The sequence below is a fragment of the Dioscorea cayenensis genome, chromosome 19 (genome assembly GCF_009730915.1).
Source record: "Dioscorea cayenensis subsp. rotundata cultivar TDr96_F1 chromosome 19, TDr96_F1_v2_PseudoChromosome.rev07_lg8_w22 25.fasta, whole genome shotgun sequence".
NCBI classification, from domain to species: Eukaryota; Viridiplantae; Streptophyta; class Magnoliopsida; order Dioscoreales; family Dioscoreaceae; genus Dioscorea; species Dioscorea cayenensis.
Window position 1 is genome coordinate 17,684,649 of NC_052489.1, and position 72,089 is coordinate 17,756,737.

General features: G+C 38.7%; 2 non-coding genes across 2 annotated transcripts; one reads left to right on the forward strand and one right to left on the reverse strand.

Annotated features, from left to right (window-relative positions):
• Positions 1–1,660: 1,660 nt before the first annotated feature.
• On the forward strand, positions 1,661–1,767 carry LOC120251010. The gene has a single exon (XR_005533335.1). It is a non-coding gene; the product is annotated as a small nucleolar RNA R71 (small nucleolar RNA).
• A 40,377-nt stretch (positions 1,768–42,144) lies between these two features.
• Positions 42,145–42,251, reverse strand: LOC120250808. The gene has a single exon (XR_005533144.1). It is a non-coding gene; the product is annotated as a small nucleolar RNA R71 (small nucleolar RNA).
• Between the last annotated feature and the right edge of the window lie 29,838 nt (positions 42,252–72,089).

Here is a 72,089-nt window from a genome sequence, read left to right on the forward strand (position 1 = left end):
CAAAAATTTGGCATACTTCGGCATTTGGGACAATGCTTCCACTATGGGGATGTTTATATAGAGTTGCTTGATAGTAGTCATGAATTTCATGAATTATATGTCCTTCTTATCAGCTTTTAGTCTGGAAGGGTAAGGAACTTGGATTTTGTATTCTTGAACTATGGGTCGAGTTGGTAATGGCTCTTTTAGTTCTTCCTCAACTGCTTCCACTTCCTCCTCCATGGATTCCTGTGAAGTACTAGGGCCTTATTGTAAAGTTCCCATCTCTATCGTGACACTTGGACCCTGACTAATCTTTGCCTCGATGGTCTTACCACTGGGAAGTGGGATAGCTTTAAGTTGCTCCCTTGGGTTTGCTTTAGTGTTTCTTGAGAGGCTTCCTTGAGGGCTTTCAATACTAGCTCTTGCCAATTGTCCAACTTGATTTTCCAATTTCTTGATTGATGCTTGAACATTTCGTAATGTCATACCAAACTCACCCATTAGCGCATCGTGACTAGTCATATACTTGGCCAAAACATCTTTTGTGGAAATCTTTCTTTTAGGCTGTAGCTGTTAGGACTGGTATTGGTAGTTCTGTTGTAGAGGAGGCCTCCGTTGCTGACCTTGACTCTAGAATAAGTTAGAATGGTTCCTCCATCCCTTGTTGTAGGTGCTTCTATATGGGTTATTCTGGTTCCTCTGACCTCCTTCGATATAGTTAACCTGTTCCATAAGAGCTACTACTAAACTTATAATCGAGCACTAAAATACTCCATGCCCTTCTCCACAAGTTTCACAAAACAAAATTACCATGAAATTCAAGCTGGCACCTTAACCATTATTCATGAGTAGATCTAACTTTCATGTGAGCGCATCTACTTTTGCCGCCTAATAAGCGCTTGTGAGATAAAAATGCGAAGTGTTCTTTTCTTATGATGAGCATTACTTTTATCAGGTTTTAACACTAATATGTGTGTATTTATGTTACTTTCATGCATATAGGGTTGTGAAGCCGAATCTTAGAGAAAGAAGCCAATGTAGATCGTGAGTGCACCATTTAGAGAAAATCTTGAGAACTATTTCGGCTTGTGCATGTGTAACAAGATCTCCACCAACGCGGCCGTTCATTGAAGAAGCGAAGTGATCTACGACGTAAACGTGTGCCCGTTTACGTTATCTCGATGAAAGCATGGCTTCGGGAGTGTTTCGGGCCAGTACTGTAGCAGGGTAATGTAGCAACACTTTAGCAGGTATTATTCACAGCCGCCCGAAGAAGGAGTTGTCTAGAGAAACCACATGGACCTGTGGAATTCCACACGCCCATGCGTTAATTCCACAAGCCCGTGTGGAATATCCACAGGGGCGTGTTGATTCCCGATTTAAGCCCTTTAAAAGCCGATTTCAGCCCCGATTTTAGCATTCTTTTCTCTATCTTTTCCCCAACTTGAGAGAGGGCTGCGGCTAGGGTTTTGCGAGGTATTGTCTAGGGATTTAGAGAGGTTCTACGGTTCTGACATCGCGCTCCATTTGGAATAAGGTTAGTAGGAGAGCTTTCATCGGCACCGATCCGGAAAGGTGTATCCTAGGCCGGATAAAGGAACCTTTGGATGAGTAGAGGACTCTCCACAAGACGTTCTCAGCCGAAGATGCATCACCAATAGAGATCATCTACTCCAAGAATCCGTGTTGTGGGCACTTTCTCAGGAGCTCCTTGAACCTTTCCCATGTCTCGAATAGAGACTCCAATTCCAACTGTACAAAGGATGAGATCTCATTCCTAAGCTTTGCAGATTTTCCAGGAGGGAAATAATGGGCTAGAAAAGCTTCTACCTTCTCCTCCCATGTAGTAATCGAGGTTCTAGGTAATGAATATAGCCACTGCTTTGCTCTATCTTTTAGGGAAAATGGGAAGGCTCTCAACTTGATAGTATCATCCGTCACCCCGTTTATCTTAAGCATATCACACACCTCGAGAAAGTTCTCTATGTGACTGTTTGGATCCTCATCGGCCAAACCATTGAACTGTGCGGATTGTTGCAACATGTGGATGAATGCCGGCTTTAGTTCGAAATTCTGAGCTGTAATTGGGAGTCACACAATACTCGATTGTGTGCCTAAAACTAAGGGTCTAGCATAATCAGAGAGTGTCCTCTGCTGCTCATTCTGTTCTGCCATATTATCTGACCCTTCAACTTCCAAATCAGCTAGATTAGATTGGTCTTCCACAAGTCCTTTCCCTTTTCTTCTAAGTGTTCTTTCAAGCTCGGGATCTCCTTCAATCAATATTGAGGGGTTCCCTCGGGTCATCAACCTGAAGCTGCACAAAGGGAAGAAATCAAATCGGAACGATGATAGAAAAGAAAATGTGAAATAGAATGGATAAATGAATAGCCAAGAAAACAAAAGTGCAAAGTATCTCTAAACGCCTTCTCCCAGGCAACGGCGCCAAAAACTTTACAGTGCTCCCCGCAAGTGCACGGAGTTATCGAAGTAATAAATCCCAAGTGAGTGGGGTATCGTATCCACAAGGAAAAGGGAATAAAAATACTTAATTTGCTTCTTAACTATATGAAAGATAAATAGTGATATGTGTGACAAGATTCAATTCTCGAAAGTAAAGCAACCCGAAAGAGAGCGAAAGTAAAGGAGAAGATAAGGCAATCGATAAAGCTGGGGTACCCGGGTATTGATCCGCCTAGGAAAATCTTTTCAAGTGAAAGAACTCTCTATTATGCTTCCTAACTAATGCAATGGTGAGCTAGGGATATCCTTTAATGCATGGCCCTGAATCTAGGGTTACCAAGCCTAAAACTCTACATGTCCCTGAGGAGAGGTTAAACAACCTCTCAACCTCGCACTCGTAAGAAGGATTGCATTAAGCTCTGGGGATTCCAAGTGATAAATCTCTTCCTAATTGTAGACCTAACCCTTTGGTCCAGAAGAAAGGTCCCTAACCACAATTAAGCCCTAGATTCTAAAATCACCTCAACACTTCAATCTGTTGCACTTGCAACTAAGCCCCAGCGGAAGGTCATCCCTTAGCTCATTCGCTCTATTATGGCCGCAAAGAACTCGAGGAACCGAGGTACAATTTATCACACTGAAGGGGAAAGGGGACACTCCTGTACCTCTCGACTCACCCTCTCAACCCTCTCCAATCAAGCTTTGTCTAACTGTCGTGGTGTGTCACTCACTCATAAGGGTTACCACGTGAACTCTCAACCTTAGTGTCACTCTAAGGGGATGTTCAAACAATCAAGCATTCAAGATTGGAACTCACAATAGCATCAATTAATTGAAAGCATAATAAAAAGATTCAATGAAACTAATACATCCTAGGGTTCACAAATACCGAAGTACCCACTAGGGGTTTAGCTCTCCATGGAGCACAATACAAACGATAATGAAATCAAATGTAAAAGAGAACAATCCATAGGAAAAACCCCTCGATAGTCATGGCGATGGCCTTGTGGAGAGTCCTCTACCCGTCGCAAGATCCCCTTGTCCGGTATAAGATATGCCTCGCCGAATCAATCCAACGAAGAATCCCTTACCAACCTTCTTCCAAAGTGATGGCGATGTCGGAGCCGTAGAACCTCTCCAAATCCCTAGCCAATACCTCTCAAAACCCTAGCCGCAACCCTCTCTCAAGTTGGGGAAAAGATGGAGAAAAGGATGTTGAAATCGGCCTTAAATAGTGCTGGAATCGGGATTCCACACGCCCTTTGGATATTCCACACGGGCCTGTGTAATTAACGCACGGGCGTGTGGAATTTCCACACGCCCGTGTGGCTCCTCTGTTTTGCTCTTTCTTCGGCTGGCCGTGAACAGTACCTGCTATAGCGATTCGCTACAACACCTTGCTACAGTGATGACCCAAAATACTCCCGAATCCATGCTTTCATCGAGATAACGTATACGGGCACACGTTCACGTCGTAGGTCATCTTGGTTCTTCAATAAACGGTCACGTTGGTGGAGATCTTGTTAAATATGTACAAGGCGGAATACTAGGATGTAACTGCCTTCGTGCCCCTCCGAATCATTGCCTTAGCTCGAATACAAGGAGGTTGGCATACATTTTAGCATTCTAAACTTGACTCATGTCTCCGCGTTTGAGCCTTCTCAAGATCTCCTCCAAATAATGCGTAAAACGATGTACAATGGCTTCTTTCACAAACAATCGGCCTCATAACCAAACCTGCATAAAAGTACATAAATACACACGTATTAGCGCTAAAACCTGACAAAAGTAATGCTCATCATAAGGAAAGAATGCTTCACATTCTTTTCGCACAAGTACTTATCAAACTCCCCCACACTTAAGCTTTTGCTTTTCCTCAAGCAAAAATTAAAACATTGTATGCATAGATGAAGGGACTATTGGAAGTGCTTGGCCTTAGGTTCACCAAAGCATGCAAAGAAAGCATTTTAATAGGAAAGAAAATTTCAACACTAAATACGAAAGAATCAATGCTCTAGCTAAAAACTTGAATAAAAAAGGACAACAAACCCGAAATCGTGTAAGTGTGTGAACTCACTCAATTCAACCCAAAGTATAGTCCTCAAAGTTCTAGGTATAAGGGACTTATTTATCTACAAAGAGTACCAAACATTTCAAAAAGGGTAGTAGCTTTACACAGCCTCTAAGGTAGCCCTTTCCAAAGCAGACGCTATGGTGGCTTTCACACTTTCGAGGTGGTAGCTCTTTCTACCGGGGTGGTAGCTTTCACACATCCCATGAGATAGCTCTTTCTCTCAATAGGGCATAGCTAGTATCCGACTTATGAGAGTAGCTTCATACATCATGGGTAGTAGCTCTTTCCACCCAACAAGCAAAATTAAAAGATAAAAACACTTTGTTCTTTCTTTCTTTTCCATTTTTTTTTATAAAGCAACATAAGAAACAAAACTAAAACTGGTCCCTTTAACCTTAGATTTGAGTTTCCAAAAGAGTCTAAAGAGTGAGAAGTGCACAAAATGTTATTCGGGTAAAAATTTCTAAAAATTCAAGCAATTACTTGAGCATGAGAACATTCAATGTTAAAAATTCTCTTAAACTCAAGAATACCATCATTGCAACTAAGGTGAACCGTCATTGGCTATGTGAGCATATATATATATATATCAATCAAAAATAGTGTAAAAAGATATGTGCACTATGAAAATCCCCCAACACACACACACACACTTAAGTTGTACATTGACCTCAATGCACACATGCATGCTCACATATAATGTATATCAATCAAGAACAAATGTGGGAGAAGCAATCGAAACAATACTCCCCTGACTCCTAGTGTTGTATTTGATGGAGCTAAATCCTTGAGGGTGATGTTCCAACGGGTTGTGAGGCCCACACGGCCAAATGGCGAAGCATCTTGGCCGTGTCTATGACAAGTTCTCAAGTCCCATGATGACAAGACCATCTACACGCATACACGAGGGGGTTCAGTAGAGCTCAATAAAAGAAAAACAAAATTTGAGTATATATAAGGTAGAGCAAGAAATACAACTTGAGACAACAAAATGAAGATAAACTCAGAAGGAAAGTCCTTTCTGAGGATAACATGTCCAAAATAAAACACATGTAGAAGTAAAATAAAAGCAAGTCAAGTGTCGGCGCCACGCTCTGGCACATCTGTTGCTGGTGCTGGATCAGAAGGTGTTGGTGGGTCCAATGATGGTGATGCAGGGGGCGTCTAGGCGGTGCGCGGTCACAGTACAAAAGGTGCGGTAGCATCTCGCTGAAGGATCTGCTGTAAAATATCAAAACACGCTATGAACTCCATGAACTGTACGGCCTGCGTCGTGCGCACCTCTACTATCTCCGTTCATGCCTCAGTGATCTCTGCCTGTATTACCCCTATGGCACTCTCGAGCCTCTCAAAACGATCATGGGCTCGAGATGGTGAGAACATACCTATCGGGGATGGGTCCTCTATCGCCGGAGATGCGTTAGTCTCCATCGGCATCGGCTAAGGCTCGGGGACAGGCTGAGAAGCCTCTGCATCATCATCCTCAGCCATCTCTGGAGTGGGTAGAACCAAGCCATATACCCCTATCCGTACTCGGTGGATCATACCCATCAATCTCATCGTCTCCAAACTTAGGGGAGCAGGGATACTCGTCCTCTCAGCCCCGCGTATCGCGTCCAAGAGGCCCATGCCCACGACTAGCCTCGTAATGTAGAGGCCTGAGAAGATCGCTCCCAATCTAATATAATGCCCCTGATGATGAATGTACTCTGCAAGGATGTGCCCCAGATGAATTGGTATGTGCTGCACCATCGAATATAGATATAAAAGCTCCTGCCGGCTCAGAACACCTATGCTATCACCACGGCCATTCACCGACCTACTCATAATTGCATGTAAATATCGGTAGGCAGGTCGGGAAAGGCACATGGCCTTGGACACCCCCAGCTCGTACTGACCCTGACCACACAGCACTCGGTAGGCTCTCTGAGGGGTCAAAGCTCCAGGATAATCAGTCGGAAGCTGAGAATTCTCCTCAGTGTCAGTGAATGCCTCCTCATATAGCCCAAGCGAGACTGAAAACTGTGTGATGCTCATGCAGTAGTGATGTCCAAATGCTTTGAACTGGATGGTGTCCATGCTGTCGAATCTCTCATATGATCTATCAAACTCAAATGATGACAGCACCACCAGTGTGAGCTCACGAATGGCGGGCTCTCTGATCGTCAATAACTAACTCCACCCTCCTACTAACACAAGGTCCTCAACCTCTTCAGCAAACTCATCCCCCTGATGTAACTCTCGGAGTATGCTACTGTCCAGATACCGAGTCTATCCAAACCAAAGTCTCGACAGACGCACGAAATGAGCCTGATGCTCAAGAATAGTGAAACTCATGCCCTCAGACTCGGAGGATGACTCCCGCAGACGTTTCTCTGCTTGCTTCTTTGACCTAGGAAATCAATCAAACAAGCTGGATAAATGCTGCTGCAGAAATCCACACAGTCATGGGGAATTTCCGCACGCCCGTGTGGATTCGCAGGGAGTGAAGAACCGCACGGCCGCACCTCAAAAAGCCAACAAAACACTTCTAAAACTCTTCTAACATCTTTTTAAGCATGCTCTTAAACTCTAATTGCAAAAAGGAAGCATTCTTAGCAAGTTCATCGATTAAAATCAAGAATTGGCAAAGAAAATCAAAGATAAGGGCTTACCGATGAGTTGAGATGAGGAGAATAGAAATAGGCCGGAAAACCAAGTAAAAATCCTCCAAAATTTACAGTACGAGGTCAGAAATCAATGCTAGAGTATTCTGAAGAAAGTGGGAAGAATGTAGATGAAGAGAAACAAGTCTTCTTTAAAAAGAACTCGCGCCCCTTAGAATTCTGTAAATCCACACGGGCGTGTGAAAATTCCACATGTCCGTGTGTCTCCACAGTGGAGAGCCACAGGGGCAAACGCACGCCTCTGTGTACTCTCAAGATAGCTCTTGCGATCTCTGAAAACACTCGCACGTGCGTGTGGAAATTACCCACGCCCGTGCGTCGGACCCACCGGGGAAGCCCTACGCCCCTGTGCCCTCATTGCCTAACCGAGAGAAAATTACTAAGTGTTTCACATGTCCGTGCAGAAATTTTGTACGACCGTGGACAATCTCAGGCCAAACTCACAGGGGCGAGTGCACGCCCCTGTGCGCTCTCGGGATGGAGAAGGGATCGTCTGTAGAAATCCGCACGGGCGTGTGAAAAATACCCACGCCCGTGTGTTGGTTACAAGGTCGCTCACAGGGGCGAGTCCACACCCCTGTGCCTTCTTTGGATGAGCTCATAATACAACCCCACGGGCGTGTGGAAATTCCACACGCCCATGCGTTTTCTCAAGATGACTTGAAAAACTCTGCAGGCTCTGTAGAAATTTTCTGAACATGTTTACACATTCAGAGCCTGCTCTTTTATGCAACAATTACCTGTGAAAAACAATAGAAATAAGCTCAAATGAATAAATCTTTGCCAAATCCACAAGAAAACATATGATGACACAGAAATCCACCAAAATGAAAACAACACAAGCATCTAAACATAAAGACACCAACACTTAACAAGTTATTCATGCAAAACTAAACTATGACTAGGAAAAACAGTAAACACTTGGGTTGCCTCCCAAGAAGCGCTTGTTTAACGCCACTAAGCTTGACGTACCTTGTCTTACCTCACGGGGGTTCGTAGATGAAAGTTGCCCTCTTACCCATGGCTTGAAAGCATGATGAGCAAAGTCTCTTGAGAGCAGAGGGTGAATTGTCACGCTTGGGGCTACCTAAAAATGGTTCATCATTCGATACAGCACACCTCCAATAGTCTTGGAGTGTTTCCGATAGCTTCTCCTTGCCCTCTTCATCTTCCGGAGCACGTTCTTCAAGATCCCCGGGGTAGATGGTACTTCTTCAGTCGAACCAAGCATCATTACTTCTTCACTTTCTTCCTCTTGGTCGAACAAACCCTCATACGGGTCCGGATTGAACATTTCCTGCACGTATTCATAAACAATCTCATCAGTAGTGTCTAGAAAATACAAAGTATCATCAAAATCAAGAGAATGCCATATGGCTTAAGCAAGGCGGTATGTGAGCTTGTCATCTTAGACTCTCAAAGTTAGCTCCCCGCCGTCCATGTCAATCAATGCTTTGGAAGTCCGCAGAAATGGTTTCCCAAGTATCAAGGGTACATCCGCATCCTCATCGACGTCCAGCACTACAAAGTCAACCGGAAAAATATACTTGTCCACCTTGACAAGCATGTCTTCAACGATACCCCTTGGATGTCTCACCGTTCGATCCGCCAATTGTAAAGTCATCCGAGTGGGTCTATGCTCTCCCAAGCCTAGCTTCTGAAAGAAAGTGTATGGCATGACGTTGATACTGGCCAATGAATCCGCCAATGCCATTTCTTCACCCAAATTGCCAATGTTGCACGGAATGATGAAGATTCCCGGGTCCTTCTTCTTATTCGGTATGGCCTTTTGCAGGACCGCCGAACAAGATGCATCTAGAATCACTGAAGCACTCTCCTCCAACTTCCTCTTGTTAGTTAACAAGTCCTTCAAGAAATTTGCATACTTAGGCATTTGAGATAATGCCTCAACAAATGGAATGTTGATGTGGAGTTGCTTGAACAAACTCAGGAATTTCTTGTACTGTTCATCCGCTTGATCATTCTTCAACCTAGAGGGATAAGGGATTCTTGGCTTGAAAGGTGGGGTGCCACCTCCTTCTCCTTACTTGTTCCCTCTTCAACCTCTATAACCTCGGGTGCGTGTTCTTTTGCCTTCTCACCCGGAAGCCTACCTTCAACCTCACGACTACTTCTCAAAGTGATTGCCTTCACATGCTCTCTAGGGTTGCTCTCGGTATTGCTCAGCAAGCTTCCATGTGGCCTTTCTGAGAAAGATTTCGCAATCTGCCCCACCTGATTTTCAAGGTTATGTAAAGAGGCGTTGTGATTGCGAAGTGTAGCCTCAACTGATTCAAACCTTGTGTTTGAAGATTGCACAAATCTAGTTAAGGCCTTCTCCAAGTCATTCATTCGGGTTTCCAAACCTAAAACTCTGTTTTCCACTTTCGGGGCTTGCCCATGGCCTTTTGTGGACCTTGGTTGCTCCACGAGAAATTGGGATGATTCTCCCAACCTGGATTGTAGGTATTGCTATATGGGTTTCCTTGGGTCCTCATGTCATTACCTACAAAATCGACGTTCTCAACTGAAGATGCATCACCAATAGAGATCGGACAATCGGAGGGAGCATGTCCTCCACCACACCCGGTGCAAGTACTCACGGCTACCACTATGTTTGAAGTTAGAAGATCTAACTTCTTACTCAAATTTTCAACTTGTGCCACCAATGAAGTTACTGCATCTATCTCATGAAGACCTGCCACCTTTTTCTTCTCCCTGGCATTCCATTGGTAGCTGTTTAACCCCATTTATTCAATAAGTTGATGGCCTCATAGGGAGTCTTGCTACGTAAGGTACCTCCTTCTGCGGCATCCAAGAGTTGTCTTGTATTCGGATTCAACCCGTTGTAAAAAGTCTGAACAATCATCCACTCTGGGAATTTCTGTTGTGGGCACTTTCTCAGCAACTCCTTGAACCTTTCCTATATCTTGAATAGAGACTCCAATTCCGACTATACAAAGGATGAGATCTCATTCCTAAGCTTTGCAAATTTTCCAGGAGGGAAATAACGGGCTAGAATAGCTTCTACCATCTCCTCCCATGTAATAATCGAGGCTCTAGGTAATGAGTGTAGCCACTGCTTTGCTTTCCCTTTTAGGGAAAATGGGAAGGCTCTCAACTTGATGGCATCATCCGTTACCCTGTTTATCTTGAGCATATCACACACCTCGAGAAAGTTCTCTATGTGACGGTTTGGATCATCATCGGGCAAACCATTGAACAGTGTGGATTGCTGCAACATGTGGATGAATGCCGGCTTTAGCTCGAAATTCTGAGCTGTAATTGAGAGTCGCACAATACTCGATTGTGTGCCCAAAACTAAGGGTATAGCATAATCAAAGAGTATCCTCTGCTGCTTATTCTGTTCTGCCATGTTATCTGACCCTTCAACTTCCAAATCAGCTAGATTAGAATGGTCTTCCACAGGTCCTTTCCCTTTTGTTCTAAGTGTTCTTTCAAGCTCGGGATCTCCTTCAATCAATATTGAGGGGTTCCCTCGGGTCATCAACCTGAAGCTGCACAAAGGGAAGAAAACAAATCAGAATGATGATAGAAAAGAAAATGTGAAATAGAATGGATAAATGAATAGCTAAGAAAACAAAAGTGCAAAGTATCTCTAAACGCCTTCTCCCCTGCAACGGCGCCAAAAACTTGATAGTGTTCCCCGCAAGTGCACGGAGTTATCGAAGTAATAAATCCTAGGTGAGTGGGGTATCGTATCCACAAGGAAAAAGGAATAAAAATACTTAATTTGCTTCTTAACTATATGAAAGATGAATAGTGATATGTGTGACAAGATTCAATTCTCAAAAGTAAAGCAACCTGAAAGAGAGCAAAAGTAAAGGAGAAGGTAAGTCAATCGATAAAGATGGGGTACCCGGGTATTGATCCGCCTAGGAAAATCGTTTCAAGTGCAAGAACTCTCTATGATGCTTTCTAACTAATGCAATGATGAGTCAGGGATATCCTTTAATGCATGGCCCTGAATCTATGGTTACCAAGCCTAATCCTCTACATGTCCCGGAGGAGAGGTTGAACAACCTCTCAACCTCGCACTCGTAAGAAGGATTACATTAAGCTCTGGGGATTCCAAGTGATAAATCTCTTCCTAATTGTAGACCTAACCCTTTGGTCCAGAAAAAAGGTCCCTAACCACAATTAAGCCCTAGATGCTAAAATCACCTCAACACTTCACTCTGTTGCACTTGCAACTAAGCCCCAGCGGAGGGTCATCCCTTAGCTCATTTGCTCTATTATGGCCGCAAAGAACTCGAGGAACCGAGGTACAATTTATCACACTGAAGGGGAAAGGGGACACTCCTGTACCTCTCGACTCACCCTCTCAACCCTCTCCAATCAAGCTTTGTCTAACTGTCGTGGTGTGTCACTCATTCACAAGGGTTACCACGTGAACTCTCAACCTTAGTGTCACTCTAAGGGATGTTCAAACAATCAAGCATTCAAGATTGGAACTCACAATAGCATCAATTAATTGAAAACATAATAAAAAGATTCAATGAAACTAATACATCCTAGGGTTCACAAATACCGAAGTACCCACTAGGGGTTTAGCTCTCCATGGAGCACAATACAAACGATAATGAAATCAAATGTAAAAGAGAACAATCCATAGGAAAAACCCCTCTATAGTCGTGACGATGGTCTTGTGGAGAGTCCTCTACTCGTCGCAAGATCCCCTTGTCCGGTATAAGATATGCCTCGCCGAATCAATCCAACGGAGGCTCCCTTCCAAAGAGATGACGATGTCGGAGACATAGAACCTCTCCAAATCCCTAGCCAATACCTCTCAAAACCCTAGCCGCAACCCTCTCTCAAGTTGTGGAAAAGATGGAGAAAAGAATGTTTAAATCGGGGCTGAAACGTCCTTAAATAGGGCTGGAATCGGGATTATACACGCCCCTGTGGATATTTCATACTGCCCTGTGGAATTAACGCACGGGCGTGTGGAATTTCCACATGCCAGTGTGGCTCCTCTGTTTTGCTCTTTCTTCTGCCGGCTGTGAACAGTACCTGGTACAGTGATTCGTTACATCACCTTGCTACAGTGACGGCCCAAAATACTCCCGAATCCATGCTTTCATCGAGGTAACGTAAACGGGCACACGTTCACGACGTAGATCTTCTTAGTTCTTCAATAAACGGCCACGTTGGTGGAGATCTTGTTAAATATGCACAATCCGGAATACTAGGATGTAACTGCCTTCGTGCCCTCTGAATCATTGCCTTAGCTCGAATATAAGGAGGTTGGTATACATTTTAGCATTCTAAACCTGACTCATGTCTCCGCGTTTGAGCCTTCTCAAGATCTCCTCCAAATAATGCGTAAAACGATCTACAATGGCTTCTTTCACAAATAATTGGCCTCACAACCCAGCCTGCATAAAAGTACATAAATACACACATATTAGCGCTAAAACCTGACAAAATTAATGCTCATCATAAGGAAAGAACGCTTCGCATTCTTATCGCACAAGTACTTATCACCTAATATGTATCCGTTTCATTGAAACTTGTTATTATGCTTTCATTAAATGATGTTTTTATTGAGTTCCAATCTTGAATGCATTGATTGTATGAATACTCCCTTAGAGTGATACTAGGGTTAAGAGTTCTTGTTGGTAACCCTTGTGAGTGAGTGACACACCACGAGAGTTAGACAAAGCTAGATTGGAGAAGGTTGAGAGGTTGAGTCGAGAGGTAGCAGAGCGCCCCCTTTCCCATTCGGTGTGATTTATTCTATCTCCAATTCCTTGAGTTCTTTACGGTCATAGCAGAGTGAATGGGCTAAGGGATGACCTTCCGCTGGGGCTTAGTTACGAGTGCAATGGAGTGAAGCGTTGAAGTAATTTTAGCATCTAGGGCTTAATTGTGGCTAAGGACCTTCCACTTGGACCAAAGGGTTAGGTCTACATATAGGAAGAGGATTTATAACTTGGAATCTCTAGAACTCATTGCAATTCTATACGAGTGCGAGGTTGAGAGATTATTCAATTTCTCCTCCGGGGTATGTATAGGGTTAGGCATGGTTGACCTTAGATTTGGGACCATGTATTAAAGGATCTCCACGACTCATTAATGCATTAGTTAGGAAGCATAATATAGGGTTTTTGCACTTGAAATGATTGTCTTAGGCGGATCAATATCCGAGTACCCCATTTATATCGATTGCCTTACCTCTCCTTTACTTGTGCTCTCTCTCTCTTGTCTCTATTACTTTTGTTTGCATTACATCTTATCACATAAATCACTATTCATATTTTGCTTAGTTAAGAAATAATTTAAGTATTTTTACTCCCTACTCCCTATAGATACAATACTCACTCACCTGGGATTTTATTATTTCGACAAATCCGTGCACTTGCGGGACATACGCAAGGGGCGTTGTCACTGCCAAATCGATATCCGTGTCTATTTCATGTAGCCTGGCTATATTTTGCTTTCTCTCTCTTGAACTCTAGTATGACTCATTGTTAGCCATGTCTTCAAATAACTATTCTGTTTCTTTAGGATACTTGTTACTTAGAGATCCTCTTGTTGAAGTGTCAATGATCTGCTTATTCTGGTAGTTCAACCGGTTGTACAAAATTTGTAATCTCATCCATGGATTGAATCTATGATGCTGGCACCACCTAAGAAAGTTCTTAAATCATTCATGTGCCTCACACAGTGTTTCCAATTTCCTTGCTTAAATGTCGAGAAATCCCACCTGATCTTCGTTGTTTTTCTTTGTGGGAAGTATCGTCCAAGGAATTTCTCCATTAAGTCGTCCCATGTCTTGATCTAGCCTGGTGCTAGGGAAGTAAGCCACTGTTATGTTGAGCCTCTCAAACTAAAAGGAAATATTCATAATATGATCACATCATCTGTTATTGTGCTCATCTTTAATGTTAAACAAATCTGCAAAAATTTTAAAAGATGGGCATTTGAGTCTTCATCTGCTAGGCCATCAACTTGATAGGAGTTTTGAATCATCCTAATAGTACTAGCTTTTATTTCGAAGTTATTAGCTACTACGTTAGGGCATGCACATTGAATTCTTCCCCTCTAAACTATAGCCTCTCATACTCTGAAAGTGTTCTTCTTAGTTCAGCCATGGTTGCTGACAACGCCCCTTGCGTATGTCCCGCAAGTGCACGGCTGTATCGAAATAATAAAATCCCAGATGAGTGGGGTATCGTATCCACAGGGAAAAGGGAATAAAAACATTTAAATTGTTTCTTAACTAAGTGAAAGATGAATAGTGATATGTGTGACAAGATGTGAAATAACAAAAGTAAAAGAACAAGAAAGAGAGCACAAGTAAAGGAGAAATTAAGGCAATCGATATAAATGGGGTACCCGGATATTGTTCCACCTAGGACAATCGTTCAAGTGCAAGAACCCTTTATTATACTTTCTAACTAATGCAATAATGAGTCGTGGAGATCCTTAAATACATAGTCCCAGATCTAAGGTCAACCATGCCTAACTCTATACATGTCCTGGAGGAGAAATTGAAAAACCTCTCAACCTCGCACTCGTATAGAATTGCAATGAGTTCTAGGGATTCCAAGTGATAACTCATCTTCCTAAATGTAGACCTAACCCTTTGGTCCAGGTGGAAGGTCCCTAGCCACAATTAAGCCCTAGGTGCCAAAATCACTTTAACGTTTTACTCCGTTGCACCCGCAACTAAGCCCCAGCGGAAGGTCATCCTTTAGCCCATTCACTCTACTATGACTGCAAAGAAATTGAGAAAATAGAGGTAGAATAAATCATACCAAAGGGGAAAGGGGATGCTCTGCTACCTCTCGACTCACTCTCTAAACCCTCTCCAATCTAGCTTTATCTAACTCTCGTGGTGTGTCACTCACTCACAAGAATTACCAACAAGAACTCTCAACCCTAGTGTCACTTTAAGGGAGTATTCATACAATTAATCATTCAAGAATGGAACTCAAATAAAACATCAATTAATTAAAAGCATAATAAACAGGTTCAATGAAACGAATACATCCTAGGGTTCATAAATATGCAAGTACCCACTAGGGGGTTTAGCTCTCCATGGAGCTAATTACAATCAATGAAATCAAATGTAAAAGCAAAGAATCCATAGAAAACCCACTCGATAGTCGTGTTGATGGTCTTATGGAGAGTCCTCTACTCGTCCAAGGGTCTCTTTGTCCGGCCTAGGATACACCTCGCCGGATCGGTACCGATGAAAGCTATCCAATTAACCTTCTTCCAGATGGAGCGTGATGTCGGAGATGTAGAACCTCCCCAAATCCCTAGCCAATACCTCTCAAAACCCTAGCTGAAACCTTCTCTCAAGTTGGGGAAAAGATGGAGAAAAGAATGCTGAAATCGGCTTTTAAAGGGTTGGAATCGGGAATCCACATGCCCCTGTGGATTTTTCACACGGGCGTGTGGAATTATTGCACGCCAGTGTGGATTTTCTGTTTTCATCTTTCTTCGGCTGGTTGTGAACAGTACCTACTACAGTGTCTTGCTGCAGTTCTGTGCTATAGTACTGGCCCGAAACACTCCCGAATCCATGCTTTCATCGAGGTAATATAAACGGGAGGTGGATTCGAGGAAGAAATGAGAAAGAAAAGGGAGAATTCAAGGAGAACATCAAGGAGGTCCACGGAGAGGACCTGTGAGATCTCATCACTACCTTCTAGTCAATGGCATAGGGGAGTTTGTCATGAGCTTTATCATTGATCATTTGTATTTGGTGCTTTCTCTCTTTATAATGTCAAACTAGACTCTTAAGGCCACCTGGCATCCGGTGAACTTTGGGAGAAGAACTTGTATGAATGATGATTTTTTTTATTAATTGCTTATTGGCATGCTTGTTTGGTTTCATTCTATTGTTATTATGTTCAACCTATAATGGATGGATTACATAGGTTTGATTCATGAATAATACTTGTATAGTGGGATGCTTGCTTGTATTAGGTCGCACAATGTTTGAAGTGGGATTCATTGTACTTACACCTCAGAGGTTCCAAGTAGTTGTAGCCCCTCTCGGGAATTAGGATTAGTTCCAATCTAGATAGCATTAAAAGCCAAGACTCCTTGCATCCAATGACATCGTAGAGGTATTTCTGGATGGAAGAACCTACGTAGGATTAGGGATACACCACGAAGGTTCTATGGTAGTCAACTTTAGAGTCTAGCAGACCAAAGCTAAGCCAACATCATACTCAAAATCTAAAATTCATCCTTGTTCTTCTCCAGAGGGGATCTTTGCCGTGGCCTCTCATTCTCATTGTCATTTGCTATCTTGATCGGTTTGTTGATGTCCCTTAGCTCATTTATTTATTTTCTTATTTTGTTTTCAAACAACCATTTCCTTTTGATGGACTAGATAGTGTGGTTGAAGAGAAAGTAATAACAGATCTAGAGACCCTAGGGAATACGACCCTCTTGCACTCACGCAAGTGGATTATTACTTAATCACCCATGCACTTGTGGCCATGGAGCGACGTGTGTGTTTTCTAGACACAAGCATGCTCACCATCAGATACATTGTGAGTTCCATTTACATAAACTTGCAAGAAGTGTGAGTTTGTGATCATGCTTTGCTTTTCACAATGCTAACCTAATTTTGTCAATATATTTTTATAATTTATCAAGATATATTTCTTTGTATCTATGCTTTGCTTTTTGTTGATTCATTTTGATTTCATTCCACACCAATTATGGAATGAATTAAGCATGAAATTTACAAAAGCAAAATTGTAGAAATGTACAATTTATGTATGTGGCAAGTGTTTAAGCTTATGATCATCAAGCTTTTGTTCCGTCCATGCTTAATATTTACACTAATTGTGGCTTGGTTCAAATTTTATCAAAACTTGATGTCATAGGTGGCTTCATCCTTGTAAGATACTCTAATTAGTGTACCTAAACGCAAGAGTAGAAATCTAGCTTAATCTTAGACCTTAATTTTATTATTCATAAGGCAAAGATGGCTAACATAACTATATTACTCAATGAGAAATATATATTGTAATGCTTTACAGTTTCTTCATGAATTGTTAGTGCATGCAGCTTTACATTTCTGACTATAGACCATCATGTTGAATTTGTGCAAAGTTCTAACCATGCAAATTTTTTTTTATTATTTTCTATTTGAGCCTGGTACTTGATGAACATTTCTTTACCATGTTCGGTGAATTTGTAATTTATTAACATCGTGATTTTTTTTTAGCTTAGTATATTGGTAAGTGGTCACAATCTATATTGCGGGAAGCCATGTGCTTAGCATATGTGAAATTTTCATGCTAGAATTCTACTTCATGTAATAAAAGGTTTTTCAAGAATGGAAATTAGAGAATCTCAACATAGGGGATAAGGACAAAACAAACATTATTTGATAGTAGAAGAAGATAAGGCCTAATTGAGGCTTAGGTGAGCGATCAACAAATGCTATATAGCAAAGTGAGAATGGATTTTGGCATAGGTAACTATTTCAATTAAAGAGAATGATAAAAGTTCCCACAGACAACACTGAAGACCTGCCAAACGTTGATTCTCGAATGAAACCATAAAGGAGACATGCTATAGATATTACCGATCTTCTATGCATTAGTGGTTTTGTTTAGAACCATAAAAATAGCACAATTGAGTGTAAAAAAAGTGCATATGATGAATACGTGAAGGTAATTATAATTAAATTTTCCTATTATATAAAAAACTTGATTTGTTACTCATAATGTTGACTTTCTTTTTTATTGAAATGTAGAATAACAAATAATCTGCCAGGTCTATTGGAAATGTTTTTCTTGTTTCAATGAAATCTCCTTGGTCTTCACAAAAGATACAGTGCTTGGCAAAGCAAGGGGTGATTTGGGAGATGATGCAGATCAATATATGCATGAAAACACTAGCTTGGAGAAGAATGTGTCCCCCTCTCAACTTCCAAGCTATGATTTTTTTCATATCCATGTCAGGACCTATTGACCTTTCATCACCCATGACTTTAGAAAATAATGCCTCAACAACATCCAAGTAGCTCAAGGAAAAAGGTCTTGCCAAGGACCCAACACTAGAGGCAATTTTTGATAATGTTCGGCAATTTGTGGAAATAGTTGGTCCTAGATTTTTTTTTATGGTCATGGCAAAATGCATAGTTCGGAATACCAAGATTGTTGCTCTCATGGAAGCACCTCATAAAGAAGAAGAAAAGAAGAAACTACTAAGTGAAGTAATTTTCCATATTAATGGTTTGTTGAAAGTTAAAGAACTAGTTATAATACAATTTTTCAAAAAAAAGGAAAATGAACTCAACATGTTTTGGGACTTGCCGAATGAGAAAAAGCTGCATTTTTTCATCTAAATTTAGCGAGGATGTCATTTCACCCACCTAATGTGAAAGCATGTTTGTATGAATGTTGTTTCAAGTTTGGTGCTTATGTGTCTGAAGACTTATGGACCATGATAGTACTTGCTTATGTGGAGCTAGTTTCTCTATTTAAATTTGTTAAATTGCAACTTTGCAATGGAGTTGTATTATGAGTTCTTTTTCATCTAGGTAACAAGTATAAGTGGGATTTGGTTTGTTATGGTATGAGTTTGGTTTCATTTGGATGCACTGACAAATTTTTTTTTTCTCTTTAGTTTGTTAGACTCCGATTTTGTAATGAATTTTAGTATTATACATTCCATTTTATTGGTATTCTGTTAACTTTTCCCATTCGCTAATGTGTATTAGTAGATGAATTATTAAAAGTTTAGAGTAATTTAATGTCAAAAATTAATTGTAATAATTAAATTGGATGATTGGTTACTTTTAAATATTTTCATACAATAATAACTATGTTAACTGAATGATTAATTGTAATAATTAAAATGGATAATGGCTACAATAATTTTTTAATATAAATATTTAATTTTAATAATTAAAGTGAGCGTATGTATGTATATTTATAAATGTGTAGTTTTATTTATTACTAAGAATATGTAGTTAATAAATAAATTAAAAATCACTTTATTTACATGAAGGGCATTAAAATAATTTTACTACAATTTACTATTCCACTTTTCCAATTCTCAATACTTATTCATTCCCAATCCCATTCCTTAAACTGTTTCCTATACACATGCCCATCCTCATTCCCATTTCGTGATTAAAAATGACCCTAAATATACATTAATTAAGTCAAACAATTTAATTTTCACGGAAAATCATCATATATTTTAGTCAATTTAATTCTCATATATATCTATTTCTATATATATTAATAAATTCAAGCACTTATGTTTTAAGCTAACTAATAAAAGATCTAACCAAAATAGATTCCAAACAATTCCAAATCAATATCGCTCTTATACCACATGATGGAATTTGATGGGAATAAACAGCTATGAAAAAGTCAAGATCTTTTTGTTTAGAAATTATTTGGGAACAAAAGAAAATAGTGGAATCATACCTAAACTTGAATCCATTGATGCGAGCAATATGGCTTTGTAGCTCTTTTAATTGAATAGCACGAAGACAGGAAGATGGGAATCCAACCTAATTATCATTTTTTAAAAAAAATTAAGAATACGTTATATTAAAAAATTCAACCTAATCCAATTATTACAAAAGAATTTTCGTCAACATTTTTCTGAAAATTTTAAATATAATATGAAACTATCACTACAAAAAAAATGCAACGTTAGTAATTCAAATTTGGCATTGGAAAATTAATCATGCCAAATTTGTCATAGGATTTGATAAAACAATAAATTGTGCCAAATGTAAGTTTAATAATTATTAAAACAGTGTCAAATGTCATGTCAAATGTAATATTGTTTTAAAAAATAATTTACCAATAGAATGTCAAATACTATGCCAAAAATGCAAATTTAGTAATTTTCCATGATCATGCCAAATAATATGCCACATGAATTTTTTTAAAAAAATAATTTATTAATATGGTGCCAAATACCATGCCAAATAAGTAAGTTTAATAATTTTTAAAACTATACCAAATGTAATAATTTTTCTAAATTAATTAATTTACCAATGCAATGCTGAATACCGTGCTAAACTTGCAAGTTTAATACTTTTTAAGGCCATACTAAATACTGTGGCAAATGTAAATTTTTTTTAAAAAAATCTTATTGTTTTAATTTGTATTTGCATAAAAACCTATATTCCAAGTTGATTAAAGCTTTAATTTATATTTGCATAAAAATCTTAAAGCTTTAATGTAGTTATTATTAATTTGGAATATAAAAACTTATATTCCAAGTTAATTTTGTACAATATCTAATTTATTAGGATGGATATAAAAATATGTCAAAATATCAAAATGGTCCCTCTATTTTGCGTTTTTCGTCCTTTTAATCCCTCTAATATGAAATTCACCTTTTTGGTCTTCGTATTTTGACATTTCTATCCTTTTAGTCCCTCCAATTGATGGATCTACCCTTTTGGTCCTTCCAGCTGATGAACTGGAGGGACCAAAAAAGATGAAAAATGTGCAAATATAAGGACCAAAATGTTGAATTTTATATTTGAGAGACTAAAAGGACAAAAACACAAAATAGAGGGACCATTTTGATATTTACACCTAAAAATATACATCCTTAGCCTCTTCTTGAATCCATGGCCTTCTCTTCACGATCATCGTGAGCCACTGCCTCATCTCCCTCTTCTCCTCCCAAAACCCTAACACTATGAGCTACTGCCGCATCTCCCTCTTCTTGTCCCAAAACCCCAACACTGTGCGATAAGCTTAGATCTTGAACACTCTTGAACCTCTATATTGTTGATGGAGATGAGAGGATCAAAGTAGCACACAGTTGATTCTTTACAATGAGGGTCCGAGTTGATGCCAGAGCTTGAGAAATCAACTGCATGTTCCTAGAATGACTAAGTAGTGAGTGGGGAGTAAAGGTAATCCAATGATTTTGAATTTGATATGTTTTGTTTTTTTTTTTAGTGGAATTGGTGGCCAATTTCTTTGTATAGTGGTAATTGATGTTTGGGGAACTAATTATTTGATAAATTTTGATCCACGCATAATAGTTGTTTTAAGTGGAGATAGCGTTTGAGTAGGAAGTTAGTGGTCATCCAATTGGTTTGTGAAGTTGGTGGTAGAACACTCAAGAGATCCAGCTACCTGACACGTCCGAATATGCGTGTAAACCACAAGTGCATGGGTGTCGAAGTAATAATTACCCCGGTGAGTGGGTAGTCGAATCCACAGGGAACGGAAGTATTAGTATTAACCAATTCTTAGTTATCTAGTCGAAATCAATGGATGTGATGAAATGAACTAATTGCAAGAGAATTAATAAGCAAGCAAACGGGCAAGAAAAACAAGTAAAGGAGATCTCAATCAATAAAGATGAGATACTCGGACAATGCTCCCCCTAGGATCTAACATGAAGCTCAAGATTCACTAAATGCTTCTAAACCGAGTCTAATGAGTCGAGGTAATCCAAGAACAATCGGCCCTTGCCTCCAAGCCACCGGTACTAGTCCCCTACAAGTTCCCGGTGGAGAAATTGCTCAATCTCAACACCTCACACCCCATATAACCACAATACGCTCTAGGGACACCTAAGAGTGAAACTGATTCCTAAAGATAGATCCAACCCTAATTCCCGGCGAAGTATCCCTAACCCCCTACAAGGTCCCGGCGGAGAAATCTCTCAATCTCATGCCTCACACCAAATATGGTTGCATAGAGTTTAGGGAATACGGAGATAGGAAACACTCAATCGGAAGGGAAAGGGGACACTCCACTATCTCGTGACTCACCCTCTCAACCCTCTTTAACCTTAAAAATTTAACTCTAATGGAGACATCTCTCTCATCAAAGTAACAAATCATGCAAATCCAATCAACCACAAGGATTAATTAAACAAGCAAGCAATGGGAGTACAAGATTAAAACTCAAATCAACTTGGATTTAATAGAAACATAAAGCAAATCATTACAAAAACATAGATCCTAGGGTTCACATGCCCAAATACCTACTAGGGTTTAGCCCTCCATGGAGCAAGTTACAAAACAATGATGAATACAATGAAAAGCAATGGAAACCATGAAGTAAAACCCTCTTAAATTCGTGATGATGGCCTTGATGGGTCACCCAATGTCTTGAAGAATCCTTCTCCGAAGCTAGGTTGCCAAAAGCTCTCTCTATGCTATGACGGAGAGAAGATCGATCAAAGTTGGTGATGGACGCCCACCCAATATCGCCAAAGACATCCTCCAAAACCCTAGCCGCCTTGCCTTCAAAGTGCTCACCAAAACCATCACCAAAAAGTCCCTAAAGAATAGGGCAAATGGTCTATTTAAAGCACAAAATCGCGCCTGTCACGTGCCCCCACGCGCCCATGTGGTTTTCCACCCGCCCATGTGGCTTGCAGGAATGTCCACGCGGGCGCGTGAACAGTAATTTTGCTACATTACTGCTACAGTAAAATTTCTGCATCCGTGTGGTAGGCTATAAAACTTCTCTTCATCGACGTATCTTTGAAAGGTCTTGCAATCTTCACAAAGAGAAGGAACATGAAGATGTGGCTGCCTTTGTGCCCTTTCAACTAGTGAATCGACTTGAATCTTCTTGGAAGTTGGCACACATCTCCACGTTTATGAACTCCCCTCGTGTCTTGGTCCTTGAATTGAACAAGAACTCCCAACATTGTGTCTTTATAGCCTATCTTTGCTTCCTTTTTACTCTTCAAGGCATTCATAACCTATATGCATAAAAGAACACCAAATACACAATATGAGACATAAACCATGGTAAAAATGATGCTCAATGCACGTAAAACATATATAAAAATATGTCTACTCAAGCACTTATCACTGCCTCTACTAAGAACTCAAAAGATCCTTGCAAGTTTGATCCGATGATAGTATTGGGGGAAGGATCCTTGCAAATGAAATTTCTTGAAGATCCTTAAGCCGAAGGTAAGCTCTTTGTTTGCTTAACAATATTTTCAGCTATAATAGCTATATATCTGATGATAAAAATGTGTTTTGATTCAACCTGAGACCCAAATCACATACATACATTACATTAATGTTAGAATGTTATCAAGTTGGGTGTCTACATGTCACATTAGATTTTATCTATTGGCTTCCTATATATTAGCACGAACCTCTTAGTCCCATTTTTGTTCCCTGTGCTTGTAACTGGATTTGAGATTTTTGTAAGCTTTATCTTATCTAAAGGTTTAGAGTAGAAATTCTCATAGTTTCATTGAGATTATGGTATTTGCAATTCATACTAGCCATATCTTTCGTTTTGGAATTTGTGTTTTGCATTCTTGCTTGGAATTTGGTTTAAATGTTCAATTAGGGTTTAATTTGTAATTGTTTGATTAAGGGCTCGAAACCACCAATGTTTTGTTTTTGTTTTGTGACTTTTGATTGGGCAAAAAACTCTCATCTTGTGAGATAAGCTAGCATTGTTCATCAATGATCTCATGAGATACTATTTTAATTGTAAAGGCAACAAATATCAACTTTTTTCTGTTAATTAGTTCATCAATGATCTCATGAGATATATTTTGTTTTTATTTATTGTTAATGAGAAACAGCTCTGGCAATTCCAACCCTAATATGCAGGTAATTAGTAAACTTTGTTGTTGTACCTTTTCTTTTTTTTTAATCATAAGATCAATTGAATAGGCTTTCTGTAGGATTTTCATCAAGAGATTGGTAGGTTTCAACAACAACATCAGATTTTCGAAGAGAGATTAAAGTTTTAATCTTAATTTTAGTTTGTACCATTTGTTCATGTATGAATACTAATTATCAAAAGCTCAAAGAATTCTTTCTGTTAACTTTTCTGAAAATTTTCAGGTATTTTGAGCCAAATCCTATGATTGCAACATCCATGAGTGAGCTAGAATCATGTGAGAAGTTTCTTATGGAGGCATTAACAAGAATCATAAATAGAAAAGGGTTTTTCCCCTCATGAAATGATTTAGTAAATTTTATGCAACAAATGAAACTTATTACTCTTCAAATTATCACAAAAATATTTGCTCGATGATCATCTTTCATTTTATGATGCTTCAAACACAGCTATGCAAGTAAAATATATATTGAATGATTTATATACATAGAAAAAAATGAAATTAAAAATAGATTAGTATATTGATCAGAATTATTTATGTTAACTTTTTATGTTTATGTTAAATGCTATGCAAATGTATTTACAACCTACCCAAAAAATACTTCAGAAATCACGGCTTTTTAAGCTAATCACAAAAAAGAGCATGGAAATTCCCATTTTTTCCATAATTAATTTTATAACTTGCTCGTTTGCTTTTAGGGTGTTCCTTTATTTTATTAGAGATTCCATAGATCCAAAAATTTAAGGAAATATAAAGTTTGGATGATGTTGCTTTAAGGAAAAACTAATTCTTAAAATTATCTAAACATGTAAACTGAAATTAAGCATTATTTCCCCTTTTTATATGAATTGTGAATCATCTTATTTTTGCTACTCCATGTTGAATTTTTCAATTTGTGATATATTAGATCAGCATTCTTACTCCCAAGACCTGCTAAATTTATGCAACGTGGCTTAAATGTGGGAATGTGTTCTTATTCCATCCATGCTTACTTCCAAACTATAAGTCATATTTAATATATATCTTCTTTTCTCTTCACTTTTCATTCTAGTTATAGTATCTTTATTCACTATTTGTTTGCTCTGATTCCAAGTACCATAAATTTTGATTATGGTTTGCTTCCTTAGCGACCCTAATCATTACACACACTCATATATATATATATATATATATATATATATATTTCATCTAAATTAAAAGATGATCATGTGTTTTTATTTAAACTAATTGATTGTTTACGAGCTTTCATCGCACTCTTTCTTTGTAGCTTGTGATATAGTATGGTGTGGTGATAGAACCTGTAAACCAAAAAATAAGAGTTGTCATGCCTGTGTCTATAACAAAGGTGCTTTCAATCTGAGCAATTCTGCAGTCATGCCACGCTTCAAGGAGTGTAAGTTATATACAATTATTACTAATTAGTTATCAGTTCTATTAATCCTTATCCTGAGTGGAGCTATGACACTCTCGATACATGCTGGTTGTTATTATTTGATGATGGAAAGCTTCATCTATGGTTATTATTACAATGATGGTTGAATTTCAATTGGAGCTCTCATGATTGTGTTAAATTTGCTTTATAAATTTGTATAAGTAATGTTTCAGTTATTAAATGATATTTTCAATCTCGACTTTGAAGTTTGGCTACAATGATTTTCCTATCTTTTGCATTCTAATAACATAATTTTCAATGTGTTTTGTTGAGCAGGTTATGATTCCTCTATTGAAGATCGCTAATGTCAATCCAATGATTATGACAAAGAACCCACAAGAGATACATCCAGATTATCATAATCGATGTGCATGAGTTCTAGTTCATGGGTTTTGTGAGCTATAACAAAATTATAACACACTTCTAGGATGATGTTGCCAACTTCACTGCCGTATCATAGCCAATGCCAAGACTTGAAGTCACTTACTGATCTTTAGCACTACAAAAATTTTACAGATTTGCAACAGCTAAATCCATTGCAAGTCCGTTTCAACTAGAAATTTATAACGTTTTTGCAATGGATTTATGCCGTCGCTTTTTTGCTATGAGAAATAATCCGTGGCAAACATTTTGCAATGGATTGGCAACCCTCTTGCAATGGATTAGCAATTGATCAGTAGCAAATATATTATAAATTGGTAATGAAGTAGTAATGAACTTGCAACCATTTCATTGCAAACTCTATTACAATAGGGTTGCAAATTTGCAAGGGATTTGTAACAGATATTTCAAGCCCACACAAATCCATTGCAAATGTGTTATAAATTTGCAACGGATGTGCAACAGGCTTTCCAAAGCTATGACAAATCTATTGCACACAAATTGTAAATTTATGATGGATTTATAACGATTACCCAAATATGTGACAAATTCCATTGCAAATCGGTTGCAAATTTACAATAAATTTGCAATGTATCCATAACAAGTCCCTTGCAAATCAATTGCAAATTTGTAAAAAATTCGCAATGGATCCATAACATGTCTCTTGCAAATCTGTGACAAATTTGCAACTAATTTGCAAATGGATCCCCAACTATCCCTTGCAATCGGTTTCAAATTTGTAACAAATTTGCAATAGAATTTTGGTTCTATGACAAATCCAATCAAAATTTACTAATACCTTATACATCAATGAATTTTAACATTATATCTTAATTAAATATAGAAATCATAGAAATTCTAATATATTTATCAAAATATAACATAGTAATAAAAGTAGTAATAGTAACATGCACAAAATGTAACATTGTACTAGTAATATCCACAAAACAAAAATGAAAAAAAGTCAATCTATAACTATAGTTCATAATCATCATCATCCTCATCCTTGTTCTCATGAGGTTGTGATGTTTGGCCTGGTCCATCAAACGACAGTCCAGACTACATCATCCTTACAAATGCTTCCACTCATGGAGCATCCATCTCATCATGTTCTGATTCTGCTGCAGTAAACTTTAGTTTTGCTCTTCCAACTCCATCTTTTTTTTTCATGCCCTCCATCTCTGACACAATCTTTGGGGGGATTGTAGATGCTGAATGTGGTGGAGGAGTTGATGTTGTCTCACTCACCCACTTCCAATGATCACTTTGATCAAAGAGACTAACAATAACCTCTTTCTGGCTGCGATCACCAAAATCCACCCACTTCCAATGAACACGGTTGAAATTCAAATAAATTAATTAAAGAACTAATTAGGCAAGTATTCATGCAATTATGGTTGTCATGAAAGAAAAAGATTGATATACATTGACAAACAGTAATATGTCAAGTTACCTCCACAAGTACATCAATGGACTAGCTGGTCTAGGCTTTCAATGATCAATGGGAACTGTTTGGATGTCCTTGCCAATTGGTTTGCCCAAATGACTTGGTCCTAATGAGTTTGAACTGCAGATAAACATGGATCTATGTCTTTAACTTGTACCTGTGTTTAAATCACCACAAAGTTCACATTATTAATAATTATATGAGTTTTTCACAAGGTAAGTGCTACAAGTTACATTACAGTTTATAAGAATTATGCATGGGTACATCACTGCTTTGTAGAAAACAAGTAAATCGGTTGAATGACTGATAGAGGTGGCAATTATGAATCTATAATATCACATGTGAGGCAGGGATGATGAAACTAGTCATATGTAGCAAAATACAAAATATCCGAATAGAGGAAATCCTCAAGAACCTAATACACTATAATTTATCATCTCATCATTCAAGGATTGGGTATCTCACTAAACTAGCAGTGAAGAAACAAACATTTCTGAGTACTGTAGTACCAAATTGAGAGCATTATAAGTCCAATCAATAAAGGAAAGCATAATAAAAGGTTTAAAGAAACAATAGCATCCTAGAATTCACAAATGCAAGTACCCACTAGGGAGTTTAGCTCTCCATGGAGCTAGTTACAATCAACAATGAAATCAAATATAAAAACGAGTAATCCATAAAAAAACCCCTCGGTGTTTATATTGATGGTCTTGTGGAGTGGCCTCGTCCTCTCCAAAGGTCCCCTTGTCAAGCCTAAGGCACACCTCGCCGAATCGGTGTCGACGAAAGCTCCCCCAATAACCTTCTTCCTAGTGGAGCGTGGTGTTGAAGCCGGAGAACCACTCCAAAAGCCTTGCCAAAACCTCTCTAAACCCTAGCTGCAGCCCTCTCTCAAGTTGGGGAAAGAATGGAGAAAAGAATGCTGAAATCGGGCTGAAAAGATAAAAGCTAAATAACCAAAAAAGGGGAAGAATGAAAAGTAAGTGCTCAAAATGAACTAGGTAAGAAACACAGAGATAGAGCAGTGCCCCAGACTAATCCCTTGGAGAAATTTGTATGGACTTGCTTCTAATATCTATCATGTACATTTTAAGGTTCTTGCTGGTGCTCAAGGGTAATGTTGCATCTATGGCTCTTAAATACATCAAGTTTTGAAGCTGTAACTACGAGCTTCATACACGCCAACTTTTGCAACTACACTAGGCAATCACAACTACGGTAATCCACACATGCCATATTTTACACAAACAACTATGCAAATCAAGCATGCCAAGTTATGCAACACATGAATAAACTCAAGAACGCACCAAAACTCCATAGACATTAAAAACAAGTAAATCAACATAACATATAAAAATCCAAGTTCATAGATCCAGGGAACTGAAGAATGGTGAGCCTCCCATAGTTTTACAAATCAATATAATGCTAAGGAAAAAAAAAGAAATAGAAGCCATGAAAGACTCCCCTCTTTACCTTGCAAACCACTTCAACAGTGCTCCGATGAAGTCTCGTCGGCTAAGCTCCACTCCAGTCGTGCTCTTGCACCATAGATTCACTTCAGCCTTATAAATGTGAAGGGGAAGTCTTTGGCAGCCTACCCAAAGTAGTTGAAGAAGAAAGGATACCTCCAAATGACCTAGATCTGGGCTTAAAAAGTGATTTTTGGGGTGAGCACGGTCGTGCTTAGGCCGTGCTTTTGCCCCGTGAATTTCTTCTGAAAGTCTTGGTAATTGAATCAGAAATTCAGCATAAGCAAACTCATGCTTTTCAAAGAGCACGCCTATGCAAGGAGCACTAAAACCGTACTATTTTTCTAGACTTATGCTACAGTGTTTTACTACAGTGATCTCTCTTCCCTGATCCAGCTACAGTGCCCGTGCTTCACTTGAAAGATTGTATTTTGGCTTCTTTTCACACTGTATTTGTGCTAAATCTTGTTCTTTTGCACAAGAACCTATTTTTCTATATAATTTAAATAATAGTAATCATAATAGTATTGAATCACACCATATAAATGGTTAAAGACAAGATAAGTACATGAAAGGGGTATACAAATATCTATATGAAATGCACTCATCAAATACCTCCATACTTGAACATTTTCTTGTGCTCAAGCAAACACATTCACATAAGAAAGAAGATGAGTGCATGACCTTTGATCTCAGTAATGAAAATTTCAAAAGTGCAGAAGGAAACCAGTGGTTAGAGTGCGTTCAGCTGATAAAAAATGATATGTTTCACCCTTGCTCTATAAGGTGTGATTACCTTAAATTATGTGCCCCATGCATTATTGGATCAACTTAGCTAACAATAACCATATTACACACTATACTAAATGGGTAGTAGCTTCATACACCCTAGAGGTAGCCTTTTCTCTCTGTAGGCTATCAAATGTACACTTGTAATGTCTAAAATTTGACTACTTAAGAATGACTTTTACTCTTCAGGGCCATAACTCTTTCTACCATCTATTTACACAAATTTTATTTTATTTTCATTTTTTTTATAAGTAAATATTAGGGCATCCCAAGAGGAATCCAACTTTCTAGATTTTTTTTAACACAACATAGAACAATCATGGTCATTTAGCTAGAGTTTTCTCCTAAGTACAAGTGGTACCACAATTAGAGTAGGTTGAGAATGAATGGGGGTTTTCTAAGATAAGAGTGAAACTAACAATTAAGCTCAATAAAAATACACTAACACACTAGTGTCCCCCTAGGCATAGAAATTCCAAACCACAAAATCATAGATCGTCCTAGGTCATGCCTCATCACAATGAATTCAATAGTAAAATCCTCCCCCACACTTAAACCGTACATTGTCCTCAATGTACAAATGCATGCATGAAGAAATAAATCAAGGCTACATAAATTTGGGGAGAAGTTTTAGGAACTTTCCTGAGCACGGGGAGTGATTTGGCTACTCTCAACATGTAGGTTCCTTGTTTCCTTATGGCTCACATCCTACAAGCAAAAGGGGGCACAAGTAAAGCTTAAGAAAAAGAAAAATAAGAGACAAAAGAAAAGAAAAACAAAAACAAAAGAAAGAATGGTGATGCTCAAAAATCATCATTGCGGATCTTGTTCTCTCTATAATGCCCTACAATAAACAATAATAATCAAACAACAATGTCAGGGAAACAGGGTAAGCATGGTCATGCTTTTTGGGAAGCACAATCTTGCATGGAGCATATAGACCATACTCATTGGGAAGCATGGGCGTGCTCAACTTGGAGTGCTTTGGAGCCTCCAATTTACAGAAAATCACAGCATGAGCATGGGCGTACTTTGCCCATGCTTAGCCTGGATGTGTTTCAGAGCTCGGTTTCCTCTGCTTTATAAAAATTCCATGAACTAGGCTTACCACCCTAACAATTAACAATAAAAATAAGCAATGAAGAATGCATAAAAACACCAAGAATGGAACAAGAAATTTATCAAGAGCACCATCACCTAAACTAAATAACACAAAGGAAATATTTAAAATAAACTAAGGACACGAGAGAAAGAAAAATAACAAAGCTTTGGTTGCCTCCCAAGAAGTGCTTGTTTAACGTCACTAGCTTGACGTACCTGATCACTTACCTTAGGGAGGCTTGAAGAGAGTGTGCTCCTCCTGTCTACTAATTGCATAGCTACTACCATTAAATCACAAATTTACTTGCCATGAAGGGGTACTTGTCAGAAGCTTCAACCATCTTGTTTTAGTCTTCGAAGGGAACAATTTGGGTCTGGAATTATCCAAGCTTATTACATGCACATGTTGGTCATTAGATGGATTACTTTTCTTACACATATTTTCTTAAATTCCCAACATCTTCTTCTTGCCTTGAATGAGTTCATCAATCTTACAAGAAGTTTTGTGTTCCATTGTCTTGGAGATTGCTTCTTCTTCTAACATTTCTACTTAAAAATACATGTGTTCATTCTGCCCATAGCTTTCATAGCTGATTCCAAAAAATGAGAAGTGTGTGAGCTCACTGGGGAATTCGTTGAGAAATATTTGGTCAAACTCCAAGATATGTAACATGGTTTTAGGGGTGTCTCCATATTATTTATTTTTCTACAATCGAACAGCTTATGACCTTTCTCTTGAGTTTTCCTTGATGTTGAATGGCTCATTATTTGACACTTAGGAAGCCATTGGAACAACCTGTGACATGAGTTGTTTAATTTAATTACAGGAGGATCAAAAGATTGCTTTAAATTTTTTACATGACTTAAATTAGCTCCTTAAAATGCTCTCTTCTTATATGACCATTCATCCTTGTGAGGAGAGGCTACTTGTTCAAACTCAATTAAGTATGGTTTATTCACCTCTTCAATTTTGGCATATTTGCAATGCTCCCCCACTCGAATTGTTGGTGCTGTATGATCTATAACAGATGTGACCAAATCTTGATTCTCTTTATTCGGGGGAGTCTATCCTTTACAGGGGCATGCTTCTCCATTAGTGTGGCTTCGACCTTATGATGTTACCTCCAAATCATTTGGTGAGAAGTAGTTGAGGTCTCATGAGATACTGTAAACATAGAATTATGAAGTGCCTCAATCAAATTCTAAATAAGAGCTTTGTACCATTCACTTCCTTTCATGTTCCTAGTTTTAACCAGAATTGGAGTTTCTTCTCTCAAGGAACTTAATCCTATCCAATCATGACATGTGCTACTCATAATTGCTTCAACATTATCATTAGAACAATGTAAATATTGATTCTCAACTTAAGCAATTGATTTTGCAATGGGTGCCTCTTTTGTCAAAACATCCTCTTGTCTAAAAACTTTCAAATTGTCCATGGTAGAATTCATCTTAGATGTAATTGAAAGATCTAGAGTTGTGAGTTAAGGTGCTTTATAGGGTGCAGGATTTTCAGTAAATCTCAAAAACCAATCTAGATCTTCTTGGTTTTTTTGAACTATCCCACCACCCAAACTTGTTATGCCTTGCCACTATAGAGGTGCTTCATAGAATGCAGTAGTTTCAATAAAGTTTAAAAACCAATCTGGATCTTCCTGAATATTAGGGCATCTTTCTTCAAACTTTTGCATACTTGTAACATTGTTTCGCATGTAGCATGTCGGTAAATCTTGAAAACTTTGCTCTTCTTTGGAATGGTAAGGATGATAATCAATTGAGCAATTTGTATGATTTCTCAAGATTGAAAGCAATTCGTCCATAGCTTGACCCTCCTAAAATAAGATAAGAATCAAAGAATTAGAAAATGAAACAAAACTAAAAGCAAAAGAAATATATACGAAAGAAATAAATTGCTAGATCACTGGAATTCTAATGTTCCTAAGAGTTGCTAGTACTTGGCAACGGCGCGAAAAAATTGATGCATTATCTGCAAGTGTACGGATCATGACAAGTAATAAAGTGGTACCCCGTAAGGGTAAGGTTGTTGAACCACAGGGGCTGGACTCCTAGTACTAATTGATCTTCCAATCTCTAGCTGGATCACTAGTTCAGGGTAAAGATGAAAGCTAAATAACCAAAAAAGGGGAAGGATGATAGGTAAGTAGACTTGTCCATGGGCCTGGTCAGGCCATGTTCGGGCCGGGCCTCATCCATAAATATTAAATTTTAAGCTTGTCTAAGCCCGGCCCGGCCCAAAATCTGGCCCTTAACCCTTGCCAGAACCCACCCAAATTTAATGATTCTTACCCAAGGCCAGTCAAAACTCACCCAAATAGGTTTTTCATCAAATAATATGTAAGTTATAAAAAAAATTTACAATAATATTAATATGTGAATATGACCAAATATTATTTTACAAAACACTTATAAATTAAAATACCAAATGCAAATACTTATTTAACTACAACAACTAAAATTAAAACCATTATAATCAATGGTAATCAACAATAAATATATATTATATAAGTATATAGAAAACTAATTAATAAATAATCAATGATAATTCAAACCATTATATATATAATATATACATACAAAATTAATTAATATATATATTTTATAATTATGGCCGGGCGGGCTTTTAACAATGAAAACCAAACCCGGCCAGTTTTTAAAATGAGCATCTTTTGTTGTCCAAGGCCAGAACATCGGGCCTTATATATTTATCCAAGCCCTCCCATTTTTGGGCGGGCCTTCAGGCTTGGGCGGGTAGCCAGGCCCTCGGACAGGTATATAGGTAAGTTCTGGAAATGAACTAGATGTGAAATAGAGAGATAGAGCAGTGCCCATGACTAATCCCTTGGAGAAATGTGTATGGACTTGGTTCTAATATCTATCAGGTACATTCTAAGGTTCTTGCGTGTGCTCAAAAGCAATGTTGCATCTACGGCTCTCAAAATACGCCAAGTTTTGCAAATGTAACTATGGGCATCATCATACACACCAAGTTTTACAACTACTCTAGGCAATCACAGCTACGGTAATCCACTCATACCAAGTTTTACACAAACAACTATGCAAATCAAGCACGCCAAGTTATGCAACACATGAATAAAGATAAGAATGCATCAGAACCACATAGACATTAAACACAATTAAATTAGCATAACACATAAACAAGACTATAGAAAAAAAGAAATTGAAGCCATAAATGACTCCTCTCTTTGCCTTGCAAACCACTCCGACGGTGCTCCGATGAAGTCCCACCGGTTATGCTTTGCTCCACTTGCGCTCTCTCACCATAACTTCACTCCAGCCAAAGATATGTGAAGGGGAAGACCTTGGCAACCGCCTCCAAGAAGAAGAAGAAATGATCCCACCAAATGACCTTGATCTAGGATTAAAAAGTGATTCTTGGGGTGAGCACAATCATGCTTAGACAGTACTTTTACCCCATGAATTTCTTGGGAAAGTCTTGCCAATTGAATTAGAAATTTAGCATAAGCACGCCCATGCTTTTCAAAGAGCACGCGCGTGTAAGGAGCATTAAAACCATGCTATTTCTCTAGACTTGTACCACAGTGGTTTGCTACAATAATTTTACTATAGTGATTCGGCTACAGTACCCATGCTTCTCCTGATGGCACGCCCATGCTTCACCTAAATGATTGTATTTCGGCTTCTTTTGACACTGTATTTGTGCTGAACCATGTTCTTTTGCACAAGAACCTATTTTCCTACATAATTAAACAATAATACCTACAGTAGTATCGAATCACAACAAATGAATGCTTAAACACAAGATAAATTCATGAAAAGGGTATAAAAATATCTATATGAAATGCACTCATAACTATTTGTCTAAAATGGTCACTCTGTATTACATTCAGAGGCTTTTATAAAGGGAGATGATGATTTCTAAAATTTGAGTGATAACTTTTGTTATCACTAAAAATACAATTTGTTGTAGTGAGGGCTGGCGAAATCTGTGTTATACAACCCCATCAGGAGAGCAAACTATGTGTAGCTCGAGCTCCTCACCTTGTCGAACAGCTGAAAACAGATGGCTCTGGCCCGGTCAAATCCTACCAAGTCTACCTCGAATGTGCTAAGGACCTCGAAGGTGGTGTCTTAGTATGTCTGCTTCTTGACAGAGAATAGCTGACTCCACTCACCGGTATGCATCATCCCCTGTACCTCCACCTCTAGCCTAGCTATGTGAGAACTTGCTAGTCCATCATGGGGGACCGCCCAAAAAACTTCATCCTTAAGTGGGTGTACCACTGCCATAAGAGGGGCAAAAAAGGTAGGTGTCAAGTGTACCACTGGTGTAGAAGGTCCCATGGTCTCTAGACATAAGGTGAAAGCCTTAGACGTTGCCCTCTTGAAAGGGCCAGATGCAATCCTCTTCGCTCGAGTCATCCTGTGCAGCAAAAGAGTACCAAGTTTAGTTAAAAATAAATAAGAGCACTTACGGGTAGACTTACGACTGTATACCTCAAGGAAACCTGCTTTCATGGCAGGGCTTACGGCGGTAAGCTTTCAGCTCAGGCCGTAAGGACTCCTTTTGTACATTATATCCCAAGAATTGTACAAAATTGTATTTAAACTATAGGAATGACTTCTAAAACATTCACACAACCATTCAAAATCAATAAAAAGAGTATACCTTTGAGCAAGTAGAGACAATCAAAAATTCATTGCGGTGAAAGGTTACCAAAAGAGTCGAAACCCATTCCAAAGTCCTCAAGAATGAACATAGAGAACAAGAGTGAAAAGAATGGGTGGATAAAGGGTCACATTCGACAAGGAATTGTGGAGAAAATAAGATTTGGGTGCCTAAAGGTCATCAGTAGCATCGTAAACCCTAGCTGCTTACAAACATCTTACAGGTGTCAACTGAGGCCATAAGGCCCTTTATCTACTCTTTACCAGGTACTTACAGCCATAAGGCCTCCTCCGTAAGGGTTTCATCTCATTTACAACCTAGGTTATCGCAATAAGAAGGTTTTATCGGTGTTTCATAAGGTTCTTTGGGCACCTCTTTCATTCTGCCTTACGGGGCGTAAGTACCTTGTAAGACACCTAGGTTATAAACACTAGGTTATGGGCTATAAGGGATACTGTGAATTCCCAATGGAGGTTACAGGCCGCAATGGCCTTTTGGTCTACCCGTAATACTCTTTGACTGACCGTTAAGGCTAACCTTACGGATGTAACCTACCTTATAAAATACGTCAAAAACTCTCTCCTCAGTACAAACTGTAAGTACACTCTTAAGGCTCTTTGGAGTCGCCTTAAGGGGTGGGTTATAGGTGCAAGGGCACTAGTAAACTTCTCTATTGAGGCATTTTGATTGGGCTTACAGATGTAAGTGGCCCATAACCTGTCCTAAAAAATGAGCAGAGTTTCCCCTATTCTACAAAGTGTGACCAAATACAAAATATATCTTGAGAAGCACAAAAATGAGCATCTAACACTTCAAGCAACCAATCAACTCATGAAAAAAAGGCAAAATATGATAAAAATGCGAAAAATGTTTCGGTCATCTTCCATGAAGCGCTTGTTTTATGTCACTAGCTTGGTGTACTTGGTGTGCACATGTTAGTGAGGTTCCAAATAGGAATACTTCCCAACATAAATGTGGGTGTCTCTAAAATAGTTCCCAAGTCGAAAGTCAAAAAAGAAATAGGGAGATTACCAATTGCATGGATGGACTCAAATGTTACCTATTTGAGTAAAGGTTTATTCTTGCCTTTCTTTGCTTGAGTGACTACCCTCCAATTATATTTTCCTTGTTTGTGCCTTAACTTCATTTGTTGGCAGCAATGAAAGTGTCTCCTCTTTTTGAGGGTCATCCAATGACTACTCGAAAGGCATTGTGTGCAATATGTCCAGCACAAAATTATTAACAAGTGAATCAATCACATCCATATAGAAGCAAGTATAATTAGAATCAAGAGAATGTTTCATTGCATTAGACAAAGCAAAAATGACCTCTTCATCACCAACCCTAAGTGTTATTCTACCATTGCAAACATCAATTAGGGCTTGGGAGGTGGCTAACAATGGCCTACCTACGATGAGAGGTACATCTACATGTTCGTCAACATTTAAATGATGAAATCTAAAGGAAGGATAAATTTGCCAACCTCGTTCAAAATGTGTTCAATGATGCTCCTTAGGATTCCTAATAGATTTATCAGCTAGTTAGAAGGTCAACCTAGTCAGTTTCCAGTCAATAAGCCCTAGTTTCTTCAACATGGTGAATGACATAACATTAATGATAGATAATAAGTCAGCTAGGGTCTTTTCATTGACTAAGTCTTCAATCGTACAAGAGATAGTAAAACTCCCTAGATACTTCATTTTCTTTGGCATCTTATTTTGCAAAATTGCCGAGCTCCCTCACTCAATGTCATCATTGAGACCTCTTCAAACTTCCACTTGTTCATGAGTAGGTCCTTTGATATTTGTAACAGAGGCTTTACCAAATGTACGTTGATTTGTAGTTGCTTAAGCAAGTCCAAGAAGTACTTGAATTACTTGTTGTTGTGACCCTTCTTCCACCTAGAGAGGTACGGAAGCTGTGGAACATACTCCTTCACCGGATGTGGCACATTCTTGTCTAATGTTGTAGTAGCTCCTCCTTCTTGTATCATTTCTTCTTGAACTTCATCTACCAGTTCCTTTTCCTTACCAATAACATTCATCTTCCTTATCTGCACTTGTTTTGCACTCCTAAGAGTGATAGCCTTGAGATGCTCACGAGGGTTTGCTTCAATGTTACTTGGTCGACTACCTTACGGCCTTTCTGACCACAGTTTGGCAATCTATCCAACCTTGTTCTCCAAATTCTGAAGAGATGCCTACTAATTCCACACAATGGACTCAATACTCTGAAATCTTGCATTTGATTACTAAAAATTGCCATTCTTCATCTGTATCAACCGAGTCAAATCATCCTCAAGTGTGGGTTTCCTATTTGACTAAGAATGAGAAGGAAATCTTGATAGAGGTGAGGAGTTTACATGTATATGTTATTTAATATCATTCTTGTACACTCATTAGGCATGTATTAGAGCCCTTTTGTACACTCATTTTTATACACCTTTCTTTGTGCAATAACCAAGCATGTACCATTCCACATAGGGTACATCGTTCCACAATCGATCCTCTATCAGGCCTCTGACGCTCTAGTCGGAGTGGTCGACACTGACTACATCACCCGGCTAGTTCATGGGATGGAGATACTAAGAGATATGTAGAGGATGCACTTGGTAGGTGGGCATGTTCTTCTGGCCATGGACACCTTACTTGCCATGAAAATAACAGACTACCCGAGGACATGAATACATCCTAGTCAGGGCCACTAAGTTTGAGCATGAGGAAAAAATTCCTCCATTACTGGCATCGAGCAAGACACTAGCGTCGAGCCTAACTTTGGCACCTACCCCCACTCACCATGGCATCCCACCTCTTTCTGCGAATAAGCGGTAGTATTCTTTATACAAATTGCAAGTATATGTAGGGTTCGAGCTACTCCCCTTACTTCCAGGCTTTACATACATTTCTATATCACAAGCAGAGGTAAAGTGTGAGACTAAGGATGAAAGCAGTAGTGATAGCTACCGCTCCAGTAGTTCTAGGAGCAGGAATGCCGTTGATCGGGACACAGCACCAAAAGGCAATGATAAGAAGACTTGACAAGATTTTTTGTTTTCATATGATGGAATTTGTACTTTTATTTTATTTTGATTTAGCAAGGGTTAATCCTGGCTACTTTTGTGTTTTTTATTCTTACTGCTTTTATTTTTCATATTTTATTTTCATATTTTGTATTTTATTGTTTTGCACTCAACCCCCTTGAATACACAAAATGATCTGTGCTACACTCTTTGAGTATTCACAAACTTTCCAAACCCTATCTCAAAGAGTTGAGGGTATGAATTTCATGTGCATGGGTCAAGGGAACAACACACCTAGTATTATTGCCAAGGCTCACCAAATTTTTACCAAGTACCATAATTGTTATATATACTGCTACATACTTCTTGGTTGATATTGTGTCTCTCTTGTTAGCTAGGTTCTAGTTACATTTAGTATAATGTTCATCTTTGTGTGTGTGTGTGTGTGTGTCGGCATGCGGTAGATGGGGGGTTGAATTTTTGGCTTTATTTGCTAAGTTAGGAAATCTATGTTGCCGTTTGCATTACTTTGTTAAGTTTTTTCATCAGGAGTTAGTACAACCTTTAATACACATGATTCTTCTTGCTCAGCTCCCTGAACACTTAGGGAGGTTCATATTGATTGATTAAAAAAAAATGTAAAGGGCTACCACCTTTGAAGTGGGCAGCTACTATCAAAAAGTCTATCCCCTAATGGTAGAAAGAGTTACTTTCGAGCAATATGTGAAAGCTACCATTTGTGAAAAAGGAAAAGAAAAAAAGAAGAAGAGAGTCTAGTATTGACTTTAGTAGTAAAATTGCCATTTGTTGATAGGAGAGCAATGTGAGTTGAATCATACACACACACACACACACACACATGGAACACTTTGAATAGAGCGTACTTATGCTTGTTCAAAGTACTTATGGATGTATTTTACATGTTTGTCATTTTTTTTGAAACACTTGATGATACGTGCTTGAGTAGACATATTTCTCTATATGTTTTACATTCTTTGAGCATCATTTTTAACCATGGCTTATCTCATATAGCGTATTTGGCGTTCTTTTGTGCAATTATGTTATGAATGCCTTGAAGGAAGAAAAAGAAGCAAAGATAGGTTATAAAGACACATTTTGGAAGTTCTTGTGCAATCCAAGGATTAAGACAAGAGGAGCTCATGTACATGGAGGTGTATGCCAAATTTTAAGAGGATTCAAGCCAATTTGCTAGTTGGAAGGGCACAAAGGCAGTCACATCTCCATGTCCCTACTCTATCTGAAGAATGCAAGAACACTATTCATGCAACCTCGTGAAAATTCCACACGGTCGCGTCGGAGTTTCTGTAGCTCATGCGGGTATGTGAAATTTCACGCGGTCGCATGGAGGCACGTGACAGTCACAGTTTAGACCTATAAATAGCCTTTTTGCGCTATTCTTTGGAGACTTTTTGCTAGCGTTCAAAGGGCAAAGTGGCTAGGGTTTCAAGAGGAGGTCTTCGGTGAATTTGAGGGGCATCCTTCACCAACTTTGACAGATATTTCCTCTATCATAGTGATAAGTGTTTGTCTGATAAGAATACGAAGTGTTCTTTCCTTATAATGAGCATTACTTTTCTTAGGTTTTAACGCTAATATGTGTGCATTTATGTTACTTTCATGCATATAGCGTTGTGAAGCCGAAGGTTAGAGAAAGAAGCCAATGTAGATCATGAATACACCATTTGGAGGAAGTCTTGAGAAGGTTCAAACACAAAGATATAAGTCGGGTTTAAGATGTGAGAATCTGTGCCAACCTCCTTGTATTCAAGTTAGCACAACAATTTGGAGCGCACAAAGGCAGTCACATTCAAGCATTCCGGCTTGGGCAGGTACAGCAAGATCTCCACCAATGTGTCTGTTTATTGAAGAAGCAAAGCGATATACGGCGTAAATGTGTGCCCGTTTACGTTACCTCGATGAAAACATAGATTCGGGAGTATTTCAGGCCGGTACTGCGGTAAACACTGTAGCAAACAATACAGTAGGTACTGTTCATAGCCGGCCGAAGAAGGAGTAAAACAGAGAATCCACACCCCCATGCAAAAAATCCGCAGGGGCGCCCACATGGGCGTGTGGATTCCCGACTTCAGCCTTATTGAAGGCTGATTTCAGCCCCGATTTCAAAATTCTTTTCTCTATCTTTTCCCTAACTTAAAAGAGGGCGGTGGCTAGGGTTTTGAGAGGTATTGGTCAGGGATTGGGAGAGGTTCAATAGCTATAACATCATGCTCTGTTTGGAAGAAGGTTAGTGGGAGAGCTTTCGTCAGCAACGATCCGGCGAGGTGGATCCTAGGCCGTACAAAGGGACCCTTGGATGAGTAGAGGACTTTCCATAAGACCATCGCCACGACTATCAAGGGGGTTTTCAATGAATTCTTTGCTTTTACATTTGATATCATTGATTGTAATTAGCTCCATGGAAAGCTAAACCCCCTAGTGGGTACTTGGATATTTGTGAACCCTAGGATGTATTCAGTTCATTGAACCTTTTTTATTATGCTTTCAATTAATTGATGTTTTATTTGATTTCCAATCTTGTATGCTTGATTGTGTGAATACTCCCTTAGAGTGACACTAGGGTTGAGAGTTCTTGTTGGTAACTCTAGTGAATGAGTGACACACCACGAGAGTTAGACAAAGCTAGATTAGAGAGGGTTGAGAGGGTGAGTCGAGAGGTAGAGAAGCGTCACTTTCCCCTCCAATGTGATTTATTCTACCTCCATTTCCTCGAGCTCTTTGTGGTCATAGTAGAGTGAATGGGCTAAGAGATGACCTTCCGCTGGGGCTTAGTTGCATGGGCAACGGAGTGAAGTGTTGAAGTGATTTTAGCACCTAGGGTTTAATTGTGGCTAGGGACTTTCCACCTGGACCAAAGGGTTAGGTCTACATCTAGGAAAAGGATTTATCACTTGGAATCCCTAGAACTCACTGTGATTCTATAGGAGTGCGAGGTTGAGAGGTTATTCAATTTCTCCTCCGGGGCATGTATAGAGTTAGGCATGGTTGACCTTAGATTTGGGACCATGTACTTAAGGGTGTCCATGACTCATTAATGCATTAGTTAGAAAGTATAATAGAGGGTTTTTGCACTTGAAACGATTGTCCTAGGCAGAATAATATCCGGGTACCCAACTTATATCGATTGCCTTACCTCCCCTTTACTTGCACTCTTTCTCTTGTTTCTTTTACTTTTGTTACATCACATTTTGTCACACAAATCACTATTCACTTTTTGTTTAGTTAAGAAACAATTTAAGTGTTTTTATTCCATACTCTCGGCGGATACGATACCCACTCATCTGGGATTTATTACTTCGACAAACACATGCACTTGCGGGACATACGCAAGGGGCGTTGTCAAGTTTTTGGTGCCGTTACCGGGGAGTAGGCATTTAGAGATACTTTGAATTTTGTTTCTTAGCTATTCATTTATTCATTCTATTTCACATCTTCTTTTCTATCATCATTCTAATTTTGTTTTCTTTCTTTTGGTATAGCTATAGGTTATGACCTGAGGGAACCCTTCGATATTGATTGAAGGAGATCCTGAACTTGAATGTACACTCAGAAGAAGGGGAAGGGAACCTATACAAGAACCATCTAATCAAGCTGAGATAGAAGTGGAAGGGTCAGATAATATGTTAGAACAGAATGAGCAACAGAGGGCACTTTTTGATTATGCTAGACCCTTAGTTTTGGGCACACAATCGAGTATTGTGTGACCCCCGATTACAGCTCCGAACTTCGAGCTAAAGCCGGCATTCATCCAAATGATTCAGCAAACAGTGCAGTTCAATGGTTTGGAGATGAGGATCCAAACAACTATATAGAGAACTTCTTGGAAGTTTGTGATATGCTGAAGATTAATGGGGTATCGGATGATGCTATCAGATGAGGGTTTTCCCATTCTCTCTCAAGGGAAGAGCTAAGCAATGGCTATATTCTTTGCCCAAGGCCTTCATCACGACGTGGAATGAGATGGTCGAAGCTTTTATTACTAGATACTTTCCTCCAGGGAAGTCGGCCAAGCTTTGCAATGAGATTTTGCCATTTGTACAGATGGAGTTGGAGTCATTGTTTGAGACATGGGAGCGCTTCAAGGATTTTCTGCGGAGATGCCCACAGCACAGATTTTCTGAATGGATGATTATTCAAACTTTCTAAAATGTGTTGAATACGAGTACAAGGCAATTGTTAGATGTCGCCGCAGGAGGTACAATGGGGAGTAAAACCCGGGAAGAAGCCCGACAATTAGTGGAAGACATAGCCATGAACAGTATCAGTGGAATGCACGGGAAAGGAAAAAGGTGCCCAGGCTCCATAAAATAGATGCAGTAACTTCATTGGCGGCTTAAGTGGAATCGTTAAGTAAGAAGTTAGATATTCTAACTTCGAATAGAGTGGCGGCCGTGACTACTTGCACCGGGTGTGGTTGAGGACATGCTCTCTCCGATTGCCCGATTTCCATTGGTGATGCATCATCAGTTGAGAAGGTTAATTTTGTGGGTAATGCAATGAGGAACCAAGGGAATCCATATAGCAACACCTACAATCTGGGTTAGAAGAGTCATCCCAATTTCTCATGGAGCAACCAAGGTCCACAAAAGGCCATGGCATCACCGGGTTTCCAACAACAACAAGCCCCAAATATGGAGAACCGAGTTTCAGGTTTGGGAACCCGAATGAACGATTTGGAGAAGGCCTTGACTAGGTTTGTGCAATCATCGGATACAAGATTTCAATTAGTCGAGGCTACACTTCGCAATCACTCCACTTCTTTGCAACAATCTTGAAAATCAAGTGGGATAAATTGCGAAGTCTCTATCAGAGAGACCATAAGAGAGCTTGCCGAGTAATACCGAGACCAATCCTAGAGAGCATGTGAACATGCACCTGAGGTCATAGAAGTCGAGGGGGAACAAGTAAAGAGAAGGAGATGGAACCCCCACCTTTCAAACCAAGAATCCCTTATCCCTCTAGATTGAAGAATGACCAAGGGGATGAACAATACAAGAAGTTCTTGAGTTTGTTCAAGCAACTCCAGATCAATATTCCTTTTATTGAAGCATTGGCTCAAATGCCTAAGTATGCAAAATTCTTGAAGGACTTGTTGACTAACACGAGGAAGTTGGAGGAGAATGCTTTAGTGATCTTAGATGCTTCTTACTCGGTGGTGTTGCAAAAGAATATGCCGAACAAGAATAAAGACCCGGGAAGTTTCATCATTTCGTGTAACATTGGCAATTTGGGTGAAGAAATGGCATTGGCGGACTTAGGGGCCAGTATCAACGTCATGTCATACATCTTCTTTCAGAAGCTAGGCTTGGGAGAACCTAGGCCCACTCGGATGACTTTGCAATTGGCAGACCGAACGATGAGACATCCGAGGGGCATCATTGAAGACGTGCTTGTCAAGGTGGACAAGTACATTTTTCTGGTTGACTTTGTAGTGTTGGATGTTGATGAGGATGCGGTTGTACCTTTGATACTTGGGAGGCTGTTCTTGCACACTTCTAAGGCATTAATTGACATGGATGGCAGGGAGCTAACACTGAGGGTTGGAGATGATAAGCTCGCATACCGCCATGCCGAAGCCATGCGGCATTCTCTCGATTTTGATGATACTTTGTATTTTCTAGACACTACTGATGAGATTGCTGATGAATACATGTAGGAAATGTTAAACCCGGATCCATACGAGGGTTTGTTCGACCAAGAGGTGGACAATGAAGAAGTAATGATGCTTGGTCCAATAGAAAAAGTACCATCTACTCCGGGAATCATGAATAAGGTGCTCCGGAAGATGAAGAGAGCCGGGAGACGCCACCAGAAATGCTCCAAGGCTGTTGGAGATGGGCGTGAACTGAACAAATTGGATGAACCTTTGCTAGGTGGTCCCAAGCCTGATAATTCACCCTCTACCTTTAAGATTCTTTCCTCATCATGCTTTCAAGTTATGGGTAAGAGGGCAACCTTCAATTATGAACCCCCGTGAGGTAAGACAAGGTACATCAAGCTTAGTGACATTAAACAAGTGCTTCTTGGGAGGCAACCAAGTGTTTACTGTTTCCTTAGTTGAGTAGTTTAGTGTTTGCATGAATAAAGTGTTAAGTGTTGGTGTCTTGATTTTTAGATGCTTTTGCTGTGTTTTATTGTGGGTTTTTAATGTCATCATGTGTTTTCATGTGGATTTGGCGAAGTTTTGGTCGCTTAAGCTAGTTTCTCATGTTTATCACTTATATAGTTTGCATAATAAGGCAGGGTTTGAGTGTGTAATCATGTCTAGGAATTTTCTGTAGAGCCTGCAGAGGTTTTAAGGCAGCCAGAGAAAATGCACGGGCGTGTGGAATTTCCACACGCCCGTGGATTTGTACTGCGAGCTCATCCAGAGAAGACACAGGGGCTTAGACGCGCCCCTGTGAGCGACCTTGCAATTTTTGCACGCTCGTGGGTAATTTCCGCACGGGCATGTGTTTTCTTGCAGAGACTTAGAAAATTATCCCGAGAGGGCACAGGGGCGTGGACTCGCCCCAGTGGGCGAACCTGTGACAAACACACTGGCGTGGGTATTTTCCGCACGCCCTGCGTATCTCTACAAAAGAGTTCTCTCCATCCAGAGAAGACACAGGGGCGTGCGTTCACCCCTGTGAGTTAGGCCTGTGAATGTCCACGCCTGTACATAATTTTTAAATGGGCGTGCGAAACACTTAGATGATTATCTCGGTTGGACAGAGAAGCCACAGAGGTGTGCGTCTTCCCCTGTGGGTTGGGTGCACGGGCGTGGATATTTTTTGCACACCCGTGCGATTGCGTTCAGAGAGGTTGAGTGTCTTCCCGAAAGCGCACATGGGCGTGTGTTTACCCTATGAGTCTCTCTGGTGGAGGCGTACGGGCGTGGGTAGTTTCCATACGCCCGTGTGGTTGAGCAGAATTCCAAGAGATGTGAGTTTTTCTTTAAAATCTTCTTGAATTCTCTTCTTCTTCACTTCCAATTTATTCGAAGATCGACTTTGATCAGTCTCCTGGCCCACATATTACTGTTTTAGAGGGTTTTCCAATCAATTTCCACGTCGAATTCGAAGTTTTCATACCTATTTGATTGGCAAACCTTTTTACCCTCTCTTCTTTACCAATTCTTGTTTTTAATAGATCAAAAGTCTTGAGTTGCATGCAATTTCCACTTTATAATAGTTTATGCATGCTTAGAAAGTGTTTAACCGTGGTTTTAAGTTGTAATCTTAGAGCAATAATGTGAAACCGTGTGGATTTCACACCCTGCAGATCCACATGGGCGTGGGTAATTTCCACAGGCCCGTGTGGAATTCTATAGTACTATTTCTAGAGCTTTGTTGATAGTTTTCTCATTAATTCTTGCAGATATGGCACCTCGTTCGAAGAAGCATGAAGCTAAGCCTCCCAGAGAGACCCCACCTAAGCCACTGCACATGGAGTTCTCGAATCCCGAGCATTAGGCTCGATTTGAGATATTATCAGCACTTAGTTTTGGTCAATCTTGCTTTGTGGATTTGAGTATGCTGAGAGAGATTCAGCGGGGTGACGAACTAGCTGATGAGATTTATGAGATTCTAGCAGTGGAAAGCTGGAGAAGATTATTGACTATCCAAGAGCCAGCTTGTTGTGCGTTGACGCTAGAGGAGTTGGCGTCTTTCAAGTTTGAATGCTATACAGTTCTGAGTATTCAGACATCCATTTTGCATGAGTGTCACTGAATTCTCTGTTTGTATTGGCTTATATGATGAAACCTACACAGGTACAGATGAGTATGGACGCTTGCCAATGGATTTTCCGAGCACAGTGACTCCGTAGCAAGCATACCAAGTTTTGTGTGGACATGGGCAGTAGGAACCAGGAGTGTCCAAGGCCATCAGTCTATCCCGGCTGAGCTACAGATACTTACACTCAGTCCTCAGCAGGTCGGTGTCGGGTCGAGGTGACAACACAGCTGTTTTGAGCAGGCAGGACCTACTCTATTTATACTCCATGGTCTGTAATGTGCCGATTCACCTGGGGCACGTAGTGGCGGATGTCTTGAGGCACCAGGGCCAATTTGTGAGAGTAGGAGTATTATTCGCTAGTCCCTACGTCACTAGACTCATCTTGGGAATGGGTTTTTCTAGACGCCATCCGCGGTGCCGAGAGGACTATCGTGCCTTATCCTCTTGGGTTTGATACGATTGGGATGATAAGGTTGCTACGGCTGCCCCGGAGATCGCTAAGGGCGGAGGGGATGCTGTGGAGGGTTCAAGATAGATTCCCGAGCCTCATATATGGACTGGAGCACCCCTTGAAGCGCAGGAGACACTTTGGTGTTCGGTACCCATTTTTACTCCCTCTCGAGCTCATGATTGTTTTGAGAGGCTTGAGAGTCTATGGGTGAGCTTCGGTCCGAGCTTGCAGAGGTTTGGACTTTATGGTTACGCAGTACACAGGGATGATGGTGCGTCTTGACATTGTACTACAGCTATTAGAGCAAGATGCATCCTCACCCTTTATCAGCAGACCGAGGACCCCTCCGCATCACCACAACTATTCCCACTAGCTCCATTTGATTTAGCACCCACAACACCAGCAGAGCCGACATCGGACGACACCAACATTTGACTTTATTTTTCATCATTTTTATTACTTCCGCATTTTATTTTGAACTTGTATACTCAGAAAGGACTTTCCTTCTGAGTTTATTTTCATTTTATTGTCTCGAGTTGTATTCATTGCCTTATCTTTTATATATACTCGAGTTATTTTTGTTTTTATAGAGCTTTATTGAACCCCCTCATGTATGCGTGCAGATGGTCTTGTCAGTATGGGAATTGAGAACTAGTCATGGACATGGCCAATATGGGCCATGTGTGTGCTTCACAACCCCTTGGAACTTTACTCCTAAGGATTTATCTCCATCAAACGCAACACTTGGAGTCAGGAGAGTATTTTTTCAATTGCCACTCTCACATCTATACCTGATTGATTTATTTTCTATTATGCTTGCATGATATATTGGGGACAATGTACAACTTAAGTGTGTGTGTGTGTGTGGGGGTGGGGGGTGGGGGGTTTCATAGTGCACATATCTTTTATATTAGTTTGATTGTATACATGCTCACATAGCCAATGGCGGTTGACCTTAGTTGCAATGATTGTATTATTGAGTTTAGGAGAATTTTTAACATTGAATGTTCTCATGCTCTAGTTTTTGCTTGAATTTCTAGGAATTTTTGCCCGATTGACACTTGTTGAACTACTCACTCTTTAAACTCTTTTGGAAACTTAAGTTTGATGTAAAAGGGACTAGTTATAGTTGTTTCTTTTGTTAATTCTGAAAATAATAATAATAATAATGAAAAATGAAAAGAAAGAAAAAAAAATAGTTTTATTGTTTAGTTGAGCTTGTTGGGTGGAAAGAGCTACCGCTTATGAAGCATGAAGATACTCTCATAAGTCGGATACTAGTTATACCCCAATGAGAGAAAGAGCTATTTCATAGGATGAGTGATAGCTACCACTCCGGTAGAAAGAGATACCACCTCGAAAGTGTGAAAGCCACCTTAGCGGCCGTTTTGGAAATGGCTACCTTAGAGGATGTGTGAAGCTACTACCATCTTTGAAATTGTTGTTACTTTTTGTAGATAAATAAGTCCCTTATACTTAGAACTTTGAGGAGTATACCTTGGGTTCTAACTCAATTTAGGAACATTTAGTAAGTCTTGCGCTTCATGTTAGATCATGGGGGAGCATTGTCAGGGTACCTCATCTTTATTAATTGAGATCTTCCTTGTTTTCTATTTTCCCATTGCATGTTTGCGATATTCTTATTGTTGCAATTAAGTTCATTTCATCATAATCTTGATTCCGACTAGATAACTTAGAAGTGGTTAATACTAATACTTTCGTTCCTAGTGGATTCGACTACCCATCTCACCGGGTATTTTATTACTTCGACACTCGTGCACTTGCCATACACATACAAATCGGACGTGTCACTTGACACTTTAAATTCCTTGGAGCTTGAGATCAAGCAGTTATGATCATTTTGTTACTTGAGGACAAACAAAAGTTTAAGTGGGGGAGGAGGGGGGGGGGTTATTTGATAAGTGCTAGATTTTATATATTCTGATATTATCTTGTGCACTTACAATTATTCTCAAGAATCTTTTTGAGAGTAATTTGGAATTATTTTGTTCCATTTATACTTTCAGACCAATATAAATATGACTCTACCCAAAGCATGAAAACGGGAGTGAAACGAAGCAAGAAACAACGGCTAAGGTTTTGGGGCGAGGATAAAGAAGAAAAAGGAGACCAAGGAAGACCAAAGGAGTCACCAAAGTGATGATCCTTGGTGACGATATCTTCTCACATCAATCTCCATTGTTGAAGACATTAGGGGGTTTTCCTTCATAGATTTTGTTCTAGTGCATTATTTCCTTTATTTTGTGATAAACATTACCCCTATGGAAGGCTAACTTCCTTGAATGTTTGGATTTAATGTAGCTTGGGATACTCTCACTTTGACATTGTTTTTAATATAGCTTTCCTTTGGATTGTTGGATTCATTTATATTCGTATATTCTAAAATTAGCGTAATGAGAGTAGCTTATTTATTGTGATTGCATAAATGAAATCGTGAGATTCATTGCGTTAGGATCATCCATAGATGAAGGGAATCATTAGCGTGTACTAGAGATAGGCAACTAAGGTTCTTCCTATTATAATCATTGTATCAAGAGGTCCAATCTCTAAACATGGGTTTTCTAGATCTCATTGCAATCGTATGAAAGTAAAATTTAAAGAGATTTGATTCTACCATAGTATATGATTAGGTATTGAGTCATTTCGATAGAGCTCTTGATATATTCTTGAATCCCTTCTATCCAACAACACTTAGGTTCAATCTATGTTAATTGTAATTACTTCATTTTAATAACTCCAAGTGAAATCTTATCTTGACACCTCTTTTATTTAATTGATTAATCACTTTTTCGAACCCTCAATCTTAATTCTTAGAAATTTTGAATATTATAGCAATTCACTTCTTTACAATTTGATTTCTAGTTAGATAATGAGGATAGAGTTAGTACTAGTGATGTTTAGTCTCTGTACATACGACAACCCTACTCACACAATCACTATTACTTGATGATGTTTACACTTGCAGATTAGTGCATTACAAATCAAATGCATCAATACGGATATATTATTGTTCACATGGCCAATCGCTTCACTATTGAAATCAATACGTAGTATACGAAAGACCTAATAGTAGTTCATCATTCCTGCACAAATAAAAGAATTTAAGGATAAGAAAACTAGTTTCAAAATGGATAGTGAGGTAAAATTTTTTAATAAATAGAATAAAGTGCCCATCTGCACACATTATTAGATTTCCACAAGCAAAGAATATTAAGGCATTCTAAGTCCAAAATAAATATTTCATTTGCTAGTCAACACTTGTATTGTGCCATGCTATTTATTAGAATATTCTTAAATTATTCATATGGGAAAATAAAATAAAATTTGATCTAACCATTGTTAGATGAATTGATCAAACTTAGGTGAGGTAAATAAATATTTTTAAAATCAAGTATTGGAAATTGGTTTATGTTAGCATTTGCAAGTCATACTTATAATATTAGGTGTTGCCTTTGAGTGGTAACAATATCTTCTTGCATATTTTGAGAAATCATAAAATGTTTAATAACAACACTACAAATAAATCGATAACATTACAAAATATATGCAATCTGTAGTAGCAAAGGTTTGTTGGGAAATATCATTGTCAAATATAGTATAGTTTTCAATCATTTGTCTCATATAACTATAGACAAACAAAGGAAGCAAAGGGTTTGGATAGTTTGAAGTGAAAACTTTTAAGTGATGATATAATTTTGCTAATGAGTTAGAGGAAATTAATGATACATCCCCTGAATGGTCATTTCTAACATTTGATGCATTTAAAGATGGCGAGATGGTTAGAAAATTTTGAGTTTTAATTACTAATCTGTAGTATATATTTCATGACAATATTAGGTGTGCTTCCAAATTTGATATTTTCTTGCTCGTAGCCATATTTAGCTTCTTGACACATGATAGTTGACTAAAGCTATGCATGTAATGATTATCAAGCATAGTATTGAACTAATCTTTTGAGAAAAGTTTCTCACCTAAGTAAATTTCAAGCATCAGTAAGATACTCATTTTCATGATGATATTAAAGTATCATGCTCTCTAAAATTAAATAATATTATCACAACTTGTGATTATTCACGAATGACTTTAGTGATTGTAATCAACTTGCCTTCCAACTGCTAGTCACTAAATTTCAAAAGATATGCCATGTAAGGAACATCATCGGTGAAATGAGATGAACTAATGATTTTTACATAACTCAGAAAGATAATTCGATTGACAGAAAGGTAATATCAATTAATATTATCAAATCAAACCTACATAAAGCTAAATAAAATAAAGACAAATAATATTTTGAAACAAAAGCAAAGGAAAAGAACATAATCATCAAAGAAATGGAACATTAAATGAAAAAAAATTGATCCTACTAACACTTTCTAATAGCTTGAGTGAGCAAAAAAGATTGCATAGGTGAATTGAAGAGTCTAAATAGTTGCAGCAAGTTGTTTTCGATGTTTTCTTGAATCTTACCTATGTACCATTCAAATCTAAGATGGATCTCCATATGTACATCTTTAAACTAAAGCTAACCGGCAGAAATAGTCCATGCATGTAGTCCCTTTTCCTTACTAAAATAGAAAACAAATAATTGCAGAACCCACTTATTAAAATATTATAGATATATTCATATAAAAACTTTTTGTATTCATATAAAATCTACCAGTATTCCTTTTGTTTTTTGTTTTTTGTTTTTGTTTTTTATGTATATGGCGATAACCATTACCCAAAATATAACTATCCTAAAAATAACATCAGAGACAACTAATTTATATGTTATCAAAGATTTCTTTATACACAACATTCTTAGTTTTATTTGAATTTCTTCCAGCATCATCAAGTATCAAAATCTTTAATCATGTAGTAAAAGTCACTCTAGATTATGCCACATAAAGTTGTCCATGTGAAAATACTAGTCTTGGTAAGAACAAACCCACTGTAACAAGTGTTTGGACTTGGCTTTTGTTTATAGTCATTACATATGAAAGTCTAGCTGGGAATTGCTTTCTACACATGACAAATGGCAATTTTGTATCATATCTTGTAGAATAATTCTTGGAATGTAAACTATATCAATAATGTTAGATCCAAAAATAATTCTTCCCTCTAAAATGTTTGGATGTATTTGTATAACTATCATTTTGGTTCCATTGCAAAGCCCATTTCTTTGGCTAATGTTCCTCATAAGCATGACCACACAACCTAATTTAAAGTAAGCTCATGGTTGGGTTGATGTGTTCTCCGTAAGTGCACGGGTCACACATGAGTAATACAGTGGTACCCCGTTAGGGGTAGGATTGTCGAACCTCAGGGACTGGACTTAAAGTACTAATTAATCTTTAGATGTTCAATCTAACCAAGATTTGGTAAAAGATTTAATTAAGTACTAGTAGTGAAAGAGTGAATGATGGTAGAAATCGGGGGGTTAGGATTGTGTTTTCAACTACATGAGAGAAATTCCCCGGGTGATCCCTATGAGTTATAGTATGCTGACTTGATTAAAATGGTTACCAAGTACATTCTATGATTCAAGTGTGTGCCTGATAATGCCCCATTGCGTGTGACCCACAAGTGCACGGGTTTTTCGAAGTAATAAATCCCAAGTGAGTGGGGTATCGTATTCATAGGGAGTAGGAGATAAAAATACCAAAATTGCTACTTAACCAAGTGAAGATGAATAATAATTTTGTTGATAAGATGTGATGTAAACAGAAATAAAAGAAACAAAAATGAGAGGCACAAGTAAGTGAGAGGAAAGGCAATCGATAGAAGTGGGGGACTCGGACAATGCTCTCCTAGGACTAATGTTTCAAGTGCAAAACCTACTATTATACTTCCTAACTAATGCTTAATGAGTCGTGAAAATCCTAAAGCACACGGTCTTAAACATAAGGTCAACCATGACTAACTCTACACTATGCCCGGGCGGAGAAATCGCTTAGTCTCAACACCTCACACTGTGTAAAGTTGCAATGAGTTCTAGGGATTCCAAGTGATAAACCCTATTCCTATGTGTAGATCTAACCCTTTGGTCAAGGCGAAAGACCCCTAGTCACAATTAAGCCACTGAAACTAAAATCACTTCAATGCTTCACTCTGTTGCTCACTCAGAGTTCATCCTTTAGTTCTTCACTCTAGTGTAACCGCAAAGAACTCTAGGAATTGGAGGTAAGATAAATAACAGCAAAGGAGAAAGGAAACGCTCCGCTACCTCTCGACTCACCCTCTCAACCCTCTCCTATCTAGCTTTGTCTAACCCTCGTGGCGTGTCACCCATCCACAAAGGTTACCAAGATGAACTCTCAACCCTAGTGTCACTCTAAGGGAGAAATTATTCAACAAGCATTCAAGATTAAAACTCAATTAAAACATCAATTTAGGAAAGCATAATAAAAAGGTCAAAGAAACAACAACATCCTAGGGTTTACAAAATCCAAGTACCCACTAGGGGTTTAGCTCTCCATGGAGCAAGATACAATCAATAATAAAATCCAAAGTAAAAACAAGTAATCCATAGGAAAACCCCCTCAGTATTCGTGTTGATGGTCTTGTGGAGTAGGCTCATCTTCTCCAAAGGTCCCCTTGTCCGGCATAGGGCACACCTCGCCGTATCGATGCAGATGAAAGCTCCCCCAAATAACTTTCTTCCAAGCGGAGCACGGTGTTGAATCCGTAGAACCACTCCAAAGACTTGCCAAAAGCCTCTCAAAACCCTAGCTGACGTCCTCCCAAAAGATAAAGAAAAGTTGGAGAGAAGGGTGAAAAGATTCTTCCAAAATTGGGCCGAATCGCGGCTTAATAGGGTTGGAATCGGGTATCCACAAGCCCCTGTGGATTCTTAGCACAGGCCTGTCGAATTTCCAAACAGGCGTGGGGAATTTCCACAAGCCCGTGTGGATTCTCTGGAAATCTGATTTTCAGCTGACTGTGAACAGTAACTACTATATTGATTTGCTATAGCGCTTTGCTATATTAACCTGCTACAGTGCTCCGCCAAAACACTCCCAATTCCACACTTTTCATCGAGGCAACATAAACGGCGCACGTTTATGCCAAAGATTGCAACTCTTCTTCAATCAAAGTCTTCATTGGTGAAGATCTTACTATCAATGCACAAGTCGGGATACGCAAATGTGGCTGCCTTCATGCCCCTCCAACTCATTGTAATGCCTTGACTATATTGAGGTTGGCACACATTCACGTATCTTAGAGCCCCACTTGTGTCTTCACGTTTGTTCCTTCCAAGATTCCACCAAATAGTGCGTTCACGATCTACTTTTGGCTTCTTTTCTTAATACTCAATTTCACAACCCTAAATGGGCAAAATAACACAAATACACATGTATTAGTGCTTAAACCTGATAAAAGTAATGCTCATCGTAAGGAAAGAACACTTCGCATTCTTAACACACAAGCACTTATCAAACTCCCCAACACTTAAGCTTTTGCTTGTCTTCAAGCAAAAAATAAAACATTGAAGCATAGAAGAAGGAAAAAAAATTGAAAGTGCTTAGCCTTAGGTTCAGCAAAACATGCAAGGAGGGCATTCTACAAGAAAAGGAACTTTCAACACTAAATACGAAAAATCAATGCTCTAGCTAAAAACTTGAATAAAAAAAGACAACAAACCCGACATTGTGTAAGTTTGTGTTAACTCACTCAAGTAAACCCAAAGTATACTCCTCAAAGTTCTAAGTACAAGGGATTTATTGATCTACAAGCATAACAAAACAAAAGGATGGTAGTAGCTTCACACATCCTCTAAGGTAGCCCTTTCTGTAGCGGCCGCTAAGGTGTCTTTCACACTTTCGAGGTGGTAGCTCTTTCTACAAGGGTGGTAGCTTTCACTCATCCCCTAAGATAGTTTTTTCTCTCATTAGGGCATAACTACTATCCAACTTATGAGAGTAGCTTCATAGTTCATAGGAGGTAGCTCTTTCCACCCTCAATGCACAACTAAACAATATGTTTTTTTTTCATTTTTCATTTTTTTATAGCAAAAACTGAAACAAGAAACAAAACTAATTAGTCCCTTAAACATTGAACTTTAGTTTCCAAAAGAGTTTCATAAGTGAGTGGTGCACAAATATTATTCGGGCAAAAATTTCTAGAAATTCAAGTAAAAACTAGAGCATGAGAACATTCAATGTAAAACTTTCTCCTAAACTCAAGAATACAAACATTGGAACTAAGGTGAACCGCCATTGGTTATGAACATGTATGTCAATCAAAACTTGTGTAAAAGACATGTGCAAAGTGGACTCCTCCCCACACTTAAGATGTACATTGCCATCGATGTACACATGCAAGCACAATAGAAAGTATAGAAATCAAGTAAATATGTGGGAGTGGGCAATTGAAACAATACTCCCCTGACTGCTAATGTTGTGTTTGATGGAGCTAAATCAATGGGAGTAAAGTTCTAACAGGTTGTGAAGCATACACGGCCCACATTGGCCGTGTCCATGACTAGTTCTCAAGTCCGATATTGACAAGACCATCTGCACGTATACACAAGGGGTTTAGTAAAGCTCAATAAAAACAAAAATAGCTCGAGTATATAAAAGATAAGGCAATAAAATACAGTTCTAGACAGAAATAAAAGATAAACTCAGAAGGAAGATCCTTTCTGAGTAGACAAGTCCATACTAAATTGCAGAAATAAAGTATGAAAAATAAAATGGAAGAAAAATAAGACGCGTCAAGCGTCAGTGTCATCCTGTGCTGGCTCTTCTGCTGCTGTTGGCGGTGTTGGACTTGGTAGATCGATCGGTGAATGAATCGGTGATGATGCCACTGGAGGAGCCAGAGGGGTCCTGGGTTGCATCACAAATGGTGATCCCACATCTCGCTCTAGTAACTATTGTATAATGTCGAAATGCACCATGAACTCTATATGTTGCGCTCTCTGTGTCACACGAACCTCGACGACATCTGCCTGCAATACCCCTACCGCACTCTCGAGCCTCTCAAAATGATCATAGGCTGACGGAGGCACCTCTTTATCCATCTACGTGGGCTGAGGCTCGGGGATCGGCTGAGGACTCTCTAAAGTGTTATCTCCGCCCTCTACTATCTCTGAGGTAGGTGTGATCAATGCATACACTCCCGGCTGACACCTGTGAACCATCTCCATCAATCTCATCGTCCTTATGCCCAGGGGGACAGGTATAGTCAGCTACTCGGCCCCTCGGATCACGTCGAGCAACCCCATACTGACAACTAGCCTCATTATGTAGGGACCAGAGAAGAGCCGATCCTTGCATACTATCCCTGATGTCGTAGATACTCTGCCAGGATAAGTCCCAACTGTATCGGTGTGCTCTGTACCATAGAGTATATGGTATAGCAACTCCTGTCGGTTGAGCACACCAGTACTGTCACTACGCCCATTCACTGAATTGCTTAGAACAACGTGAAGGTATCTGTAGCTCAGCCAAGAAAGGCATGTAGCCTTAGAAACCCTGGGCTCGTATTACTCCTGTCCACACAACACTCTGTATGCGCACTACGGCGTCAAACTCCCGGGATAATCTATGGGCAGCTGCTCATAATCCTCTGTCTGTGTGTATAGCAAGGTCACTAATCGACAATAAGCGGCTCCAACTGCCCACAGATAACAACTCCTCAACATCATCCGCCATGTCTCATGCTGACTGAATTTCCGTGAGAGCGCTCACATCTGGGAATTTAGTCGGGCCGAATCGAAGTTTCAACAATCGCTCAAACCAGGCCTGGTGCTCCAGGTTAACGAACTCAATATGCTCTGTCTCAAGGGGAAGGCTCTTTGGGACGTTTGCCAGGTGTAATCTTCGTCCTGGGTGCCATATCTGCAAGAATTTAATAAAAGAAATTGATCAAAGATGGCTCACAAGAATAATGCTACAGGAATCCACAAGCCCGTGTGAAAATTCCCCACGCTCGTATGGATCCATGGGGCGTGGAAATTGCACGGTCGAATGCTAGAAATTCACAAATACAACACCAACCCATTCCTAAACTCTTTATAATGCATGCCAAGACCGTATAAACATAGAAACGACACAGCTTCACTATTTAAATCGATTGAAATCAAGTATGGCAAAGAAAAGAGAGAGATAGAATTTACCAACGAGATGAAAATAGAAACCTTGAAATCGACAGGAAAAATCAAGTAAAACCCTCTAAATCACTGGTGTAAGTTCGGGAGAGTGAGTACGAGTGTTCTCTAAGTGATTTAAAGTGTGGAGATGAAGAAATGTAAGGAGATTTTAAAGAAAACTCGCGGCTCTTGCATTTCTGTACATTCACACGGGTGTGTGAAAATTACCCACGCCCGTGTGACTGCACAGGAGAGTCCCACAAGGGCAAACGCACGCCCCTATGTGCTCTCGGGAGAAACACTCTATGCTTTTGAAGAGATCCACATGGCCATGTGGAAATTACGCATGCCCATGTGCCCGACCCATAGGGGCAGATGCACGCCCCAGTGGGTTCTCTGTCCAGCTTAAGAAATTTTTCTAAGTGTTTCACACGCCCGTGCGGAAATTCCCCATGGGAGTGAACATTCATAGGGCCAGTTTACACACGCACGACCCTATGTATTCTCAGGATGGAAGAGAACTCTTCTGCAGAGATCCACACGGGCGTGCAGAAATTGCCCATGCCGTGTGTTTATCACAAGGTCATCCACAGGGACGAGTCCAGGCCCCTGTGTCTTCTCAGAAAAAATCTCTAAGTCTCTGCAGGACGACACACACCCGTGTGTAAATTACCTATGGGCATGGACCATCACAAGGTCGTTCATGGGGGTGAGTCCACGCCCCTGTGTCCTCTCAGAATAAGCTCAAAGTAGAGATCCATGGCCGTGTGGAAATTCCACATGGCTGTGCATTTTCTCTGGGTGCTTTAGAAAACTCTGCAGGCTCTGCAGAAAATTCCTGAACATATCAATACACTTGAAGGCTGCCTTATCATGCAAAATATACCAGGGAAAAACATAAAAAACTCTCTCAAACAACCAACAACTTTGCCATAAACATTTAAGCACACGATAATACCAAAATGTCCACGAGAAAATCACAGCAATAGCATCTAAAATTCAAGACACCAACACTTAAAGCTTTATTCATGCAAATACTAAACTAAAAACTAGGAAAAGCAGTAAAAACTAGGGTTGCATCCCAAGAAGCGCTTGTTTAACGTCACTTAGCTTGACATACCTTGTCTTACCTCACAGGGGTTCATAGATGAAGGCTCTCCTCTTACCCATGACTTGGAAGCATAATGAACATAACCTTTTTAAGGTAGAGGGAAAGTTGCCGAGCTTGTTACCAATTAAGGGTTCGTCACCCTTGTTCCATTCTTGTGCTTCCTCAACAGCCTTGGGGCATTTCTTGTGGCATCTCCTCACTAGTTTCATCTTCCAGAACATCTTCTTCATGATCCCCGGAGTAGATGGTACCTTCTCTTCTAGACCAAGCATCATCACCTCTTCGTTCTCCATTTCTTGGTCTAGCAACCCCGCGTACGGGTCCAGATTCAACATTTTCCTGCACATATTCATCGATTAGTTCATCAGTAGTGTCAAGAAAATTAAGAGTATCATCAAAGTCGAGAGAATGTCGCATGGCTTCGGCGAGGCGATATGTGAGCTTGTCATCTCCAACACTCAGTGTCAACTCCCCGCCGTCCATGTCGATAAGTGCCTTGGAAGTACATAAGAATGGCCTCCCAAGTATCAAAGGAACATTTGCATCCTCATCGACATCCAACACTACAAAGTCTTAAGGAAATATGTACTTGTCCACCTTGACAAGTATGTCTTTAGTGATGCCCCTCGGATGTATTACTGTTCATTCTGCCTATTGCAATGTCATCCGAGTGGGCCTAGGCTCTTCCAAGCCCAGCTTCTGAAAGAATAAGTATGGCATGACATTGATACTAGCCCTCGAATCCACCAATGCCATCTCTTCTCCCAAATTGCCAATGTTGCATGGAATCACAAAGTTTTTGGGGTCTTTCTTCTTGCTCGGCATATTATTTTGCAACACCGCTGAACAAGAGACATCTAAAATCACCGATGCACTCTCCTCCAACTTCCTCTTGTTGGTCAAAAGATCTTTCAAGAACTTGGCATACCGAGGCATTTGAGACAACGCCTCCACGAAAGGAATGTTGATGTTAAATTGCTTGAATAGACCCGAGAACTTCTTGTATTACTCATCATTTTGGTCGTTCTTCAATCTTAAAGGATACGGAATTCTTGGCTTGTAAGGTGGGGATGCCACCTCCTTCTCTTTGTTACCTCTCTCCTTAACCTCCACGACCTCGGGTGCTTCAACATTGGTCTTCTCACTTGGAAACCTACCCTCAACTTCATGACCACTTCTCAAAGTGGCGATGCCTTCACATGTTCTCTCGGATTAGTCTCTGTATTACTCTGTAGGCTTCCTTGTGGTCTCTCCGATAGAGACTTCACAATTTGCCCCCACTTGATTTTCTAAATTGTGCAATGAAGCGGTATGGTTGCGAAGTGTAGCCTTGACCGATTGGAACCATGTATCCGATGATTGCACAAATCTAGTCAAGGCTTTCTATAAGTCGGTCATCCGGGTTTCCAAGCCTGAAACTCTATTCTCCATGTTTGGGGCTTGTTGTTGTTGAAAACCTGCTGGTGCTATGGCCTTTTGCTGCCCTTGGTCACTCCATGAGAAATTGGGGTGGTTCCTCTACCCTTGGTTGTAGGTGTTGCTATAAGCATTACCTTGTACCCTTCCTGAATTTCCCACAAAGTCTACTTGTTCAGTCGAGGCTAAAGTAGCAATCAAAATAGGACAATCAGACGGCATATGTGAACCCCCACAACCATCACAACTCATGATAGTGGCCATCCTCGGTAAAGTCGATGTATCCAATTTCTTTCTCAATGCCTCTACTTGGGCTGCTAAAGATGTAACCATATCAATTTCATGGAGTCCGGCCACTTTCTTCTTTTCCCTTGCATTCCATTGGTAGCTATTCATGGCCATTTCCTCTACCAACTACCGGGCTTCTTCAGGGGTCTTGTTCCCCATTGTATCTCCTGCGGCGGCATCTAGAAGCTGTCTAGTACTTGGATTCAACCCATTGTAAAAAGTTTGAATAATCATCCACTCCATCCTAACAAATGACGATATCTTATTGCGAAGCTTTGCTGATTTCCCCAGAGGAAAGTACCTTGCAAAAAGGCTTCAACCATTTCATTCTATGTCGTGATGGATGCTCGTGGTAAAGAATGTAGCCACTGCTTTGTTCTTCCTTTTAGAGAAAATGGGAAAGCCCCCAATCTTATAGCATCATCGGTAACACCGTTGATTTTCAGCATGTCACAAACTTCCAAGAAGTTTTCAATATGGTTGTTTGGATCCTCATCGGCCAAACCATTGAATTGTGCTGACTGCTATATCATTTGGATGAATGCTGGCTTTAGTTCCAAGTTTAAAGCTGTAATCAGCGGCAACACAATGCTAGATTGTGTCCCCAATACTGACGGTCTGGCATAATCAGAAAGTGTTCTCTGTTGTTCATTCTGTTCTGCCATGTTGTCAAACCCTTCAACTTCCACTTCAACTAGATTTGACGATTCTTGCACAGGTTCTTTACCTTTTCTTCTGAGTGTACGTTCAAGTTTAGGATTACCTTCAATTAATAACGAAGGGTTCCCTCGGGTCATAACCTGAAGCTGCACCAAAATAAAGAAAACAAATAAGAACAATGATAGAATAAGAAGATGTGAAGTAGAATTAATGATGAATGGCTAAGATAACAAAGTGCAAAGTATCTCTAAATGCCTACTCCCTGGCAACGGCGCCAAAAACTTGACAACGCCCCTTGTGAGTGACCCGCAAGTGTACGGGTTTATCGAAGTAATAAATCCCAAGTAAGTGGGGTATCGTATCCACAGGGAGTAGAAAATAAAAATACCAAAATTGCTACTTAACCAAATGAAGATGAATAACGATTTTGATGATAAGATGTGATGTAAACAGAAATAAAAGAAACAAAAATGAGAAACACAAGTGAGAGGAAAGCCAATCGATAGAAGTGGGGTACTCGGACAATGCTCCCCTAGGACTAATGTTTCAAGTGCAAGCCCTACTATTTTACTTCCTAACTAATGCTTAATGAGTCGTGGAAATCCTAAAGCACATGTTCCCAAACCTAAGGTCAACTGTAATTAACTCTACACTATATCCCGGCAGAGAAATCGCTCAGCCTCAGCACCTCACACTGTGTAAAGTTGCAAGGAGTTCTAAGGGATTCTAAGTGATAAACCCTATTCCTATGTGTAGATCTAACCTTTTGGTCCAGGCGAAAGAACCCTAGTTACAATTAAGCCCCAGAAACTAAAGTCACTTCAATACTTCGCTCTGTTGCTCGTGCAACTAAGCCCCAGCGGAGTTCATCCTTTAGTTCTTCACTCTAAATCCTGCTAGAGGGGAAAGGGGACGCTCTGTTACCTCTCGGTTCACCCTCTCAACCCTCTCTAATCTAGCTTTGTCTAACCCTCATGGCATGTCACCCACCCACAAAGGTTACCAAGATGAACTCTCAACCCTAGTGTCACTATAAGGGAGAAATCATTCAATAAGCATTCAAGATTGAAACTCAATTAAAATATCAATTAAGAATAGCATAATAAAAAGGTCAAAGAAAAAATAACATCCTAAGGTTTACAAAATCCAAGTACCCACTCGGGGAATTAGCTCTCCATGGAGCAAGATACAATCAAAAATAAAATCAAAAGTAAAAACAAGTAATCCATAGGAAAACCCCCTCAGTATTCGTCTCGATGGTCTTGTGGAGTAGGCTAGTCTTCTCCAAAGGTCCCCTTGTCCGGCATAAGGCACACTCCTTCGGATCAATGCTGATGAAAGCTTCCTCAATAAACTTCTTGCAAGCGGAGCAAGGTGTCGAATCTGTAGAACTACTCCAAAGACTTGCCAAAAGCCTCTCAAACCTTAGCCGATGACCTCTCAAAACATAAATAAAAGTTGGAGAGAAGGGTGAAAAGATTCTTCAAAAATCGGGCTGAATCGTGGCTTAAATAGGGCTGGAATCGGGCATCCACACAGCCTTGTGGATTCTCCACATGGGCATAGGGAATTTCCACACGCCCGTGTGGATTCTCTAGAAACCTGATTTTCAGTCGCTGTGAACAATAACTGCTACATTGATTTACTATAGCGATTTGCTACAGTAACCTGCTATAGTGCTCCGCCAAAACACTCCCAATTCCATACTTTTCATCGAGGCAACATAAACGGGCACACGTTTATGCCGTAGATCACAACTCTTCTTTAATCAAAGTTTTCATTGGTGAAGATCTTGCTATCAATGCACAAGTCGGGATACGCAAATGTAGCTGCCTTCGTGCCGCTCTAACTCATTGTAATGCCATGATTACATGGAGGTTGGCACACATTCACGTATCTTAGAGCCCCACTTGTGTCTTCGCGTTTGTTCCTTCCAAGATTTCACCAAATAGTACGTTCACTATCTACTTTTGGCTTCTTTTCTTAATACTCAACTTCACAATCCTAAACGCGCAAAAGAACACAAATACACATGTATTAGTGCATAAACCTTATAAAAGTAATGCTCATTGTAAGGAAAGAACACTTCATATTCTTAACACACAAGCATTTATCAGTGCCTTAAAGTAATGATGCATCTATGATTCTCAAACAAACCAAGTTATACCAAGATAACTAGATTACCAAGGCAGCTGTGCAATTCAAGACATCAAGAAATGCAAACATAAGATTAAACACAAGAAACACAAGAACTACATAATCATTATAAATCAAGTAGTTAAAGTATACAAAACCACATAGTTCATCATCCCCGGGCATCGTGGATGGTTAGCCCCTCATGGATGGGTACAACAAGAAAGACATAGATGAATAGCAAGAGAAAGAAGACATGACTCCCTTCTACTCAAGATGATCTCCCTTGTCGATGTCCGTATGCTCAACCCACTTCTCTTGTGCCTTTGACTCCTCTTTTATGCCCTTAGAGTGTGTGGTGAAGCCTGATCTTTGCCTTCTTCAGAGTCCTACTGGTGGAGAGTTGAATCCCCGAACAAAGATGAGGGCAACCCCAAAAAACTAGAGTTAAAAAGGGATGTCTTTGAGCTCGGTATGGTCTACGCACGATCGTGCTTAAACTGTGTTTCCATGAGCAGCTTATGAGTGAATCAGCTAAGTGTTCGCTTGTGATTTTCAGTGGGAGGAAGCATGGCCATGCATGTGATTGTGCTAGGATCCCCGGGCACATGCTCCTCCTGTTAAGAAGAACATCAATTCCAACCTGAGAAATTTACGGTGGAGGGACACAGTCATGCTTTGACCGTGTTTGCCCTGGTGTCACTCCCGTGTAAGTTTCTTTACTTGGTCCGCACTAGGCTAGGAGATTCAGAGGGACATATCATGACTATGCTTTGCCGGTGTTGAGCTTGAACACTTAGCATTTCTCCCATTTTCTCTCATTTGATGACCTGATTCACTCTATGTTAAATCAAACTCCTCAATTCCTGCATCATACACAAACATACCATGAATAACACTGAATATAGACAAAGATGTGCTAAAAGACAAGCAAAAACATAAATTAAGGGTAAGAAAACATTATATGAATTGCACTCATCATTGGTACACTTGTAAACTTCAATGCATTCAAAAATTCAGTTGAGTATAATAAATCATGAGCTTTGGTAGAAGTCGAAAACTTGAAAATGTAGAGTTAGTTTAGATATATCTATTTAGGAGCTTCGATTTTTTAGCTAATTATTTCATTCAGCATATCAACAATTTCATTGTATATTGTAATTATAACTCTTTACCTAAGATTTTTAGGATTTGCATAATTCACTTTGAATTCTGTATAAATAGAATCAATGATTGATTGTAACAAATATTTAAATTTCATTACCAATTTGTAATGTCCATTGTGCAAATTTCCTTATTTGTTTCCTACTTTTCTCATCAATATTGCTTTTATGTAGCCTCATGTTGGTTTCAAGTTTAAATACTTTACATTCTTTCCAAAGATGAGATTGCGTTATAGTTGAATTTATGATATCTGTTTTGCTTCCATTTTGGACAATTGGTAGAATTTGTTTCCCTCCAAAAAGTTTTATTGACACTTCTGTTGTTGTTTATGAAAGAATGTCCTATAAAGTTCTATTTAATGCTTCATGATAATTCCTATGAATCATAGGAGCTTCATCCCAAACTATCAAAGTTGTCTTCACAATTAAGCTTGCAAGTTGAGTTTGTTTAAGAATTGTACATGTAGAGTATTCTCCAATATTTATTGTAATTTTGAATCTAGAATGCGTTGTAATACCACTGGGTAGTAAAAGTGATGTAATTCTTGATAAAGCAACAACGGTACATATTTTCCTTCATAATGAATACAATTAATGATAGTGTTTCGCCATAGTCATATACAAAGAACATTCCTCCTCTGTCGTCATTCACAGCTTGTTGTATGTCATTATATATAGTTAGCTTTTTTGAATTTAACTTTGAAGCGATTGATAGATGATCTTTCAGAAGCTATGCAATATTGTAGTTCAATTCTTCTTAAAATAACTGATTAGTTACATTTGTCATGTTCAATGATTGTGGTTGAGGCAAATTATTTTCCTTAATAGATGAAGAGTACTTATTGAGAAGATCTTCAAGAGTAAGTAATAGAAAGTTCTTTAAATATTCCTCTGGAATATTGTAATTAGGGTTATCAAAAGTTTGTTGGAGTCTATATTGTTGGATTATGCTAAAAGTTGCTAAATATTATCAAACAATGCTTTCTTGTCTCCCTCATCACAAAATAAGAAAATGGTAAAAAAATGTTGTCTTAGCCACACACTAGTAGCCCATTGAGCAGCTTAAATCAAAGTATTTGACCACTTTGAGTCATATAATATACCAAGGACAAAGCAAGCTTCCATATAGGTTGCATATACTATTCCATTGATTGTTTGAAGATCCTCATAGCTTGTTGTATCTTTGATTTCATTAAGCAATAGGCATAAGTAATACAACTCTCTTACAATTAGATACACATAAATTATTCTGCCAATTGATTTCGCATTCTTCCTTCCATTTCTATGAATTTACTTTGGAAATCAGCATATAAAAGTGATTTTCCCATTTCATCTATTTTGTTTGTAACCATCCATTCTGTAAACATTTTCTTCTTGATACCAAAAATTGAGATTATGCCTAGAATAAATCACTTATCACTAAATATTATGCTTTTCTGGTAAGTGAATCAACAATCTTTGGAGAGATGGTTCCCTACGATGTAATGGAAATTCAAATAGTCTCTAGTAAGTTTAATATACAGATAACTATCAATAATCGAAATAATTTTGGATCTCATTTATTTTGTTCAATGATGTTGATGCTTCACATATAGCTCTAGTTCCGCCTAGATCTTTACTGATATATGTAAACAAATACTTGATTGCTTTTGTATTGTTGTAGACTTCTACATTGATATGAAGTTGATAGCATATAGTCAAACCAACATTATAGGGAACCACAAAACGATTATCCAATTGGACATCATTATGTAATGCAGTTGCTGAGATATCTCTTCTTCAATACAAATGAAATCCATTGTCATCAATAGTTGTTGAGTTTCACAAGTGTTTTCGGAAAATTTTTTTGTACCTTTCTTTTAAAAAACATGGTGCTTGTAATTTGCTAATCCACGTCGGCCATGCATCGTAAATGAACTTACAGCATCATAGGCTATAGGATCTTATTTTTTATTAGGTAGCTTTGTAGAAGGTATACTATCAATCTCTATTGTTGTCATAACATTATTTTCACTTTCCAACCATAGCAAATGTGTACATGTGGTAGACCTCATTTTTGGAATTCAATTGTGTAAACAACTTTTGAAAGAAAAAGAAATGTATCTAGTATATCAAATGTTTAATTTAAAGACATGAGATGTATTGTTAAAATAAGCAAATTTAAGGGTTCTCTAGACTAACCTACTTTTGCAGGGCCAAAATGGTGTTTTTTCATTAGATCATTCATCAAAATGCGGTAGCTTTATCTGAAAATCCTTGAAACTAAGTCACGCTTATCTTAAGACTTTTACCTATTAATACTTTTTAATGCATATATTCTTTCCATCCATCAAGGATTGCAAGTAAATGCAATAAATAATTTGGGATATCTAAAAAATATATGCAAATCGCCATTGCATACTTTAATCACAAAAGGCAATTTTATTGGGAAAAATATTGTCACACAAGCAAATAAAAGTATTTAATATTATATAAAAATAAATAAATAAATATCACCAAAATATTCAAAATTATAATTTCAAATATATAAAATTGGAAATTTTAATATCCAAAATACAATTATAAAATTATCCTTTTTAAATAGAAAAAAAGAATTATAGAATTATAAGCATTTGAATCTTCTTTTTTGCTTTTTAGCCTCAACTTCTACTAGAATTTGACTCCTTGGTTCGGACTTAAATGTTATTCTCTCTTCTTGATGCTTTTTTCAGCATATTAAAAAAAATAAGAATCTAATGAAATAATTTTAAAAATTAGAAAAAATTAATTTAATTACAACTTTCATACCATTATTTTTTTCTCAATTGAGAACATACAAGTTCCATATTGCATTTGCCTTTTGTTGTTTTCAATACATAAAAAATCAACAAAAAACAATTATCACATAATCAAAATCTAAATAACATATTCCTACTATGAACCTAAGATTCAAAGTGTCGAAAAAGAAAATACTAACAAATAATCATTATATAAAAAAAAAGAATTTAAGAAAGAATTTAAGAAAGAGAAAAAAGCAAATCTTGTGATAGACAATATTATGTAAACTTTCAAGATTCCGTAAATCTCTATTTAATTTTAATTTTAAACTTTAAACTTTTTCTCTGATACTATAAATCCTAGGTATGATCTAAATAAAAAGCTTGTTTTTTGAGCCTTAAAATATAAATTTGATGATTGGGTAAACAATAGCAACTTGTAAAACAATAAATTTTTAGAATATTTTTTAACATTGATTTTTTGTCACATACTTTTACAAATATTTTTAAAATTTGAATAGTTTTTCTTTTAAAAACATTTTTTTTACATATACACACATATCGAATTTGGTTCCTCAAATATGTTAAACATTCTTTACTTATTGGTTTTTAAAGGATTTTGATTTTAGCTCTAAATGAGCAGACATTAAATAGTTAAATTTTTGGTGACAAATAATGTGATAACAAAAACAAATGATCAATGGTGAAGACCAGTTTTGTCAGAACAAATGAAAATATTATTGACGTCTAGGGGTGGCAAAAATCTGGGTCCGGACAACTACTATTATAAGTAACTAAATCAGATGCCCGGACCCGGCCCGATTTTAAATCCGGACAAGAGTGACTTGCCCAGACCCGGTTTTTTTCAAAACCGGGTTGTCCGAATGTCCGAATTTTATTTAAATCTTATAATATACATTTAAAATTAATTTAAATACTAACCTATATACATTTAAATATGAACATTTAATATACATTTCAATGACAATCATGAACAAAGGCCGATTGTCCGAATACATAAGAAATTTAAAAATATATATAAGAAAAATATGGGCTTGGGCTTGAAATGTATAAAAAAAACATGAACAATCATATATATATATATAAGAAATAAAAAAAGAATCATATATGGGCTTGGGCTTTGAATCATGAACAATCATTTAAATACTAAACTATATTTAATTAGCAATAAGAAAACATGGGCTTGGGCAAGTGGGCTTAACATTATATATATATATATAAGAAATTTAAAAATATAAAGGCCCGGTAGTCCGGATTTCTACATAACCTATTACATAATAAATTTTAAAAAAAATCTCTACATAACCTTTAACATTGGGTAGGAAAAATAGACTTTTTAATATTTTATTAAAAATATAAATTTCCAACTATTTATTAATTTATAAAAGACTATATATGTTAATTTATATTTTTATGATGACATTCACTAGACACTGAGTGTTTGAAATTTATTGTATCCAAAATTATCTACACGAAAGATAAGATGTATAATTGTGATAGAAACTAAATTGTCACAATTTGAATTGTAATAGTGACAAAATAATTAGATATCATAGCTAATCCAGGCTATAGTGTCAATTAACTTTTTTAACATAAAAACCCCAATAACATGGTTAAAAAATTTAATTTTTGTGACAATATTTAGTAGACACTAAATGGTTTAGTTTTTTATGACAAAACTACTATAACAAAAAAAAATGTTAAGTAACAGGGAACACGTTTGTCACAATTACACATCATTCTCATAAACAATTTTTTGACACCAAATCTTATATGCTTTTAGTGATGAACATTGGACACAAAAAGAAACTTTGCCACTATTAATATATTAATGGAGACAATTTAATTGTGGCACATACTAAATTATCATAATTATCACTATAATATTGACAAAAACATAAGTTAATCAAATTAATTTACATAATAGTTTCCGTTAACTTTTTTGTGACAAAAAACCTAATTTTTACGTCAAAATAACAGGGTAACACAAAAAAGTTGTCATATAAAACCTTAACTCTTGTAGTGACCCCATAGTATGAGCAGCTGTTGATTGATTTTCCATTAGGGATCAACTCGACTATAGCTTGGAGGCGCATGAGCAAGGGCCATAACCATGAGCTAGGCTTTCCCAATCGTCGTTCCTCACTCGTCTAACCCTTAGGTACATTCATACAGTAATGGCTTAATCTTTTGCAAGATGAGCCAACAGTACATGAATAGTAGGGCGGCAGGAGTTACTATTCTTATAAAGCATGACCGAGTACCACCCCATCCACTTAGACTACATGCTAGCAAACTACATTGCACATCAAGACTAGCCTGTATGCCTAGGAGTGATTTTGCAGATCCTATGTTATGAGACTAATTAGAGGGATAGGATTGGCTGATCAGCTCAAGGGGTAGGAGGTCATTGGTAGCATGGCACCCCTTGGGATGGACACCCATGTGCCTGATTGGGATGATCATGCACCAAGGCTCCTGATACGTCCTCACCAATAGCACTACCAATCAGCCATCCAATCGAGGTGAGGCCAGCTGAGGTGAGGCGTTAGATGACGAGATAAATGCGACTCATCACCCCCATCTAGTATTGTTGGCCTGAGCACATCTAGCACGCCAGCACCTCCATAACACCAATCTTAGATTTATGAGCAAATAGAGGTGGCAGCATATTCGGGCAGACCAATGCATGATCATTGAGTCATAGGCATAGATCAAGCCTGACCTCCACCGCGTACTCGACATTCTTTGTTGCTTGATCCCGCCCCACTAGCTTTCACTCCACCAACCACACCACATCACCAGCTGATTGACTCAACGCACACTAGGGAAGTAATCATTTTTCATCAACCTCTCATATTCTTGTTATATTGTCATCCAATTATTATTTTATACATACATTGAGGACAATGAATAATTTTCAGTGTGGGGGAAGGGTTTAGGATTGTTTGAACTCTTTACATGCCAAGATATTGAACTATAAAGGTGTATTTGAATGATTAGTCGGAGTTACCCCTATTGGATGTGTGAAGCTACTCTCAACAAGTCAGGTACTATGTATGCCCTAATGAGGGAAGAGCTACCTCTTTAGGTGAGTGATTGCTATATCCCTTTAGAAAAGATTTGGAAAGAGCTACCACTCTTAAGTGTGAAAACTACTCTACAAGCCCCAAGAGAAAGGTGACGAGTGCATTTTATATAGATATTTAATATACTCTTTAATATGAATTATGTATTTTATGGCATATATTTTGTTATAAATCGATGCTACTTTGGCATTCATGTTTAATTGTGCAAGCAATAAAATCTTGGAACAAAAAAAAATTGAGTTTTTGGAACGAATCTAGCCCGAGATGGAGCTAAAACAGGCTTTACAGGGGAGGCACAGTCAGGAACACCCATGCTTCTGGCCGTGCAGTTTATAGGACTTAGAAATTTTTAGCCAAATTGAGAAAGCACACCTGTGCTTGGAAGCACGAGTAGAAAGCACGACCGTGCTTCTGCCCTTTCTTCCTGTCCGTGCACTTTAGTGAAAAATTCAGAGAATGAAGAGCACAACATTAGTGTCCATACAACACTCGTGCTTGGCAAGCGCGAGTAGGAAGCAAGTCTGTGCTTTTTCCGTACACTTTGCAGGAGAAGCTACAGTCATACTGAAAACAATTCCCAAGACATCCCAAAAAGAGCATAATTAAGACCATGCCCAGAAGCACAGCCGTGCTTGCCTCAAGAATTGCCATTTTAAGCCCATATTTAGGTTTTTTAGGGGATCTTCTTCTATTCTTCTTCCTCCTTTGTCTGGACAAGGGCAAAGGGGATCTCAACATCATTTGGCAACATCATTTGGTGCTAGATCTTGGGCAAGAGATCATTCTGGGAGAGGAGTAAAGCTGGAGAGAACATCATTGGCCACTCACTGATAAGGATTGTGAAGGAAGGGAGTTTAATGGATTTTAATTCTTGTTCTTCTCTTTTTCTTTGTATGATTTGTAAAACAATGAGCGGCTAACCGTTATTCGGTGTCCTAGGCTATGATTCTTGACATTGTGATTCCTCTTATGTTCTATCTTAATTTGCAAAACTTGTGTGTGGATTGCCTTGGTTGCATGTTACCTTACTTGACGTGTATATTATCATTAGTTGTGTTAGCAAAACTTGATCCTACCGTATGGGTAATTGCATACTTGATGAGCATGTCTACCATAGTTGCATACCGACCATGTACGTATCGATTGAGAAATCCATCTAGTTAGGGCACACATAGGAGAAGGGGTTGAGTTCACACCTAGAGAAAGGGCATACGCCATCAAACCCTACGATAAGGGTTTTCCCATGGTCCAAAGAGATGTACCATGTAATCATTGCTAGAGTCAATACATTTCTCGAGGAGAGTAGCTCAGGGCACTGTCTTTCCCATTGATCTTTCGACCTATCCAAGCCCTATCTCATTCCTTTTTTCCCCTTTTCTTCTTTTATATTTTCTTAATTTTAAACCTCAACCCAACTTTCAAATTGGCTAGATATTAAGAATTTAATAAGTATCGAGAGCTTTCCAGGCCTTAAGGATTAGACTACCCAACCCAATTCTGGTACATTTTATTACTTGTATGACCCATGCACTTGCGGATACAGAAAGGGCGTATTAAGTTTTGGCGCCATTACCGGGGACTAACAACTTTTGAGAAAGTTTTCATTTTTAGTAATCTGGCCATTATCTTTGTTTTTGTATTTATTTTATTATTTTATTTTTATTTTGGTTTTAAATTTTATTGTTTTTTTACACGTATTTTTGCATGACCCAGGGAAGATAATCTCCCTTGGTCGAGCCCAATACCAATATTGAGAGGAACCTTAGAAGAGGGTTAAGAATAGTGCAGTTGGGAGAATCTGAGTAAGTTAAAGTAAGTGTGGAAGTAGATCAAGAACCACATATGGTCAAGAATCAATGCAGTATTTTAGATTATGTATGGCCGAACTTACAAGGAACCAGGTCCAGTATTGTTTTTCCTCCTGTAGTGGTGAATAATTTTGTATTGAAAACTAATTTTATCCAAATGGTTCAGTAGATGTGCCAATGCGGTGGATTTCAAGATGCAGACCCCTATTTCCATCTTGCTATCTTCATGGAAATCTGTGATACTTTCAAGGCCAACAACATATTTGGGGGCAAGCAAACACTTAGGTGTGGGGATATTTGATAAGTGTCTAAATGTACATATTTTATCATATGTATTTTATACTCTTAGCATGTATTTCATTAAAAATTGATGTCTGTTTTGTGCTTAATCATGTGTTATTTACTTTGTAGGGCATAGAGAAGCCATTGAGAACATGAGGACACTATTAGGGCGAAAAAGAAGAAAATCAGGTTTCACAACACTGTAGCGTGAGTGTTGTAGTCATTTCACTATAGTACCTATTATAGCACATGGAGGTCTTTTAGGACAGAGAGTTTTGCCTAACTCATGCGGCCTCCATATGGGGCGGCATGAAGGCCGTATGGACCCCGGTATGCTGCAGAAATTCAGGGTATTTAAGGCTTCTTCTAGGGCAAACAAGGGAACTTTTTTCTTACCCTTTTAGGCCGCCGCCACCACACATTCTTGAGACCTTCCAGCCACCTTCCGGTGGTGATCCTTGTGGGAAACAAGCACACATCATCACCAAGAGGGAGAGGAGCAAAGGAGAAAGAGTTGGTGTGAAGATCTAAGCCATCATCGGAAACCATTCGAAGCTTCATCCCATCAAGGAGATTGAGATCAAAGAGGGAGTTTTCTTGCTTCTTTATTGTATTTCTTTTCCTTGTATGTTGTTTAAGTATCTCTCGTCACGAGGGATTAACTTATTGTGGTGTTTGGATTTGGATGAAACCTAGGGTTTATCTTGTGTGAAAATCTTGGATGTTGTTATTATTTCATTTGATGATTGTTTAAGATTCAATCTATTGTGCTTTGCATGTCTTGAGCTACAAATGGAGAAATCCATAGTTCATTCTTGAATTGTATTTGTTGACGTGAGAGCCTACTTATACTAGGTCATACGTAGATTGAAAGGGGATACTTGTACCTACACGCCGAGAGATCAGTTGTTGGTAGCCCTCCAATGCTAGGTTTAAGCCGAAGGATAGTAGGTTTACTAAT